The sequence below is a fragment of the Magnolia sinica genome, chromosome 19 (genome assembly GCF_029962835.1).
Source record: "Magnolia sinica isolate HGM2019 chromosome 19, MsV1, whole genome shotgun sequence".
In the NCBI taxonomy this organism is placed as follows: domain Eukaryota; kingdom Viridiplantae; phylum Streptophyta; class Magnoliopsida; order Magnoliales; family Magnoliaceae; genus Magnolia; species Magnolia sinica.
The window spans coordinates 62,218,722-62,290,810 of record NC_080591.1 but is presented as its reverse complement, the minus strand read 5'-3'; the positions used below and the strand labels follow the sequence as shown (position 1 = coordinate 62,290,810).

Below are 72,089 nucleotides of genomic sequence, written 5' to 3'. Positions count from 1 at the left end.
TTACTATATGATGAAAATCGCATACAAAGAATGATTATGAACATCAATAAAGTAAACATCTTACAAGTATATGCTTGGTCACTTACTATATTCATAAAATTTTTGAAAATATGCTTGTCATGCTATGATCAAAAGCAAAAGTATATCATAGACAAAAGTATCGAAATTCATTCATGTCATCCTAAATTTTACTAGTCAAAAGATTACATATGTTGATAAGAACAAAACTTTACAAATCTTCCACCATGCCCAATGCTACAACATATCTTTGTAAATCTTCTTTCAATTAGATTGTGCTATAGCATTTGTTAGTTCAGCCTCGAGAATAATCTTGGCTTGATAAGGAACATTGGCCAGTTCTTTTTCTAAAGAAGTAATAACTTCTTTATCCTTCATCTGTTCAGCCCTTTCAAGATCAGCAATGCGAACATTAACTTCCATTTCTTCTCTGATCTTGCTGATAGTCAATTCTTCTACTTGCTCCCTAACTTCAAGCAAAGCAATCTCTTTATTTAAGAAAGCAATCTAATTATTGATCATTATCCTATTTTTATCAGAAGCTTTCAGCCTGTCCTGAAGAGATTGATATTCAGTGTTATAGCTAGATATAACAGCATCAGTTCGAGAGATTTTCTCTTTGAAAGATATCAATTCTCTTTGGCGTTCCAAAATTTTTGGAGCAATAACTATGCTTCGTGCCAACTCCAAGTTATTTATTAAATCATAGAATTGCGACAAAGAGTTGTGCAGAGGAAGAACATTAATATGGGCCAGTCTCGCTGAATGAGCAAGAACAGCCAATGCGCTATCTAAGAAAGGCCATTACGTAGGATCTTTGAAGGCATTTATGATACCAAAAATAGTGTTCTTGAAAAACATGAGCATGAGGGGTGATACTTTGTCCAAAATAATGTTATCAGATATTGTAGCCATTAAATTAGAACCTGCTGACCCACTTGAAGAAGGAACAATTGTAGTTGAAAGTGAAAAGAAATGATATAATTAGGAATATCAATATTAAAATATATGAAGATAAAAGAGTGAAAAGAAAGGTATACCATCTTTGGGGCAGGATGAGAAGTAGTTGGTACAGAAGATGCTTCTATCCCTGAAGAATATCTGCAGCGGCAATTGCAATATTGAAAGAAAGTTCTTAGGCTCCAGTGCATGAGTCTAAAGTTGTTGGACTTGCTATGTCAACTGGATCGGAAGGAAATTCCAGACTTCAAGCAACTGGTTGAATGGGGGGAGGACATGTAGTGGTGGCCTACTCAACATGGACCGGAACATCGACAATTATATCAGCGACTGATTGAACTTGTGAAGCATCCTGATTTACTTCTACACTTTGAGGCGAGAACAATGTTTTTGGTTCTACTTGAACTTCTAGCAAAGAAATTCTAACCTCTCTTGATGCAGACACCTCCGCGATAATAGGAAGCACTACAGGGCCTTGTTCGGTCACATTAACAACTTCCGCAAGATAAGGAGAGTACAAAGCATCAAAAGATATGAAAATGCTTGCTCCTAGGGAACAACTAGAACCGTCATAATCAAGTTGTTCCTCTTCAAGAGGAGCCATTCTGACAGGAGGAGATATTTTGATGATCTCATTGAATTTCAGTAATCAAAACATCAACTCCAATTTTGCCATCTTCACCAATATCTACCTCTACATCTTCTTCTCAATTGTCATCCAGCAAAATATTTCCTTCAACAGTCAAACTTGTGGAAGAAGAAGTATCACTGATTTCAATCTCTGCAGAATAGTCCGATGAACTATCTTCGGAAGTTACTTGTTTTCTTTTAAAAGAAGGGCCATCTTTAATAGGAAAAAGGCAAATATCTTCGAGAGGATAAACTTGTTAAACTTGGATTTGAGGAGATAGATTTAGTCTATGAATGAGTCATTGGAGAAGTGCGAGTCAAATCTACAGTAGGAGAGACGATAACCATAGCTTAATCTTCCATTCCTTAAGTAGGAGAATACAAAGGAGCAGCAGGAGCCTCAGGCTCGTTAGCAGGAGTAGTTCGCCTTCCTGATTGCTTTATAAGGTCTAAAGGAGATCCAAAAGTTATCCATCTTTCTAATATGTTAACTAACTTTATCTCTCTGATGGGCTCTTCTAGAGAATTTCTTCGGCAAACTCGGCCAAAAGTCGCTGCATGATCCCTTTCGACAAAATAGCCAATTTCTTATTCCATCTTATTATTCCTCAATCTGGTAGGAGAAACCTAGATAGGATGATCAACCAAAAAATAATTACGTACCAAGTAGTATTAATGCGTCCACCAACGCATCCAATCATATGAGGCTTGCACTCGGGATTGAACCATAGGAGAATAAAGTGAGAATCAAAGTTTCTAGCTAGGAGTTGCTTCTATATCAAAGCCCAATTATATGAACCTACTCCATAACTCCACATTATGCAAGTGAATTCCTCTCCTGCTTGTGGCACCGTCTGATCATAACCAAATTGTCTTGCAAACCTACTGGGGTAGTAAGGTTCTCTCCAAAATTCAATCCCCTCTCGAAGAGGTAGACTATAAGACCATATACAAATCAAAAAAGGTTCTTTCAACTAGCTCTAAATCATTATTATCTATGACTTCTATCTTCAGCCTGATGAGATGGATTGAATGGAAAGAAGTCAATAGATTTCATGCTTTCAATTTTGTTGACGACCTATTCTTACGTCCTCTTCTCCATTTTTCTCTTCTGATAATGGTATAAATGAGGGGGTTTGGGATTGACGTAAGCCTTCTCAGGGTCATTATACATCCATGAAAAATATATACCTAACTAGCCAAAAAAGTAATGTCATGGAGTATACGAAGAAGAAGCTCTTATCACCGAGCTTGCACAATGCGCTGCGACATTTCCAAAAGCCCTATAAAGAGAACATAGAATAGGCAAAGCCAAAGAATATTTCTTGCCTTCCACCATAGCTCCAGCAATGACAAACAAAGTAGGGTAAATGGTGTCCATCCAAAATTACCAAACTAAGCCAATACACGAGGAAGGTGGATATTTCAGTCTCAGGCCTAAAGGCAACTAGACCTCTTATCTTCTGACGGGCAGATTCCAAGTCTGGAGAATGACTGCCAGAAAATCTGAAAGAAAGAGAGAATGTAAGTGAAAAAGTACAAAGATAAATACATATATAAAAAGAAGGAAAAGGATGTCAGAAAGACATATCGCAAGTATCTCGTAAAGTATGCAAGCCACTAAAACAGAGAGATTTTGTGAATATCAGGAAATATGGACATTTCCCGGAAGAGCTTGATGGTAAAAAAAAAAATGGAAGGATCCCTGTCAGGATCAAAATAGGCAAACTATACGTTCGTGGGGACAAATTCGTCAAGAAAAGATCCTGTGATGGGAAGACCGGCCAGGCGATGAAGGTCCCATAAGGTAATGCTCACTTTACCAATTGGCAGATGAAAAGAATTTGTTATAGAAGACCAGTACTTCAGAAATCTTTTATGAATCATGGTGTCTTTGTGAAAGAAATTCGAAGTGGCTTCTATAGGAACGTACAAATTGATATCACCATGGGCTCTCTTATATTTCTTAAGAACTGCCTTAACCTATAAAATATAATATTGACGATGGGAGAGAAAGCCGCGGGTTCTAAATTCGTTGTTACTCCACAACGAATCTCTGTCACAAAAATGCTGCTAGATAGTCTCGAAATAGTGAGTGGGATATAAAGTGTGAGGATTATAGCATGGTATAAGGAATCACATAAGTGATATCTGCCCTGTCTTCTGCTCAAGTCCTCTCTCCGTAATAAAGCCTTCTAAAATCTTTGACTCTTTTATGACCCAATTCGCAACATAAAGCAACTAGTTTTGTGTCATATGATCTGAGGGTTCACTTTGAATCATAGAGAGGTGGTGATGAAGATTTATCAGAATGATGACTGTCTCATCCTTATAAGGATTCTTGAATTTGATCACATCTTCCTGAAATTTGACGATATCCCAAACGTTTTGATAACATTTCTTATTGTGATCTCTTATCTTCTCCTGAAGAATTTCATCTTTGCTCTTTTGTTTCTTATTCTTTGAGAATGACGAAGGAGGGAAATATTCGACAACTGCAAGATGAGTACTATCAATACAAAAATTAGTGGTAGACTTCAGCCAATTCTCCCAGTCAAATTCATGACCCTCTGTTGGTGGTCTTTCAAGTTCTCCCATTAGTACAATAGTATGAATAGAGTCGGTGAGAAGCAAGATACGGTCAGTGAAGTTGATAATTAGAGGGTCCGGTATCTAAAAAAGGGAGGAATGATCTTCGGATGATCGAGTTCTCTTTTGGGGGTGGTCTTTTGCAGATGATGGAGGGTTTGAAGATTCAGCAATTTGTTTGCTTTGAGAAGAATGAGGTCTCTTAGATCAGGCCCTTGAAAGATTGGAAGAGAATTTGGTAGAGTCTACGCACTTAGAAAAAACCGCCAAGGGGGGAAAGCCGTTGCATGAAAGATCTATTGCGTGGAAAGACTATTGTGCGAAAAATGCTGTTGTGCTTAAAAATTCTGTTGTGCAGAAGGAATTGTTGCAGGTAACTAGTTTGTTGCCCGCTGGTTTTGTTGCACTTAAATGAATTTGGGTGCAAAGGGTTGGCTCTAAAGATTTTGAATGATTGAATTGGAGTCAAGTCCCGCTTATATAGCATCTCGGACCCGGGTCTATTGCATGGACCCGATAGCGCAACAAGCATGCTGTTGTGCGCAAAGAGAGAATGGAATGAATTTTTTTTGAGTTGATCTTCCATTTTATATTGAAGGAAAGACTCAAATGAAGGATCAAGGGGGCATATGTTGGAGCATAAAAAATGGAGAAAAGAGAAGAAAAGATAAAAAGATGAGAATTCATGTCTGCTTGTTGCGCGGCGCGCAAAAAGAATTAGGAAAACCCATTATGTGGCGCGAAATAGATATCTGCGCGCAATGTAAGTGCCCATGCAATGATATGTTTTGTTTGTCTATTGCATGGATCAGAGGGTTCACATGTGCGGGAGGATATAAATATCCCACCACTCTCTTCATTTGATTCATTTGAAGATATCTGGAGAAAGTGGAAGAGAGAAGATTCTTCAGAATTCACCAAGGTACATGGAGTGCCTGTTACGAGGCATGCAACAAGTGGCCCACGCAACAGGTGGCCCACGCAATAAGTGGCCCGTACAACCAGATGTAACTATTAATATGCTGCCCATGCAACAAATCCATTGCGTGGACAGTAAATTTCTGATGACTAAATTGTCATCTTGAAGATATCAAGGAAAGCTCAATTCATGCCATGGGACCAATGTTCTTGAAGTCTACATGATCAATTGGGATAATATCATTTCCGCATAATGATTTATGCGATCAAAAGATCACATTGCGATCCCAAATGCTACCGAAATTGATATCTGAATTTACTTAATTCTTGTATTTTCGTTATATATACTTTATCTTAGAATCAATGGACAAAGAGGATGTAAACGAATTCAGAATAAATGAAATACATCGCAATGATTATTCTCTTTATCTTTCTTTGTTATTATTGAATAAGATATTACCGAAATCAAATACCTTTCGTTTCTTGTCAAAACAATTAAATATTTGTAATATTTAGTAATTATAAATATTTAGTTACACTTTAAGAGTTACTCTTTTATTTAATATAAATATGGTGTCGTGTCAATTTAATACCTGTTTGTGTCTTAAAGTTGACCTGGCTAGGTGAACATTTGAGTCAGTTTTTGGATATTTGAAGATAAGCCTGTTGCACAGACTATCAGAGATCTGTAGGGATAGACCCACTTTTATAAATAGAGAAACTCAAAACATAATACACCCTGCTACAAGCACTTCAAAGCCCTCCACCAAATTAATGATTGCTGGCTCTCTTTCTCTGGTTTGTTTACTATCACATGTATATGCACCGGTGTGTCAAAATTGATAAAGGAGGTTAATTTAAATCGAATCAATGTTCGACCCTAAGTGCTAAATGATTGAATCTAAGGGTTGACAACCCCAAGTATAGGGCTACGATGCAATAATAACTCAATAAGATTGAGGTCTATTCATAAGGAATTTGGTGAGAATATAGTAAGAACTTAATATAAGGAAACAGTTGGTTTGGATTTTGTTAAGGCATAAAATTGATTAGAGGGAGGAAGAAGATTCCTGAGAAGAAATAAGAAATTACATCGAGTTGTGCAGTGCACAACAGAAGATGGTTGAAGATTATAGTTGTGCGGCGCACAACAAAAACTGCTATGAGAGTATTATCGTGTGGCTCACAATAGATGTTATTGAGGGAGTACCGTTGTGAGGCGCACAACAGGTTTGACCGCACAAAGGGTCGGCGCACAATGGATCCAATGAAGGGTTAACATGTGCAGAAGTCTATAAATCCTCCATTTCTCCTTGTAGTTCATTCATTCAAGCAATACCAAGATAACAAAGAGAGATCTAGGCTTCATAAAGATTCAGGTACTGGAGGTATTCATTGTGCGGCGCACAACCATGTGGGCGCACAACCCATGTGGGCGTACAACCCTGTGGGTGTACAACAGCTTTGCTTGTATAAGGGGTCCATTTCACTGACAATCAACTCAGCTCAAGTAATGATTATTTAGGGATTAAAACATACTTTAATCTGAGCTAAAAGATCAAAGTATCATCTAAGAAGCATGGAATCAATCAGAGTGAATATCTCCAGCACAAAAATATCTTTATACTGAAGATCACGACGCAATCTAAAATGTTACAGAAATTAATATTGAACATTTGATATTTGTATTGAATTATGTAAATACTTTACTTTGGAATCAAATGAGATAAAGGATGTAAATGAATTTAGAATAAATAAAATATTGTGATTATTCTCTTCATTCTTCTTTTGTTAATTATTGAGTAAAATAATTATCCCAAATCAAATGCATTTGTTTCTGGTTGAAACAGATTTTTAATTCAGCGAAATAAAGGAGTTCTAAAATAATTAATATAAATATGGTGTCATGTCAATTTAAGACCTATTTGTGCCTTAAAGTTGACCTAGCCAAGCGAACATTTAAGTCACTTTTCGAATATTTGAACATGAGCCTGTTGCACAAAATATTAGAGATCTGTAGAGATAGACCCACTTTTACAAATAGAGAAACTCAAAACATAATACACCATGCTACAAGCACTTCATAGTCCTCCACCAAATTAATGATCATCACTTGCTAATGATTGTTGGCTCACTTTCTCTGGTTTGTTTACTATCACATGTATATGCACCAATGTGTTATAATTGATAAAGTAGGTTGATTTAAATTGAATCAGCGTTTGACCCTAATTGCCAAATGATCGAATCTAAGGGTTGACAACCCCAAGTATAGGGCTATGATGCAATAATAACTCAGTAAGATTGAGGTATATTCATAAGGAATTTGGTAAGAATATAGTAAGAACTTAATCTAAGGAAACGGTTGGTTTGAATTTTTAATCCAACAAAATAAAGGAGTTCTAAAATAATTATAAAAAAGGACTAAGGAACTAGGAATCCCTAATCAAAAGACTTTGAATTTAATTCTTCTTCTCAAGTTGATAACTCAACTAAAACTAGATTCCAATCCATTATAATCAGAAGATAACACAACAATATTAATAAAAAAACATCCAACATATATTAGAATCATGATAGGCTTGATCTATCATGAAGATCTAAGTAATCACATCGATGGGAATTGAAAGCATCTAATGTACCCAGATGCGACAATAAATTAAATAACGTTACAGATTGATTCCTTTTGCAATCTAAGAATTCAATCACATCCAATCACAATTTAACATAAAAACTTTAACTTTCATTGAAAAATAAATTAACTATTAAATATCCATTAAAAGGTTCATTTCTTAGTCTTAGCTAAGAGATTATTCAAAATGACTAACATCTTAAACAAAAAAGAAAAAAAAAGAAAAAAAAGAAAAGAAAAAGAAACTAGAACCGAAGCATTGAGAAGGAAGGATGATTCCGAAGAACCGCCGTCACTCCTACGTCTCTCTCCTAAGCCCTAATCTGTACTTAGAAATCCTAAAACATCACTTTAAATAGACTTGATTCGCATTAACTTCAAACCGAGTTCAGAAATTTGATCTTTATTACGCTTCGGTCGCACTAAACATCATTTTGGTCACACCAACTTATTTTCTCGGTTGCAGGCGAATTTCTTCTGAAGTCTCTATCTCTTTTAGGTCAGACCGAATCTTGAGCTGAATTAACTCTGAAAATCACTATTTCTTAATGGACTGTTCTGTACACGTTTGGTCAAATCGAACCAATCTTAAGTGGGATCGAACAGTCTGTTATTTTTGTTGTTAGACTCTGTGATATTTCAGTCTTTTCTTCATCCTTTATACTATTATTATTATTATTATTAAATCTTTGGCATGTGAATTATTCAATAATAACCTCCAAATCTCCAAGTCTTCACTTGATTAATCTTTGAGCTTTTATCCTCCTTTTTAAGCATGATTTTGTCTTTATTTTCTTTATTACATCGCATGTTTAAAATATATGTTAACTAAACAATTACGCACTTTAAATGCATGTAAAGTAATGCAATTGAGAGGATATATAAATATGTAATATTTAGACGTTATTGCACACCCAACCAACATTTTGCTAGACCCGAGTAAAACACGAGAAAAACTCTAAATTTAAAAATTATTTAAAAAACAGATAATCTGGTAATCGCAAATAATTTCAACTAAACTAATCCAAAGATAACCTAAATCAAATATAGCCTTCACCCAAGTTCCAATACTTTAATAAAATTTTTGATTAAACTCAAAGTAATAATCATATAATTAAATAATTCGTAACACTAAGTTCCATGAATGTATTATATACTCCAAACTTAACACCACCATAGATTTAGTTTTTACCACTTTCATGTCTATAATGATAATTAAAGGAATGATCAAATCAACCAAAGCCTAAATAAGAACCTGTCTTATAGCTCAACACTTCACTCTTCCAACTCTGAATTTTTTTATCAACAACTTTCTCTATTTCTCATATTCGATTTTTTTCTATTCATTCTCTCTCTCTCTCTCTCTCTCTCTCTCTCTCTCTCTCTCTCTCTCTCTCTCTCTCTCTCATAACAAAGAGTCTTTTTATAAACAATTCAATAGGTAGCCCTTTTTGAAAACTTTTTTTTTTAGTTGGGTAATACTCTTCCTTTTTTATTTTTCTCAATGAACATGATGGATAATTTCACAGGCTTGGTTCTTAACATTCTCAATAGTCATCACTTCAACAATTCAATATCCAACAAAGGTCTAATGGGTAAGTTAGGTATGACATGTTATATTCATGACTCAATTAATGTTTAAAACTTTTTAACTAAATATTATTTAACTGAGCTTACTCTAAAAATCCATTAAGTAACTAGAATATAGGCTTAAAAAATAGTTAACACTAACTCTCGAATTCATCTCTTGAAACTACCTAAATTTATAGAAATCGTCTTTTAAATTTTATTTCATTTTTTAAATTTAGAGTTTTTAACTTAAATTTTAAAACCTTTTCGAAAGGAAACCTACCCCCAACATAAATTCTACATTGTCTTGAAAGTATAAAATATATATATAATATATGTAACATGAGAGTAACGAAAAAAAGAAGAGTAAGTGGAGACAAGTACCTAAAGGATGACATGGACTGGAGCGAACTTCAAAGATTGGTACTTTAGCAACTAAAATTTACAAACAAAATATCCTATTCTACTAAAGGAATCTAAATCCTAAGAAAGTAACAGAAATGATCTCCATCAGACTAGGAGATTAAACCTAGTACACTGGATCTTATAGAGATATGGATATTTCCTTTGGAACTAATTTTTCCACAAATAGTTCAATTATGTAAAAACATCAGATTTTAATTTGAACACAATTGATTTTAATTTCATAAGTTCAAGCATGTCCATGTAATCAAAATACCGCTCTAATTCAGCTAACCAATCGAGGAAGTCTTTTATACGCAATAAAGCTATTAAAACTGAAAAGTTTGGCATTATCTCGATAATCTCTTTTTACATGATCTAGTCGATCATTTCCATAAACCAATTGTCGAGCAATGATGCCACCAACATCTTCAGCCTTAGAGCTTGACTTATCTAAAGTAGCTCTACGATTCACTTCCATAAGCGCTCTATGGAAATCGGGGTTGTGATGTACATCGATCATAGGCAGAGTATCGCCTTGAGCTCGGGGTGAAATCAGCATATCCATAATACAGTCAAGGGTTTCATGCAACCCTTACATGGTTAACTGACTCGCCCGATGGAAAGTTTCTATTATTCCTAATAGATAATGAATCCATAGATCACTATCCATGGGATTTTAATATATTCCTTTGTTAGTTGCCATTGGCCTGAGGGGAGTCCTCGCTTTGATACCAACTGACGCAGAGAGGGACATGATGAGTTCAATCACCATCTTCATTAGGGAATAACTACTCCAAATCCACAGAGCTCTCTGGACTCCTTATAGAGCTTCCTTGAATCCCTGAGTGATAAAAATAAATATAATTTCTAATAAATTCAAAATAAATTGATTGATAAAAAAATAAAATTACAATCATTTAAATAATGAGCTTAAACCTAGGATGAGGTTTTAGACTCTAACTCCACTTAAACACCCTAAAAATATGACTTACTATAAATAGTGAACTTGCTATTTATAGGCCGTCACCATTCTTACTAGATTTTATGGTTTTCAGCCAAAAATAGTAAGTGCCCAATTTGGCTTAACGAAAATATTCTCCTATTTTTCTAAAGCCCTCTTCATGTTGGGCACGACATCTACAGCTCAAAGCATCAAAAGTTATACTCAAACAAAAACTTACTATTTATAGTAAAAATGAAAATAAATTGGACTTTCGATCGTCAATCTGATGGAATCTCGTGAATCTTGTGTAAGTAACCTAGCGTAGCGGGGTTGGTTGGCTAAGATAGCTTCTCCTACACCAAAATCACATATGATATGTGGAAAAACTCATCCCAGTTTGCCAGATACGACTGTTTTAAGTTTCTGACGGTCTGTATCATTTTCACTTTTGATCGGGCCTTCTTTGGTCCATCTTTACCATGAAAGTGTCTACGACGTGCTCTGCATCAATAAGGCACTTAGATATTAATTTAAAAAGCACAAATGAGTACAAGTAATTCAATTCAAGCCATCCATTTAATGGGATACCAATTTAGATGTAAAAAGACTGAAATCTTGTGTTTAGTTATCCATCTATCATATTGTGGGCTTTTATTGGAAGGTTAAAAATAGAAAAATAAAAGTTATCTCATGATCACTTTTCAACAAAATCTGATTTCTAGATTGTGACCTAGAGACTGTGTTCCACAGTTGAGTCGGTTTATCTTGAGTTAGTCAACGCCTTGCATATTATTTTATGTGGCTATGTATAGGGCATCATATCTTGCCGGAGTATCAAATACTCTCTCATGGAAAGCTTTAAAAAAAGACTTAAACGACTCTTTAATATATTCACCCATTATCTCTCTCCCCATTTATCTTTCCGTTCGTATAATTTCTATTATTTAATTAGCGTCAACCTATCGATCAAGTTGCATAGGCAAAGCTAATCCAATCCTAAGTTTGCGGATCTTGGATCTACCGAAAGATTTTAAATATGGTTTCAAAATACAAATAAAAACAGGGAATGATATCATATGTTCAGAGGTTGGTACGGGGCTTACCATATGATGTCTGCATGGAATCCGTTCTTGTGTGAATTCTCGTATCCACCGACAGAGTCTGAGTACCCAGTCTGTCAACTTCGGCTAGGAACGTGGATTGCGGGCGCAGTATCAGTGGATCCTCGGATCCACTGAGGTGTGTGGATCCCTGACTCAAGGGCCCATCTATGCTGTCCATCCATTGTTTTAGCTCATCTTAGGGCATGAACCTAAAATGATGCAGATCCAACTCTTAGCTGGACCACACCACAAGGAAAGAGTGGTGGTTGAATACCCACAATTAAAAACTTACAGGGGGCCACAGGAATGTTTATTTTCCATCCAAACTGTTTATAAGGTCACAAGTCCTGTATGTAAGGACTACACAAATATCAGCTTGATTCAAAACTTTTGTGGCTCATTAGAAGTATTTAATTGTCAATCACCTTTGTTTTCTATCATGCGGTCCACCTGAGATTTGGATCTCCTTATTTTTTTTAAGATGAATTCTGAAAAAAAAGCTGTCAAAATAGACAGATGACATGGATTTAAGGTAGCTACATCACAGTCAGGTATCTACCCACTTCGGCGGATATGGGTTCCACTGAAGCCGAGTACGTGGATTGCATACTGACCGTGTTAGTAGCCTGGTCGCCACTGGACGGTGCTCTCCGGCCCGGGTGATATATGTATTTTATCTGCACCGTCCATCTCTTTAGATTATTATTTTAATACATGACTTAAAAAATGAGGCAGATCCAAACCTCAAGTGTACCATACCACAGAAGCATAGCAATGATTGAATGCCCACCGAAAAAAAAAAAATCATTAATAGAGGGAAATCAAGAATATCAGCATGATCTAAAAAGTTTTTTGGCGGGCCAGGTCGAGTCAGGTTTCGGACCGAGTCGGGCCGAACTGAGACCTGTTCGAACTCGGCCCAAACTCAGTTTTGAGCTGAAGAAAATGGCCCGTTTCAGACCGAACTCAGTTCTAGGTCGGGCCGAGTCGAGCTTTTTCAGGCCGAGTCGAGTGAGTTAACCGAGCTAGCCTGGTTCGTGTACAGCCCTAATCGCCATCCTCACGGACATGTCGCTTGTGTGGGATATATACACATGAAAAGTGTATACATCAATGTTGGTGTTGTGCTCGAGAAATTCAATTTGAGACCTAATTCATTGGCCACATGATGTGGTAGGTGATTTCAACTGTAGATCATGATGACCAAGTGCTCCTTGTGGACACAATGATATGTGCTAGTTAATGTGGCGCATTACCTTAAACATACATAGATACAAATTGAGGACCACTCGTAGAGAAGTCAGAGGGCTTGGGGAACTCAAGATTGGATAGAATGATCTTTGACCGCAGAGAGTTGGGGTCTATGAATCTTTATACTTTATTATACCATAGCTATCACAAGTTTTGTCAAATTTCACAAAACTTTTACATGCAATCTTCTCGATCCAGGGCCCTTTCTCTAGTTAAAGAGAAGAATCACATGAAATTCTTGTAAAAAACCCTGAAAGGGAAGTACATCTAGCAGGGGGTTGTGAAAGAGAAGTCTTTGTCGATAAGTTTTTATCCAATTCCTTTGTTCCTTTTCTAAATTTTCTATCTAAAAGTCCATATCTAAACAATGAACAAAATAGATTTATTCTATGACCATTGTTTGGTTCTATGGGGAAGTTTTGATGAAAGAAATTGGGTTTTGAGCGAGATCTCGTATCATGGGAGATCGATGTTGAGAAACCTAACCATATCAGTCTAGGAAGATTCTAATCAAGAGACCTTAAAGATGAATCATATCAAGACTTCGAATCCTAGAGTGATCCGACTGGGAGATTTCCTACAACGATCTACGAATAATATAGATGATGATAGATTATGTTGAAAAATAGTTTTAACCAATAATTGTAGATTCTGAATATTTCGGATTCGAGCGATCTTTTCATTATTTTCAAAATCGACAATTAGAAAATCATTGGATGGGTCGGACCCAATCTAGGAATCGATTGAATTCAAAAAAGCTAAGAAAGTGTAGGAGAAACCCTAAAATTTTCAAAAAATCGGATTATCGACTATCCCACCTAGCCGGGCCATTCCCTTTTATGACACCGGGCTTGGACAAACCAATAAAGAAACAAATCTATTCAACGAGTAAAAGGAGAGAGGGGGATTCGAACCCTCGATAGTTCTTTGTTCAGAACTATATCGGTTTTCAAGACCGGAGCTATCAACCACTCGGCCCCTGCACTAGGCTTGGTACGTATCTCCCTTTAGAAAGATCCATATCCGTATCTTATTGAGTAGGATCCTAATCCAGCCCCTAGTGATCCAGATCTATATCCAGGAATCAAAATACATTTATAAAAATTTGAACGGTATAACTACCTTAGTTTCATAGATCCTGCTACAACATATCCCAATTCGGCTTTCCCACTGCCACCCCGCCCAACGTCCCTACCTGTTCTAACAAGTGATCAAGATTTTGACGTCTTCCTAAAAGTGATGTTTCGTGATTTTGCACATATCTACCTGTGATCCATCCAGGTGAACTAAGCTAACTTCGGTCGATTGATCGAAGTGACTGTTCGATCAATCAAATGTATCGATTTGTGTCCAGCAACAAAAGTATAAAAATCATATAGTAGTCTGATTAAAAGAAGTATAAGTTCGAACGATCGAGGTCTCCTCGAGCGATCTCGATTGATGGTACCAATCGAGAATGATTAAAATTGTCCAGCAACTAAATCGAATTAAATCTGACCTATTTCGATCGATCATGGGTATGTTCGATTGATTGAAGGTGACCAAATTTATCCAGAAACTTGATATGTGAAATCTTGAATTTCATCGATCTATAGTCGATTGATCGAAAGATCAATGGAGAGCCATTGAAATAGTTCGATTGATAGAATGCATTAATCTAGAATCCTCTTTTGGTTTTTAAATTTAATTAAAAGGAGTAATTGTCAGTCATCTTAGTTTTATCAAAGGTGGATCCCATTTGATGGAATAACTTAATTGAATTCGTGAATTGTTAAATCATCTTAATACAGATTCAGATCCTAGATTCCAAAGCATTTGACTATTCGACTTTAATACGAATATGTGAATGAATCCTAACGTGTCTCATAACTGTATGATTAAGATAAGTGATATGATTACTATGATTATCATGATTGCTATGATTTTCATGGCTGATATAATTGATTATGGTGTGTATTTGACCATGATTCATACTATATGATTTACGTTCTAAATAATGATTAATATAAATTATTTATGTGACATGCAAAGCATTGGTGACATTAATTAATTCATGATTTCCTCTCGGTGAGATGTATATGTTGGTCATACATGAAAAATTATAGACGTTGAGCACACACTAGATACACCTATAATGTTCCTACATTGATTTCTATAGGCACACTGTAGATTATCATATGCGTGCCTTATGCAATTTAGGTTACACGCCACAAAGGCATTCATCATACAGAGGATGTTGAATGAATGAAAGTTTTATTAGTTTGTATATGGACTTGGTTTATTTACTTTTGATTTTTGACAATTTTAATTTACTTTGTTTGTTTTATGGACATGATTTATTTACTTTTGATTTCGAAACAAGATCGGGTAGGGTTAGCCCTAACTCAGTCCAACTCGACTCAATGCCTATCTCTAGTGGATCTACTATATTTTAATGATCAAAGATTCAAAATCATGTGTATGAAACAAACCTATATTTTTTCGACCACTTCTCCTTTCCTCTCCCATTTAGTGTTATAGATTAGTCATCAAAAATTAAAATGAGCACAATCACATTTTTTGCATGTTGCAACTTGCAATGCAAATAAGACCCCATTGCGGCGTTGCCATAGTATCCAGCTCGACAACCCGATCCGACTCAGTATTTCTGACTGGGTTAGACTAGGTTCGGATCAGTCTAGCCCAAACTTGAACTCGGATCGAGTTAGGGATGCTGGACTCGGTACGAAGTCGGATTTAATTCGGATCAGGCCTTTCTCAAAACCAAATCGAATCAGGTCAGCCCTAACTTGGTCAAACTCGACTCGATGCCCAGCTCTAGTGCTTGTTAAATGCGGAACCACACACAGGCTCGTCGGATCCTGCAAGCTATTTGCCTGCAACTTGTTAGCAATCTCGATTATTTTGACATGGGGTGAATAACACTTTGAGGGCAGCAGGATCACATCGCACGTCCTTCAGCTATCCCTTATATTTTTAAGGTTTTCAATTTCCTTCTATCTTACAGAAACTATAAATATGTAATTTGAGATTATCAAATTCTCAACACATGCAAGCACATACGTTATATGCATGATTATAAATTACTCCTAGTTTGGTGTGTCCCACTTGAATTTTTTATTGGGTGCTGCAGGAAATGTACAGTGAATACTAGACCTGGATTTCAAGAGAAAGCCTTTCTTAGGATTAGCCTTAGATGCTAGGTGAGGCCCATCGTGATGTTTGTGAGAAATCCACCTCGTCCATTATTTTGGGAGCTCATTTTAGAATATTTGTCCATGATGTGGATATAAAACTCAAGTGGGCCACACTAGAGAAAAAAATGGGAAAAGAAATGCCGATCACTAAAACCTTAATGGGCTCCACCTTGATGTTTATATGTCATTCAAACTATTCATAAGGTAATTTACACTGGTATGAAGTTAAAACATAACAAAATAAAAATAAAAATTAGCCTGATGCAAAGCTTTTGTGACCATATGAATGTTTCAACAGTTGTTACTGAATCCCCACTATTTCCTCTTGTGTGGCCCACTTGAGTTTTGGATTCTCCTCTTTTTCTTTTTCTTTTTCTTTTCTTTTTTTTTTTGGGTCACATGTTCAAAATGAGCTCCAAAAATGGATGGACGGGGTGGAATTATCACAAACATCAAGGTGGGCCCAACCTAGCATCCGCAAAAGGCTTGGGCAAGAAATCCACCTCGTGAATACAAGAATAATTTTTTTTTTTTATTATTATTATTATTATTATTATTATTATTATTATTATTATTATTATTGTGTGTTTAGTTACCTTGTTAAGTACACCCACTGTCAGTTCACACTTCACTGTTAGCCACCCCCACTAGGGAATACGAGATTAATGGGGGATCTGATTAGGTGAGACCTTGCCTTAAGACAGTACGGTCCTTACCTTGGGCCCCACCTATAAGAACTCTATAAGGTGGGCCTTATTGATCAACAGTCTAGATTATCCTAAAGGTTAGGCTGTGTGAATGGGTAAACTAGTGGGCTCCACTTTAGTGTGACTCGCGCAGTGTATCTGCGCAAGTATGCGTAAGGGGCTGGAATGCTATAACCGTGATACGCACAGCTGTTTGTATACAACTAAGATTGAATTGGTGTGGAGCCATGGGGAGAGAGTTGTGATGGGTTTCAAACTCTCTTTCCTCAGCAACTATATAATACGGCTCGGTCCTCGATCCTACACACAAGTCAGAAAGCTACTCCCATCGAATTATCTGAATACAGGTGTAAGGAGAGGAAGAACTGGTTTTTCTATTCTTAGCTATGGCCTCTCAAACAGGTATGTTCTATCCCTACACCATTGATCACCATCTTTTATGCACAATCAGGTCCTTGGGCTTATTCCGCATATAATATTAGTCCTAAAGTTGGTATCAGAGCCACTATGCATAGGTGTAGTTGACAAATTCAGTCATTAGAGATTCAAATTCAAGATCAGAATTTCGATTTCCCAAATCAGGCAAATTGGGATTTCAAATTTTGAATCAGAATAGGGATTTTCATTTCCACATCCAGGATTAGGGATTTCAAATTCAAATCACCCAAATCCAGAAATTAATTAGGGATTTTTTTGAATTCAAATCTCCTAATCCAGATACTAATTGGGGATTTTCAAATCCCTGAATCCAACTACAATAAATTAGGGATTTCGAATCCCAAATCCAAATTTGGGGATTTCAGATTTGTAACCCCATATTCAGCATAAATTAGGGATTTCGCATCCCTAATCTCATATTGGGGATTTCATATTAAAATCTCAAATCAGGTATTTGGGATTTCAATCCTAAATCGGGAATTAGGTAGATTCGATTACCAAAATTGATCCATTAGGGATGTTAGATTCAAAACCCCATAATCCAGAGATCAATTAGGCACGTCGGAAACCAAATCCCTATCCGTCATCCATTGGGTATTTCGAATCTAGAAACCCCAAATCCATAAATTAATTGGGGATTTCGAATCCACAGAATCCCAAATCAAGAATTAGAGATATCAAATCTCCAAATAAAGCAACTATTGGGATCATACTCGATCTTCACTGCTGGTAGCCATTATCGCCCCTTGAGTATGCAGTTGACGATGATGGCTCATCACTCCCTTATTCTTTCCCCGGATCTTTGGTTAATGTCGGCAAATCTGACATTCATTGCTTTTCTGATGACGTCCCAACATCTTGTTTCGGTGTCATGCCGTCAGCTCTGCCGGAAGTGCAAGCTAGAGAACAGGCCTTCTCAACACCCTCTCGAGTCATCTCATGGACAGCAAGAGAAGATCTCTCTCTCTCTCTCTCTCTCTCTCTCTCTCTCTCTCTCGATTTTTGGTTTTAAATAGAAGCCCTTATCGGGTCCGAGGATCCGACATGGTTTCATTTAGGTCTTTTGATCTGAACAGTGTTTGTTCGGGTCTGGGGACTATTTTCCATTGGTTCGGGTCTACCTTTAAGACCTGCAATCTGGATCATTTAGATCCGGATCTTGGTTTAGTTGATGGGCCCAGACTTCAATCTAGACCCATTGATCCTGGACTTGGACCATTAAATAAGTTTTTAAAGTCGTTTTGATCTAGGCCATCTATTTATTCAATTATGGGCATGTAAGCTAGCCCTATTCACTAGATAAAAGATATAGATAGTGAGCTTTCCACTAATGAATATTAAGATTTGTCCATCTTATGGACACCCATGGATGAATTTACCCATAAAATTATTTAGTTCTATACCATCCATCTTGTGAATGACGATAGTTAATCTTGTTGTACATGTCCAGAGTCTTAATTCAACTCAGTTGTGGGCCCATTACCCATCCTTAAGGTCTTATATAGACCATTGGATTGTAGAGAGTGAAACATATTTGTCTGTTTCTCTTTAAAGTTCCTCTATTTTCCAATTATCAATACCGACCATCTTGTGGGTTGTATTAGACTAATCTGGATATAATCTGCTGAGGACAGGATTATAATCGCGATCCTGAGTCTATATTTGTAGCGTTGGATTCGGTTGTGTTAGCCACCATAGTGACCTTAATCGATGAAAATTTTACAAGTAGATAAGGTGGATTGCATATAGTTGCCTTTACGTTTCATGCATACAATAACGAAAACACAAACGTTTATCGTTTGACAGTAACATGGATGGGTGAAGTAAATGATGGTGGTGATGTAAGGTTGAAAGACTCATCTCACCCACAGGTGTTGAGTGTCTTAGATTTACATAACTGACATCATTTAGCTTTATGTTCAAGAGGATCCTGACATGTTATCATTACCTCCCATAGGAGAAATGATGATGATGTAACAGATTCTCACCAGGCTATGATGGTTGGGCACATCTTCATCCTGGATATATCAGTTGTTCTCCTCCTTAGTAACTGAATTAATTATCTTTGCCTGATATTTGTTTATATTCATGAATTGTTTTATGAAATAATACACTAATGTGAGTACATATCTCTTCCATTTCAGTCGGGATTCCAACTCATACACATCATGTTCCTGCCCTGAATGGATTTAATTATGCTCAGTGGAAGGAATCCATTGAAGTTGTTCTGGGTTACCTGCAATTAAATCTTGCCCTAATAAAACCTGAATCCATTGAAGTTGTTCTGAGTTGCCTACAATTAGATCTTGCGCTAATAAAACTTGAACCCCCTGTACCATCTGAGGATACTACTGAAGCAAAGATTAATCATTACGAGGCATGGTTCGATGACATATGCCTAAAAGTCATAAAGTATTCGATTTCTGAATCCATGAAAAGTGTCATGCCTAAAGTAGATAAGGTAAAAGCTTTCCTAACAGAAATCGGAAAATGATTCAAGAAATCGGATAAAGCCGAAGTGGGTTTTCTTTTGAACAAATTAACCCTCTCATCCTACGACAGAAAAGGAAATATCCGTGAATACATTGTACAGCAGATCGAGGTTGTTTCTAAGATCCGCTCTCTAGGACTTGTACTTACTGATGATCAATTGGTTCATTTGATCATGAACAACCTACCCCTCAATACGGTACGTTTCATGTGAACTATAACATTCTAAGGGACAATTGAACATTGGACGAACTGATTACGCAGTGCTTTTAAGAGGAGGATAGGATCAGACAGTCAGGTACAGTACAAAACGTAAACATGGTAACCTCAAGACAAGGACAAGGACATGGGTATAGGCAGAAGGGGAAAAGGAAAAGAAACTAAGGTTCTAATAATGGATTCTCAGATAACAATGGGAATCATTCTGAAAATGGATCGAAACACAAATGGGCCAAAAGCAATCCGTGCTTCTTTTGCAAAAAGATGGGTTATCTGAAGAAAGACTGCGAAAAGTATAAGAAATTACTCATAAAAAAGGTAATCATTCTGTTCTTGTTTGTTTTGAATCTAATCTAACTAATGTGTCGGCAGATTCCTGGTGGATATATTCAGGAACTACTGTTCATATATGCACTTCTATGCAGGAATTACTACGGGCCAGGCCACTAACTGATGTAGAGTGCTTAGTATACGTAGGTAATTATGTCAAGTAGGTGTGAAGGCAATTGAAGTCTATAGGCTTAAGTTAGAGTCTGGTTATTTTTTGGATTTACTAGATATATTTTATGTGCCTTCTATAAGATGTAATTTAGTCTCAATTTTTTGTTTGGATAAGTTGAAATTTTCATTTCAATTTGAAAATAAAAGTTTTAGTATTTACTTTAATTCGATTAAAGTTGGTACCAACTCTATAGTGAACAACTTATACCAATTGGACTTCATTGCTTCACATGTCTATAATGTTAATGCTTTGCATGGAAATAAAGTAGGATCCAAGCAAAGGCTTGACTATGAGAATTCCTCCATATTGTGGCACAGGCAACTATGTCATATATCTCATGAGAGATTGGACAGGCTTGTGCGAGAAGGAATTCTGCATTCTCTAGATTTCTCCGACTATAAAGAATGCATTGATTGCATAAAAGAAAAATAGACCAGAACTAGGAAGAAAGGTGCAACCAGGAGTGTAGGTCTCTTAGAGGTGAAACATATGGACATTTGTGGACCATTCCCTACAGCTTCATGAAGTAGACACAAATATTTTATTACCTTCATAGATGACTACTCTCGTTTCGGGTACCTCTACCTTATTAGTGAGAAATCAGATGCCCTATATGCTTTTAAAATTTATAAGGCCAAAGTTGAAAATCAACTCGATGAAAGGATTAAAGTTATTAGATTTGACCGTGGTAGAGAATACTATTGCAAATATGACGAATCAGGATGCAATCCAGGGTCATTCGCTACATACTTACAGGATTGTGGCATTGTCGCCTAGTACACTATGCTTGGTACTCCAAAGCAGAATGGTGTGACTGAAAGGCGTAATCACACCCTTATAGATATGGTGCAAAGCATGATTAGAAATTCGACATTGCCAGAATCCCTGTGGGGTGATGCAATTAAAATCGTAGTTAATATACTTAATAGGGTCCCTAGCAATGCAGTAAGCAAGACTCCTTTTGAGTTATGGAATAAGAGAAAACCAAGTCTCCGATATCGACATGTTTGGAGTTGTCCTTCCAAGGTCAAAATTTATAACCCGCATGAAAAGAAGCTTGATCCTAGAACTATAAGTTGTTTCTTCATTAGATATCCAGAAAGATTAAACGACTATTGATTCTACTGTCCTTCCCACTCTATTAGGATTGTTGAGACTGAAAATGGCAGATTCATTGGGAACATTGAAAACAGTGGGAGCACGAACACTAGAAATTTTGTATTTGAGGATCAAAAGAATATGACTCCAGTCATAATCACTTAAGATCACATGGATATTAATGATGCAGTCGATCCTACAATCACTGTTGGATACCATGTAGAACCTCATGTACAAACCACTGATGAGGAAAATAAAAATCAAAATCACACCCAACAAGCTGAACCATTAAGAAGATCTAAAAGAGTGAGAAGACCTGTAAATCGAGATGATTACATCATATACTTACAAGAATACGATTTTAACATAGGGGTGGAAAAAGATCCTGAATCCTTTACACAAGTCAAACAAAGTGATGATCCTTCTTATTGGTTTGAAGCCATGAAAGATGAGTTAAAATTCATGAGGGACAATAAAGTATGAGATCCTATTAAATTACCCACTGGAATAAGGTCGAATGGTTGTGAATGGATATTTAAAACTAAGCGGGACTCTAATGGTAATGTCGAAAGATATAAAGTCAGACTTGTTGCCAAGAGTTTTAACTAGCGTAAGGGCATTGACTTTAAGAAGACTTTTTCACCAGTATCTAATAAAGACTCATTCAGGATTATAATGGCTTTGATAGCTTATATGGACTTAGAGTTATATCAGATGGATGTAAAGACAACATTTCTCAATGGGGATCTGCATGAGAATTTATACATATTACAACCTGAATGTTTTGTAGCCCATGGCTTAGAATATTTAGTTTGTAAATTAAAGAAATCCATCTATGGGTTGAAACAGGCATCGCATCAGTGGTACCTAAAATTTCATGAAGTAATTTTCTCATATGGTTTTGTACAAAATACTGCAGATGAATGTATCTACATTAAAATCAGTGGGAGTAAGTTCGTTATGATGATTTTTTATGTTGATAACATTCTATTGGCTAGTAGTGATATCAGGATATTGAGCGACACCAAGAATTTCTTATCTTAAAGATTTGAAATGAAGGACCTTAGTAAAGCTTCTTACGTCATCGACATTGAGATTCACTAAGACAGATCTCATGGACTGTTCAGCCTGTCACAAAAGGCCTATATTAGTAGGGTACTCGAAAGTTATGGCATGCAAAATTGTGCTTCCGGACAGTCGCCCATTGTGAAGGGCGACAAATTTGGCTTATTTCACTGTCGAAAGAATGATTTGGAAAAGAATCGAATGAAGGAATTTCCTTATGCATCAATAATAGGAAGCATCATGTATGCTCAAGTATGTATGCGACCGGATATTGCTTTTATCGTTGGAATGTTGGGGAGAAATCTATCTAATCCAGGAATGAAACATTAGATAGTGGCAAAGAAAGTGTTGTGATACCTACAAAGAATGAAGGACTTTAGACTTATACAAAAGATCTGATCAATTGGAATTAATTAGATATTCATACGCAAATTTTATAGGTTGCGTTGACACTAAGAATTCCACCTTAGGATACATCTTCATGATGGTTGGAGGAGCTGTCTTGGAAAAGCGTGAAACAATCTACCATAACCTCATCCACCATTGAAGCCCAATTTATTGCCTATCATGAGGCATCTAATCAGGCATTATGGTTACAGAGTTTCTTCTTAGGTTTGCGAGTACTGGAGCATATCCCGAAACCATTGAGAATATTTTACGATAATTCAGCTGTAATTTCCTTCTTTAATAACAACAAGTATTCATCAAGGTCGAAGCATATCAATATCAAGTATCATGTTGTAAAGGAAAGAGTTCAGAATCGTCAAGTGTCTCTAGAGTTCAATGGCACTAAACGGATGATTGCAAACCCGCTCACTAAAGGGCTCCCTATCACGCCATTTCAGGAGCACGTAACATCTATAGGACTCATTGATCCCACAGATGTTTTCAGTTAATGGGAGTTGAACGTATTTTGATTTTCATAGACATTCTAGAGATCTCATTTGATATAGTTTGATAATTTTAATATAAAGATTTATTTCTACTTCTCGCTATATATATATATGCACAAAATTTTGAGTAAGTAGAACTATAATCATATCTCATTGGAGACATTTGAAAGCTTTAGGACCTCTTAAGGATAGGCACACATTATCACATTAAGTGTGTAATCCTTATACAACATTTCCTAGTTCTTGATATATGTCAATAAGATTGATAGTAGTTGTGACCGCGCTTAGCCTCACTTCGCTTAAATTAAATGTTATGATGACTACTACGATTCGATACTTATATTATTGATGGACCAGACTGAATAACATTACCCGTATTATCCAACAACTTCATCGATTAATCATTTGGATGTTTTCTTAAAATCAAAAGTTGTTTTCAAAAGTATTTCTATATGTTAATCATTGACACTGCTCAATGTGGCCCAAGTAGGAGAAATTACGAACTCTATAAGGTGGGCCTTATTGATCAACAGTCTGGATTATCTTAAAGACTGGACTGTGTGAATGGGTAAACTAGTAGGCCCCACTTCAGTGTGACCCATACAGTGTATCTGTGCAAGTGTGCGTAAGGGGCTGGAATGCTATAGCTATAATACACACAGTTGTTTGTATACAACTAGGATTGAACAGGTGTGGAGCTGTGGGGAGAGAGTTGTGATGAGTTTCAAACTCTCTTTCCCCAGCAACTATATAATATGGCTGGGTCCCCGATCCTACACACAAGTCAGAAAGCCAATCCCATCAAATTATCGGAATACGGGTGTAAGGAGAGGAAGATATAGTTTTTCTATTCTTAGCTATAGCCTATCAAACAGGTATGTTCTATTCATCCACCATTGATCACCATCTTCTATGCACAATCAGGTCCTTGGGCTTATTCTGCATATAATATTAGTCCCACACCACCTTGATGCATGTATTTTACATTTGTGCCATCCTTCCGTATTTTCATACCACTAGAGCATTATTTCAAATATGAAGTGGATCCAATAACCAGATGGGCCATAACGTAGGAAACAATGACTATTGAACGTCCTACCGTTAAAAACTTCTTATAACATACCTGAATATTTTGGTAATGTTTATTTGCCATCCAATATGTTAATCAGGTCACATAATCTGGATGAAGGGAAAAATCAAATATCAGCTTGATCCAAAACTTGTGGCCCATTAAGGGTCAATAACCACTGTTTCCTAAGATATGGTCTACCTTATAATTAGATCTACTTCATTTTCATACTAATGCCCGGAAATAAAAAACAGATCGATCAGCGTCATACAGGATACATAGATTAAGAATTCCAACGGGACTTGTAGTTTAGATTCCATGCAGACGTCATGAGTAGGCCTGACCCTTACGTCAGAGCATACGATATCATTAACTCCTTTTTTTTGACTTTTTTTGGTATTTGGAATCCAAGATCCACAAACTTAGGATCGGATTCGATTAGCCTATAAAAATTGACCCAGAGGTTGACGCTAATTAAATAATAGAAATTATATATATATAAGAGAATTTATCGTAGAGTCGTGCGAGTCTTTTTTTAAAAGCCTTTTTAAGAGAGGAGTATTAGGTACTCTAGCAACGTATGATGCTTAATACGTGGCCACAAAAATGAATATGCATGGCATTGACTAACTCAAGCTAAGCGGGCTCATAATACAATCTCTAAGTCACAATATAGAAACCAGATATTTTTGAAAAAGGATAATTAGATAGCTTTTATCTTTCTATTTTTAACCATCCAACAAAGGACCATAATATGATAAATGGATAAATAAACCTAAGGTTTGGGTCTTTGTACACCTAAATTAGTACCCCATTAATTGGGTGGCTTAAATGGAATTACTTATATTGATTTATGCTTTTTTAACATATACTTAAGTGCCTATGTATCATCAATCCCACTTCCTGGAGTATCAAACTTTTCTCTGATAAGAAGATCCAATTGGAAAGAGAAAATAAAATATATTTTTTTTTTTTAAAAAAAATGGAGAAAGAAAAAGAGAAAAAATGAGAACATAAAAATTAAAATTAATTTTTTTTAAAAAAAAAAAAAGAGAAAAAATATATATAAAAAAGGAAGAGAACATCTCAAGTCCTACCATAAGTTACAGTCCTCTTATATTTTCCTATCTATTAAGTTCATGCAACAAGGTTGCCTCACCATGAGGATCTACAAAAATCAGCCACACTATGGAAAAAGAAAAAAGAAAAAAAGAGTGACACTATGGAAAACATGGTCTAGCCATTGATAAATAGCAAAATACAATTGAAGTCTACACTGTGAAGTGGATGAGTCCAACTTTTAAAAAGGCGATTCTCATTGGAACAACCTATTCGATGCGTTGGATGCTGCACACCAATGAATGGTTGCAAGTTATCCACTCGGTGGACCATTCCAACCTTGAAAAAAGCACAACTTTGGCTTTTGGAATAGCTTGAATTATATGCTTAACCCAGTTTCTGGCCTAGATGACAAAATCCAGATTAAAACATGACTCAGTTGGGCCAAAGTAAAGAGATCAATGGGAAACGTTGGGGAGGATGATGCACGCTATAGAAACTTTCGGATTGAATGCGGGTCTAATATTGTAATTTTTTACTGCCAGGGATTTGCCTAGTTACTAAGTTCGATGGGGCCACCATAGTGTATGTGTTTTATCCACTCCGTCCAGCCATTTTAACATATCATTTTAGAGAATGAGCCTAAAAAATAGGATGGTCCGAAGTTCAAATGGACCACACGACAGGAAACAGAAACAGTAATGAATTGACCGCCTACAGTTGAAAACTTCTTGCAGGGCAAAGAAGTTTTGGATAAAGATGATATTTGTGTTTTCCCCTTCACATCGGTACGTGTGACCCTATGAATAGGGCGGATAGCAAAGTAAACATAACATGGGCCCTAAGAAATTTCAACAGCGGGCATCATTATCCTTGCTGTTTCATGTGGTGTGAGTCGCTTGAGCTTTGGATCTGGCTCATTTTTTCTGTTACTGCACTATAATATTGAGCTGGAAAGATGGGTGGACAGCATGAATAAAACGTATACATCATGATGGGCTCCACAAAGATTGTTCGCCCAAGTAACAGGTTCACCAAGCAATCCATGTACTTTCATTTAACATAACATTAATCCATTCATTAGGTGAGATGTCAAGGCTTACTATTTTCATGTAATGTCCACGGTTCTCTATATTTGTGGATGTCAACCATTTTCATGTGCTAATGTCCCACATGAGTGACATCAATAGCTCCCCAACTTGTTGTGGCTAGGTGTGTACACGAACCGTGTAAGCCCCGTATCCTAGATCGTACCGTTCCATAGACTTCCGCGGTCTTCCCGGTCGAATTTCGGCAACCTTCGACTCTTCACCGGTATTTGCGCGCGACCCTGATTCACACGCTGTCAATCCGAGTCGACTCAACCCGAAACTGATACCTTAGCGACCGCGTCGTCGCCGCGACTCGCGCGCCTAGGCGATACCGTGGTTAGGAGATGTGGGCCAGCGTTCGGTGCGAGGAAAATGCCGCGCTTGCAAATTCTGAGAGAATCTCTACGAGATGTCACATCAATCAATCAATCCATCAATCCCATCATGTCAAGTATATGTCAAGTACACATCACCTTTCACCCATTCCCAAGCAACCACAAAAGTCAAAAAGTTCTTACAAGCTCATACCTTTCTTACACCATTTGCCACAAAAGTCAAAGAAATCTCTTAAACCCATCACTCACCCCCTCCATCACTCCATCACTCATCACTCTCTTTCTCCCTTTACAACTCTCTCTCATTCATTCTCAAACCACTCTCCCAAGCAAGAGAAAATCCACACGTCCCAAGCCTCTCTAACTCTTCCAAGCAACAAGTGTGGCCCACCTTTCCCACCCTCTCATCTCCCATCTCAACCATCCAAACTCCATCTCCTCTGTTGAAATCGAAGCTAAAGAGCAAAGAAAGCCAAGGGAGCGAGAAGATCAAGCGGTGGGTGTGTCATAGGCTAGATTTTCATGTGTTTATGATGAGCCAAGTGAGGCCAACCGATCAATGGGTTGGATCTCACTTTGGACCCTAAGATGTGGCCGATGGCCCACTTGGATCATCATGATCATTCCATGATGGGGCCATTCTCCATGGACCCCATCATGATGTTTATTTTCCCTGCACAGTTAGGGTCATCTAGACCGTTTATTTTAGTGAAGAAGGGATCTCCACCATTGGATTTCGATTTAATGGGCCCACATGTAATGGGACCCACTTGATTTATGTTGTAGATCATTGAAGAGAGGGCCCATAGTGTCGGGGTCCCTCCATCATGCGTGTCCCACTCTCTATCTCTCTCTCTCCCTCTCTATTTCATATTTTTTTATGTGATCATAACATGGTTGTATGGCCCACTTGGATGGACCCCACCCTGAAACATATATTTTATCCAAACCATCTTCAAGTGGAGCCCACCTTATATGTGTAGTACACATACCATCCATCATTTGGTGGCCCACCTAAGCAGGGCCCACCTCAATGCATGTGTAACGCAAAGCAGTCCAGCGTCCCTGGAAGCTGGACAAAAAGGGAAAAAGATAAATATCAGCTTGTTTCCAAGCTTATGGGCCTTGATGCATGTATTCAATCCATGCCGTCCATTCCTTTCCCAACCTCATTTTAGGCATTGAACCGAAAAACGGAGTCAATCCGAGGTTTTGGCGGGCCATACCATAACAAACAGTGATCTCCACCGTTTAAAGTCCCCTAGATTTTTCTATACACTGAAAAATGCCCAATATTGGACTTGATGGATGTGTTATGGGCTGTAGAAATCAGTGGGCATGGTGGATTCTTCCGATGTAAGCCCCATGTACAAAAAAGAAAACTTGAAAAAACAAGATTTCAAAAAATATATATATAGGCAGCAGCAACACTGCTACCGTTGTCAGAAGCGCAGGCAGCGCCTGATACTGCGTGCGACGGGCGGGCAGACAAACTGCAACCCACGGCTCTAGCCATGGGCCCCACCTTGATGTTTATTTGTCATCCAACCCGTTCATGAGGTGGGCCACTCCCAGCAGTGGGCCCCCTCCAAATTTCAGCTCCATCCACAGCTCAGGTGGCCCACACTGCAGGAAACAGTGATATTGAATTTCTGCCATTGAAACTATTTTGTGGGCCACAAAAATTTTGGATCAAGATGAAATTTATGTTTTTCCTTTCACTCAGGTCCGTGTGACCTTGTCAATAGGTTAGATGGTGGGAAAACATTATGGTGGGCCACACGCGTGGAACCCACCATTATTGTATGTGTTACCACACCGTCCACGGCTGTGGATGGTGGAACCCACCATGATGTATACATTTTATTCACACCGTCCAGCGGACGGTGGAGTCCACGGTGATGCAGGTGTTTTATTCACACTGTCCAATGATAGTGGGACTCACCATGATGCATGTGCTGCATCCCATCCACCCAATCATTTTAAATGCTCATTTTATATCAAGGGTTAGAGAATGAGCCAGATCCATGGTCCAAGTGGACCCCACCTTAGCATGTTGTAAGGCCCATTAGATGTATTTGTGGCCCATGGGTTAAGGCCCATTTGATGTATTAGGGGCCCATGGGTTAAGGCCCATTAAGATGTATTGGGGCCTATGGGTTGAGGCCCATTTGATATATATATGGGGCCCAATTGGTGTGGCCCATTTGATACACATAAGACCCATGAGATTAGGCCCATTTGATGTATTCTAAGGCCAACAGGTTATGGCCCATTGCAACGCACATAAGGCCCATTGGTGCGGCCCATTGATGTGGCCCACTTGATGAATATAAGGCTCATATGATATGACCCATTTGATGTATTTAAGGCCCAATAGGATGTAACTAAAAGTCCATTGTAATGTGTGATCCCAACATAGCTTATGGAATGATGTTTACGACGGGCTATGCCTTGGGAGAAATGTTGGTTTGACGTCCACATTGCAAGTATAGTGTTGGTTAAATGTCCACATTATGACTCTCCCTAGGGCTCATACATATAATGTGTAGGCCGTCTAAGCTCATCTTCGTTATGAATTGCATCCATTACCATATAACATGTTTAGTTCCATGATTCATGATCATACGCATCATATGTATGCTTGATATGAGAAGTGACTGATCATAGCATATGCCTTTGGGCAGATTGTTTATGGGCTCCCGGATAGGCGATGCTGCCCTATATGAGCGCACGATCCGCGCAGGACTACTGCATGACTGGATAGTGTGATTCATGCATTCGCATTGTGTGATATGGTACTGCACGCCCTAGCGACATTGGGGCCGTAGCTTCCACAGGCGTATCGTGGTTGGCAGGATTGGATACCAAAAATATTGTTCTACATGAGGTGCTATAGATATCCCTGGGTGAAAGTCCCTAAACCCTTATGGTACCAAGAGGTTGCTCCAACGTCTAGACCGAGTGGGTACATGAGCGCCGAGTGCCGACTACCAGACGGTTGCGCTTTCCATTGTATTGTGGTCGGTTGGAAGGGGATGCAACCTTACCCGCCCGAGAGGAGGGGGCAAAGCTAGGTTGAGTTTGACCAGCTCGAGGAATAAGTCCGCTATCGACGAGCCGATCTCAATATTGGCAGGCGGATAGTGAGGTCTCTTCACTCACCTTATTGCTCGCGATGGGGCGGAAATTTGGTTGAAGTGTACTAGACCCCGGTGATATTTCAGATTTGAGTTGTATTGATATGTGGACTTAGATGAGGATTTGTATGCTTGAGTTGCATTTCGCATTGCATGGCCTTGGTAATGGTATTCTTGATTTTCATCAGCATGTTCCGCATTACTCTGATACTGCATAACTGCATTACCACCTTGAGCACACACTTTCACCACCCTCTAAGCTTTCTATAAGCTTATGCACGACCGTTACGTGCAGGTGACGTTGGATCGCAATAGCGCTGAGGCTTGAGCACGTGGCTGATTATTTTGGAGTTTTGTTCATCTTTATTGTATTTCCCTTTATGCTCATTGTACTTATAAAATTTTTTATCATAGTGGAAATGTGATGGAGTTTTTGGTTGTTGTTTGTGGGTTATACCTTTAGTTATGCTTATTATGAATCAAACTGATGTTGAAAATCCTCCTCGTATCATATCAGGATCGGAACCTAGTGAATGGGTGCTAGGAGCCGAGGATGGGGTTCTACGGAGGCTGTCGGTGCCGGATTTGGCGATCGGAAATTTTGTGAGCCAGGTTTCCGAGTTTGGGGTGTGACAAACCGAGTTAACTCAGTTAGCTTGCTCGACTCGACTCGAAAAGTTCAATTCGACTCGGTTTGAAGTTGAGTTCGAGCTGATTTTTTGAGCTCGAAAAAATTTCGAACCGAGTTTGAGCTTGCTTGAGCTCAACTCGACTTAGATCAAACCCCAACTCGAATCGAACTCGGATCGAACTAATTCTGTGACTTGGTTACTTTAATATTGATGTTGCTCACCAAGTGTTTAATGAAATGACTCAACGAAGTGTCGGCTAGTGGCAAGGAAGGTGTGTATATGAAACAAATACCAATTTTCCTTAATTTTGATGTTGCCAATAAGGTGTTTAATGAAATACTTGTAAACAACTGTTGATGTTTTACATACGGTGAGAAGTTGAATGTGCATTGTATGTGTTTGTGAAAATGTTGTAGAGGCTCGATTTTGGCTTGAATTGGCTGAGCTGCTGACCGAACCAAACCAAGCTGAGCTGGCTAGTCAAGGTCGGGCACCAAGCCGAGTTCAAGCTAGTGGTCGAGCTGAGGCGAGCTCGACTCAGTTTGACTCGGTGTACACCCCTAGTCGTGGCTTTTGCCCACAAGCAGCCGTTGATGTGTAAATAAGGTCCGGTGGTCCAATGTATGATTAAGTTATGGCCATGCTTAGTTGTGTTGGGACACGTGTGAGGCCAGGACTGCGCCTAATCGGCCCGTGTAGAACACAGTACGGAGGTCTGTACGGTATAAACGCGAAAAAGCTCTGTGAGCCTCTCACCATACTGTATGTGTTTTATCCATACCGTCCATTTTTTGCTTGGCATCATTTAAGCATGATTTCCAAAATGAGGCATATGCAAAGATTAAGTGGACCACACACAGAGAGCAGTGGAATGATGACACCCGCAGTTGAAACCTTCCCAGGGCTAACAATGACGTTTATTTGCCATCACAAGTCCCACGGATGTGGATGTCAACTCGATGCAAAACTCCTATGTGAAAGAAGTTTTCAATGGTAGGCAATCAAACCCCATTGTTTCTTGTGGTGTGGTCCACATAGGCATTGGAAATACCTTATTTTTAAACTTATGCACTAAGATGATCTTGAAAACTGGATGAACAGCTTGGATTAAAAAAATACATTCTGTTGGCCAACAGAGCATTTCCACGTATACACGGGCCAAGTACGGAATCCGAAGGCCACTGGCTATAAATAAAGGAACCAACCAGCAAACCAATCCCAAATCAAAAGCCTTCCTTCTTTCACTTAAGGAGATACTGACAATGAGCGGAAGCAAATTTCTCGCATCCCTTGGAAAAAGGTAAACATTCCGAACTAATCTCCATCAAATGTTGCGTAGGGTAGGCTTAACGCAAGCGTCATGCGCCACTCACCACCAGCTTCGGTGGTGTGTTCAGGCCACCAAGTTCGGTGGGCCTACTATATATACCATTTTGTGAGATAATTTTAGGGAGTGAGCCAAAAATGAGGCAGATTCAAAGCTGACTTGGGTGGACCACCACCACCAAAAGCAATGATAACAATGATGCCTACCGTTGAAACCTTCCTAGCGCCTACCATTATGTTTATTTTACATTCAAGTTGTTCATAAGGTCATATAGACCTGGATGAAGGGAAAACACAAACATCAGCTTGATCCATCACTTCTTTGACCCTTGAAAAGTTTTCAATGGTAGTTGATCAATCTCTACTGCTTTTTATAATGTTGTCCACTTAGTATTTGAATTTGCCTGATTTTTGGGCTCACACCCTGAAATGATCTCCCAAAATAAATAGACAGTGTGGATATAGAAAATACATTATGGTGGCCCACATAACTTGGTGACATCAACACACAACTGAGGCGGTGGCACACCACGCAATCGGCCTCCACGTTTAACCTGCAGAGCAATTTATTGGGTCCACCGTATGTGTGCATGACAGCCACCTCATACATTGCATGCGCACCCCAAAGAAATCTGGCTAACACAAAACTCAGATAGGGCCACAATATAACATGATCAAACCTCTCACATGATCACTTGGTGCAGCTCACCTGAATTTTGGAATTGCCTGAAGTTTAAGATGTCCCTGGTGGGGTGCGTCTTGTAGATGGATTGTGTATATATATATATATATATATATATATATATATATATATATATATATATATATATATATATATATAGGTGTGTGTGTGTGTGTGTGTGTGCGGTCGAGCTGAGGTCGAGCTGTGTGGGCCCACCGTGATGCGTGTCAAACATCTACCCCATCAGTCAGATGCACCATTCCATGGTGGGCCTAGGGCTTAAAAATCAAGTCAATCCGTGACTTATGTGGGCCACACCACATACAAAAGTTGAGAGGGGTTACTCTCCAATAAAACATTCATAATCATTTTTTGGGCCCACCGTGATGTGGTTCACAAATCCAGCCCATCCATTATGTGTGTCCCACTTGGATGAGGGGTCAGATCAAGTTTCAGACACATCAAAATTTCAGGTGGGCCCCACCAAGTGATTTTATTTGTTTGTCTTCACATGATTTTAGATGGTATGGTCCACCTGAGTTCCGTATACGGCTGATTTTTGGGATATCCCATAATTTAAAGGGGACCCGTCAAATGCACGGTGTTGATGTTCGACACACATCATGGTGGGGCCCACACAGCTCGACCTCATGGGAAGTTCCCATGAGCTCGGCCGCATAGAACCTTTTCCATATATATATATAAACATGATTTCACACAAACAATCTGGAAAGTTTTCAATGGTGGCCATCTCCATACCAACTATTTCCTATGGTGTGACCCATTTGAGTTTTAAATTGGCCTAATTTTCCGGTAGGGAGGATTTTTTTTTTTTTAATTTTTTTTATATATAAAAAGAAATAGTTTGAATGGTACCATTCATATTCTCAAAAACAACACCATTTTTCCACAATGTAATCTTAATAGTTAGTTAGGATTGTTGATGCCCACATGTTGGTGTTCCCTTGATATGCTATCAGTCACAACAATCCCCACACACATGCAACAAGCCCTGCTGTAGTTACATTCGCTCAATGCATAGTTTAAAATCTCCAAAAAAAAAAAAAAAACCAAACCAGGCCAAGTCAGATGCTCTTCATTCAAATTTTACCACTAGCCAAAAGCTCGACTGGATCAAACTCAACTCAACTCAGTTGCCAGAGAAACTCGCAAACATGTTACTCATAAGGCCTTCTAATCCCTTTCGAGTAATTTTCAAATGAACCCCGCGAGCCTAGCAATGCCTAGGCATAGAGGTATATGTCTACAACCAACCGAGCAGCACGTTGGGGACAACAGGAATGAATTCCATCTGGTCAAAAAGTCTGGTTGGCCATACCCTTTGGAACGCCCACTGTTAGTTGAGTGTGAGGAATATTACCTAGCTAGTACATATATGTCATCCAATCTTCTCATCTTACACAAATCACCAAGATCAAGTTGACTTCGCTGAGTTTCAAGTCAACTCATCGAGTTTTAAAACCACGACCACACCTAGCAAATGAAACGATCGGCGCTTCCATGCACGCCTCTTCAGTCCCTCCTTGCATTAATCCCTGTAGAACTTGTGCATGCAGTAAGTGATTTGTAATTTTTATAATCTAATCCAACAGATTAGAAGGGAAGGTGGCATTAATCACTCGAGGTGCCACTGGCATTGGTGAGACAACAGCCAGATTGTTCACGCAACATGGGGCAAAAGTCGTCATCGCTGACATCCAAGACGACTTAGGCCACTCGGTGTGCAAAGACATTGGGTCCGACGCTGCCTCATACATTCATTGCGACATCACCAATGAAGCGAACGTCAAAGACGCTGTAGACAGTACCGTCTCTAGGTTTGGGAAGCTTGATATCATGTTCAACAATGCTGCCCTCATAGATCCGTGGAAGACGAGGCTAATAGACAATGAGCTGGCTGACTTCGATAAGGTCCTTGGCAACAACATCAAGGGGGCCTTCTTGGGCACCAAGCATGCAGCCCGTGTCATGATCCAGGCCAAACAAGGCAGCATTATCAACAACGGGAGCGTGGCGTCGGTCATCGACGGTGTTGCATCACATGCATACGTGGCATCAAAGCATGCTCTTGTGGGGCTCACAAGAAGTACGGCCGCGAAGCTCGGGCAGTTTGGGGTTAGAGTGAACTGCATATCGCCTTTCCTACTCGACTCATCTTTGGTGAAGTCCTACCGTTTCATAGACAAGGACTTGGAAGGCTGGATGAGTGGTTTCGGTAACCTTCATGGTGTGGAGCTAACCGCAGAGGACATCGCCTTAGCTGCTCTCTACTTTGGGAGTGATGAATCTGGATACGTGAGTGGGCAAAACTTCGTGATCGACGGTGGTTTTGGCTCTGTTAACACTGTTTTTGGACTGTTCAATCAGCACCCTTGAAAGTTTCGTGATACATGGGCCAGGCCAGTTTCTGTGATCTTCATGGCCAAAGATTTAAACATTTCAAAGAGATGATAGTCGGCTCTTTGTATCGGCCAGGATGTTTTCTCCAAATAAAACACTAGCTTAAATGACGTTTGCAAATGAAATTGTTCTCGTTAGAGTGCTAGTAGGAAGCTTGTGATCTGTCAAGGCACATGCTGGAAATAATTCTCATGGTACTGTATTGGACCGGATTAAAATAAATGAAAATTTCTTGATATTTCGTGCAACCAAATCGCAGTGGCAAGGATCAAAATTAATATTGATAATCAACAATACAATATGTAATACTAAAACGAAATGAATTCATTCGTAGGCGTCATGCCAAACAGCCTTAAAAAAATGAGAAGAAAAGAAGTTCCGTGAGAGAGAGAGAGAGAGAGAGAGTACTTAGGGCCCGTTTGGCCAGTTGGATTGGAAGGGATTGGATGGTATTGGAAGGGATTGAAAGTTAAATCCTGGGATTGGCCTGGCGTGACAAACAGAGTCGGTGATCTGATCCCAATCCCATGCATCTTAAGACAATCCACTGACAACACCATCATTACCTTTAAATCCAATCCAATCCACCCTACTCTCAAATTTGCCTAGGACGTGTTTGGTTCGAGGGATTGGAAGGGATGGGAAGGGATGGGAAGGGTTAATCCCAGGATTGGCCGGGCCTGCCAAACAGACTGGATATAGCAATCCCATGGATCTCAAGACAATCCATTGACAACACCATCATTACCTAGAAATCCATGCCATCCACCCTAATACCATTCAATCCCTTCCAATCCACCCGGCCAAACGGGCCCTTAGTGCATTTCTACAGGCCAGTCCAATGACACAGCCCCAGTGACCACTCAGGTTCCATTTAAACAGGCCTGCCTAATGCAGGGTTTGAAAACCAGAATTTTTTTTTTAAAGGTGGGAGCACACCCTGAAATCTTATTGATAAAAAAGATGCTTTACATCTATTCGGGTGGGCCAACAAAAAGCCCTAGCTCCACCTATCATATAACCTTAGCCAAAAACTAATAAATTGAACAAACAGCCATCTAGCAATACTCACAAACCAAAAACTTGTTAGTAGATGTCTTAAATCTGTATATGAAATAGAGGTTCGATTGATAAGTAGACTAAAATTCCTATTTAGGAACGGGCGTCGCAAAAAATTAGGAACAGTTGAAAATTGTCGCAAATTTCCAATTTAGTGATGGTTGAAAATCGTCACAAATGTTCAATTTCAGAACGGTTCTAAACCCTAAATTTTCATAACTATTTTACGAAAAATATTTTTCCTTATTTAGGAACGGTTTTGAACCCTTCCTCATTTAGGAAGGGTCAGTACAAAATGTGCTATTAGTGGCAAAAGCCAATAAATGTGCCATGCATGCATAAAATAGATGCTCATAAACTAACTAACTAACTAACTAACTAACTAACTAACTAACTAACTATATATATATATATATATATATATATATATATATATATATATATATATATATATATATAAAATATTTGAAATTTAAAGAATGTTACAATACAATTAAAAATGAATATTAAACAAATATTATACTACTTTACTAAGGATATATAATATTTACAACAATAAGTTGAAAATTGTCCGAATACATTTTAAAAAAAATTCCTCCATGTGGTCCGCTCTTAGCTTGGCCAATACAGCGCTATCTCCAACCTCTTTGTCCACACATCGTTTCTACCAAGTAATGTTGGTACCCATCTACAACGGTTATTGCCAAAGTCTTTGTCTACATGTTTAAGAGAACATACATGTCAAGAAGTCAAACAAAATATGGTATTGATTTTAACATACATATTTTTAGTTCCCACAAACAAACAAGACAAATGAATGATTGCCTTAGTATGATCTTTCCATCATGTTGGAAATAATGCTTAAATCTTCTGCTTAGAAAGTGTAGCTCAACAGATGGAAAGTTCAGATCTCACACACATCTCACATTGTGACAAATGCATCCACATGGAGATAATGTTCAACTCCCACATGTATGTGGAAATAGAAAACTTATTAATTTCTAATTATTTGTATGGATGTACCAATAAATCGGGCATCTTGTAAAAACTATTTCCATTTTCCAACAACTGATACTCATGCAAGTACATTTCTAAAAGAAAAAATCCATGCAAGACAATGATTCGCATTTCCACATCCATATTCCATAGAAACTGAAGTGGTTAAACCAAGATATGCTAGCAATGCTATTTCAATTAAATATAGCAAAATATCCATCACCAAATTAAGAATTTTGATAGTAAGCAAGGAATTAGAATAAAATTGTGAGGATATCATAAACCAAAGCATCTCATGCAAGTTGCATCTAAAAATGTTTGTTATCAGTACCTGAATGCTACAATCACGCTCTCCCCGAAGTGAACGACATTTCCATACTTATCTGCAAGAACTTGCGAGACCGAATTCCATCCTATAGGTGAGTAGCACACTTAAATGACAATATTTGTTAGAAGATCCTTCAATAATGGCATCAACATTCTCATCCTACTTGCTTCAAAGTTATAGACATTGCCAGATGAACTTGTAAGTTAAATAAATCTTAGGGCCTCTTTGGATTGATGGAAACTAAAAAGTAAATGAGAAAAGGAAAATATCACATTTGAGGAAAACCATAGAAACGGTAATATTTAGAAAAGTATCCTTTTAAAAAAAAATTGTTTTAGGCTTTCAGCATATATGATTTCAATGGAAATGGGGAATTGCCAATGGTCAAAAACAAAGTTGTCTCTCCAAAAGACTGGAAATCCCCATTTCTTCGGTTTTAGAAAGGAAAAGGAAATTGACATTTTTTTTAGGAAATCTGATGAAAAGGAAGTCAATTTCCTCAGTCCTCGTATCTTTCGCAAATAAGGGAAACCATCACATCTGAGGAAATTGTTTTTATTTTCTCAGTTATTTATTTTCACCAATCCACATAGCTCCCACTACACCAAAATCATCTATCTGGTACGATTGGGAGTTTGGTTCAGAAACCGCTTTGAGCCATTTCTGATTTGAAACGGTAATGAACCGTACTCGACAAGTTGCTATTATACGCTGTTATTTCCGTTGTTTTGTTGGTGTATCCTAATTGAGTGTTTTATGTTCTTATTTATTATTATTATGCTTTATTGTTTTATTTTGAAACAGATGGACGGAATGGATTCTATTAGTAACCTCTGAGTGGACCCCTCATGGCCCGAGAGCCACATTACTGTAAATTACTGCAAACTACCGAATGTTTTTCTTCATTTCCTTATGCCAAAACGCCCAAAATCCTTCATTTCCTTACGCCATCGTTGTCTGCGTCTCCCTCTCTATCTCCCTTTCCCTCTCCCTCTCCCTCTCTCAATCTCCCTCGATCTCCCTCTCCCAATCTCCCTCGATCTCCCTCCCTTGATCTCCCTCTCTCGATCTCAACCCTCTCTCTCGATCTCCCTCTCCCTCTTCCAATCTCGACCCTCTCTCTCTCGATCGCCCTCTCCCTCGATCTCCCTCCCACTCTCCCTCCCTCTCTAGATCTCCCTCTCCCTGCATTTCCTCTCGTATGAAAGATGTAGTCGTGCATTTGAATCTATGGAAGAAGGTATTGTGATGTCTGCTTACTCCATGAAATTGAAATGACGTCTTCTAGAATCTCTCATCATGAATGTGTATGTTATAATCTTCCGATAGATATTTGTTTTGGTGCCCAATGATACAGATGAATTGTACCAATAAACTTCCAATTCACTTGTTAAAAGCCCATGTTGAAGGAGCTAAGTATTTATAAATGTTTATTAACATGTAGTTTTGCATTTTGTGGGGTTTTCATACTGTTTTTATCCAATTTGGAAATCTACTCGAGTTAGAAAAAAGTAACTAAAAGGATAACGAATAATACATATCTGCCATTAGCTTGGCAATTATTTTTGAATTAGAGGTTGTTGGTTCGAACTCTACCTGATAGGGTTGTTTTTCTTTTTAAAAGAAAGCAAATGAACACCTTAGCTGACCGAGATTTCCCAACTGGTCTCCACTGGGACTCTCTAGTCCAGTTTGGGTTTCAAACACTGCATTAAACTGGAATTTTTTTTATTTTTATTTTTTGGGTTTCATTACCAATACATACTGTAGACTGTAGTGGTTAATCTGCCACAACAAGGAGAATGTGGACTTGGAATTGGTAAAAGAAAAATGAAGTGGTAGACTGGGATGATAGTTTAGACCTCAAGCATGTTAATTTAAACTGCAACCCTGTTGGCTGTTGTGACTAACGAATGAGGCAGGTACTATACTTTTCTTCAATCATGTCTAGGGAGAGGTAGGAAATTTAGTTGTGGTTCTCTTAGACAATCATGGTGCATTTGGTCGTCATCTAAATTGCAAATTGATGGGATTTTTTGGCTTAAAAGATGGCTATTTGTTCCATCTGACACTTGGAGTGGTGCAAGTTTTTTGAAACTGCATTATCGAAGGTCCCATTTTTCAACCTCACTGTTCTCTTAGAATTTTTCTACAAAGGCCTTTGGATATATCAATTCCTGGTTGAACATCAAATTGAGTCCAGTTTTCGGGTTTTTGGACTATGATTGATTGTACTATGTTAGATTGTATCTTGTTGTTGTTTGATAGATTTTGACTCTAAATTTTTATTTTTCAGAGAAATCAACTGTAGAGAATGCAGGACAAAGTCAGCATTGACCCATGGTAGTCCAGGTTCAATTCTCTCTACCTTGTTAGGCATCTGTATACTGGGGTTTATTTTCATGGTATTTTGATTATTTACAATGGCACGTTCTTTAATATTATTTTTTTCCCCTCGTCTTTTCTGGTGGCGATAAAGCAAACATGTTCTACATGATAAATAAAATTACTAACTAGACAATGTATTGTACTTGTATTCCATTTATCTGAAAATGGCTTCTAGTTTTCCCATTCCCATCTACATTTGGCTAGCATTTCTCATCTTTGCTTGGGCACTTGAACGGATTATAGGTGGTTGCTTTTGAAAAAGAGAAACTTTAGATACTTTGGCAGTGTGATGGATAATGTGCAGGCACTTAGAAATTACTTAGAAATTGCATACATGGCATACAAGTCAAATTATGCCGTCCAAATTATGGCGTTCCCAATAGATGTGTCATGAATAAAAATTAAGCTCGTTTGATTATTTGACTATTGGATTGGTGGACATTTATTGGATGGTTAACAATGGGGGAAAAATCCAACAGTCCTATTTCAACAAACAAGTGTTCACAACTCAGAGGTTAGGACTGTTCAAACAATCGGATTTGGGATTGTGACTTAGCGATGGTGGGTTCCACAATTTAATTGTTTTATTTTGAGTTGATGTATACAATGTGTACAATTTCTGAGTGCCTCTATATCGTCGTATGCTGCCTTAGTATCGCAGAACTCCCCTTTTAAAAATTGCCAGTCAATTCCATTGAATGCTTCAATGAATTTGCATTACTGTAAAAAAGAAAGAGAAAACTTATGCGGTGTGACTGTTTACAGCTGTTATAAAATACCAACTAAATCGTTTAACTATGAGTGATCTAAAGAAATTTACACAACTGGATTCACTTCCTACTGTGTCTTGGTGGGTTGTGTCAGATTCATTTGTTGCACAGATTTTAAGGTAGATACCCCATGTTTTGTGGGTTGTGTCAGATTCACTTCCTACTGAGTGCCTAATAATTACACTTTTCCATCATCAAGTGCTGCAGTAAATCTGAATTTCACTATTTTTAGTTTTTTTTATTTTGTATTTTAGTGTAGCATCTGAATGATACTGCTTTGGGAAAAGTGCCTGTGCATGCAATCATTCCTTGCTAGTAAACACAACTCTGCATCTAAACCTGGGTAAGCTCTACTTCTCTAGATCCTTTCGTTTATGCTTTCATCTTTTTCATTTCTTCCTCGTCTTCTGTATAATTTCCTATCTCTCTATGTTGGGATCTCATGTTTATTGGCCCAAAAATCATATACGTTGACGTAGGTCTATCTCGATTGAAGGAAATTGGGGCAACCCATTAACTAATTTTTGCTTTGTTAGAACAAAAAGAAAGTAATTTGGGAATGCATTGATTTAAGAACTTAGAGCATCTGAATGAAAGAAATCCTGTTACATGTGTATTTATATCTCTGTGATACTGAATTTATGTTTTCTTTACCATTTGAGAGTACATTAAATACAAACCTTAGGGCTTTTTTTAATTTATAAAGTACATGGAGATTGAATAACATGTGAAATAGTTGATACAGACCAAATTAGTTGCAATCCCCTATAGATCGGCTTAGAGAATAATGGAGAACTTCCCCAAAAGTATTGCTATTTATCAGGCTTGAACACAAAAGATGTTCTAATGTCGCACAAAAAAAATGAAAGTTATTCTTGCCATGCCTCGAGAACATTCCAAAAGTATGCAGAGCAAGCACATGAAATTCCTGGAAACTATTCTTTGGCACTAGCTTTGTAGTTACTCTTTGTTAATGCTTGTGTCAGAATGAAGTACCCTGAAACTTTATTTTTCTTTGGTGAGACAGTTCACCACAATACTTACCAGTTACCACAAAGATCCTTATGCAAAGGAGTTTGGCATCAAAATCAGTGGAAACTTGCTTCGGTTGAAGCACGCATTTTACCTACACTGATTTTAAAATGCGGGATTTGTTTCATTGACTAGCTAGTTTAACTACAGGAACTCCCTCCTTTGAGTGCTTTTTAATTTTTCGTCATTGCTTCTGGTTGGTTTTGTTGCTGCGATTAAAAGAAAAGAAAAAATAAATAAATACAGCCCTGTCCTAGTTTCTGTTCATGTCTGAAATATGTTGCCTTTGCCTCCACAGAAATGGTGTTGGGGCTGGTATATGCTAAGGCACGGAACCTTCTTACTCCAATAACCATGTGTGCATGCATGATTCTTTTACTTTATCTCTAATAATCTCTCTTTTTAAATTGTAAATAACTAGTCGGGCTAGAGTATGAAACTCAAGTGAAGTCCAGTGTTTTCCTTGGGGAATTGATACAAATGGATAAATTCTAGGCTGATTATAGTCATGATCTTCTGCAAATTTAGATCTGAAATTTCTATGAAAGTAATCACAAGAAAGTGAAAAAGAAAATATCTAAGATTGTGGGAGTTATCAAAGAGTGAGCTCGGATACCAGTTAGCTGATAAGAGCCATAATCTCTAGTTGCGGTAAGTACCTTTCATTAACTTAAGTTACTTAACTTACATTTAAGTTATTATCTCATTCTTTTTCTTATATATTTCGATATTTATTCTTTAAATGTTTATATTTATGATTCTTTGTTAACTGATGTTGTTAATTAGTATTTAGGCCACCTAGTGGTTTAGCAATGCATCCCCCCATTTAGGAATTTATATTGAACAATTACAGTCATTTGAATGAAAATGCTTGTTCCTTATGGATTCCTAAATTATCTCATTTTAGACTGTTCGGTACCATACCATGTACTTAGGTTGTCCTCATTTTCAGTTTACATGTAGTTGAAATTTCATTAGTGTCTCCCTATATTTTCTCCGGATATGTGGTTCTTTACTAATTGGTTTCCTCTATCTATGTATAATGGATTACATGTGGCAACTAATTAGTATTGAATTTTACATATATCTGGAGAATATGGGGAGGTGCTGCCGAAATTTCAGCTTGCATGTAAACTGTATAAGGATGGTACATGGTATGTTACCGAATGGGATAGAGACAATTAGCACCTCTAGATAGAGACAAGTATGATCTGTGGCTAATTTATTTGTTTCAGGTATCATTTTTTATATATAAGGTCATTCGACTGAAAATGCTTGTTTGATGTGTGGTATTAGGTGGTATGGAATTATAATGGATTAATGTGGTGCATTAAATGCTTTTATAGAATGTTAAATGCCTCTTTAATCAAATGAACCACATATCTATTTTGTTTTTTTTCAGGAACATAATCATATTTGTTGAAATCCACTTCTCTTGTTGTAGATAAGAACTTGCTGAATCGGGTATAATTGTGAGCTTACCTATAGTCTTAGTTAATTTATATTTTTATTACTTCATGTAAACATATTTATGGCTATACATTACTTTTGCCTTTACTTTCTCTTTTATTCCCATTCATCCCCTTGAAATTGGTATCAAAGCCTTGTTTACGGTTCTCCTTGTTTTTATTTTACTTTACTAGATTTTATGCTTATACCTATGAAGGCACTTAATTTAATGGATTTGATATTGAATTTGGTATGCTTAATTTATATTTTGTCACTTCATTTATATTCTGTTGAAATTGGTATCAAAACCTTGTTTACGGTTCTATTATTTAGTTTAGATTTCTTTAGAACAAAAGCCCGTTTGGTAGAAGAGGAAACACCTCTACTTGTGCTCTCTGAGCAGTAGCTCCTTTGGAGCTCGCTTTCACGTCAATCTAAGGGTCCTAGCGTGGAACTACCAAATCTGCCCGTTGAGTCTAAAAGAGAGACGCAGTGTTTTTTTATTTTAGTTTATTATCATACTTGCGATTGAAAATGGAAATAAAAAACTTGTTTTATTTCACTAAAGCATGCATAGGAATTTTTTTATTCACTTTAAACACATTTAGTCAGTAGGGTCCAACCATCATTTTAACATCAAAATTGACTTGATTATCTCATTTGTTGCAGAATGTCATCATTAAGTAACAAAGCATGGATGGACAAACATAGGTTAAGTCCAGAATATTTGGATGGACTTATACATTTTATTGAGTTTACAAAGAACAACGGTGGTGGATTTGATCATTATTCATGTCCGTGTGCGAAATGTAGAAATGGGAGTGGGATGTTCACTCTTAGAGAGATTCATGAGCATTTGCTCATTAAGGGTATTGATAAGTCATACACACATTGGATTTTTCACGGTGAAAGTCTTGCGAAAAGTAACAAGAAACCATCATCATCAACGTTTAATGATCAATCTGATGATGAGTATCCTAGAATGGAGGAACTTGTTAATGATGCATTTAGAAATATTGGAGAATATGTTGATACTCTTATGGATGATCTTAGAAGAAATGAAAATTGTCATGAAGACCTTGATGCAAAAAGATATAAGGCTTTATTTGATAATGCAAGGCAATTTTTATACCCTTCTTGCCCTAGAGAACTCACAAAATTATCGGTTACTTTTGAGTTGTATAGTTTAAAAGCACATAATGGTTGGTCGGATAACAGCTTTAATAATCTTATTCAATTGGTTAAGAAGTTGTTACCAGTAGAAAATACGTTGCCAATGAGCACATATCAAGTGAAAAAGATGATCAACTCATTGGGAATGACTTATGAGACTATACATACATGTCCTAATGATTGTATTATTTATTAGAAAGAGTATAAAGATATACAAAATTGTCCAACATGTCATACATTGAGATGGAAGTCAGATTACTTGGCAAAGAAAAAAGGCGTTAGAGTTCCATCGAAGGTTTTGAGATATTTTCCTTTGGCATCAAGGCTATAGAGGCTATACTGGTGTGCATTCAATACTAAATATAATTTTAATATTATCCTATATACCTTTCATTAAAAAAATTAATAAGTAATCTTAAGAAAAAAAAAACTTTATTTCTAGTGTGCCATGGATAGCGGAGCAAATACTTGGCATTCTCAATTGAAAGAATATAGTGGTGTTATGTGACATCCGTCTGATTCATCAAGTTGGATGGTAATACTCAAGTTGGATGGTAATAAATAACAAGTGGCCAAGTTTTGCTAAAGAATTTCATAATGTACGTTTAGGGCTTACGACTGATGAATTTAACCCATTTGGACATCTTAGTAGTGTCTACAGTTGTTGGCCTGTCATTATAATGCCATATAATCTACCCCCTTCGATGTGTATGAAAAGAGAATTTTCAATGTTAATGGTATTGATACCAGGTCTAAAAGGACCGAGTAAGGATATTGATGTCTACCTACAACCGTTGATTGACAAGTTGAAGAATTTGTGGCTTAATAGAGTGTCAACATATGATTCTCATTCAAAGACAATTTTTAATTTGAAAGCCATTTTAATGTGGAGAATTCATGATTTTCCTGCATATGGGAGTTTATCAGGATGTGTTACACATGCACAATATGCTTGCCCTATTTGTTCCGAGGGAACCGTCGCTAAACGACTTAAGAGTGGCAAGAAGTACTCCTATCAGGGCCATCGAAGATTTCTTCCTATTAATCATGTTTTTAGGACCCAAAAAGTGGATTCAATAATAAAGTAGAAGAAGAAAGACCTTCTCATCGATTAAGTGGTTCAGAGGTTGAAGCGAAGGTAATCAGTATTCAGATGGGTATCGGTAAATTGAAGGGGAAGAAACGAAAAGGTTACGGTGATGTTCGACTAGGAATATAACTGCTTGGTACAAAAGATCGATCCTATTCGACTTGCTTTATTGGAAGGTGATTTCCTTAACTTGTTACTTTCATTTACAAGTACGTCAGTGAATAAAAACTTAACATTCCATCATAATTGTGTTTTTTTAGGAGTTACCAGTTCGGTATAACTTGGATGTAATGCATGTTATAAAGAATGTTGGTGATCATCTTTTGTCGATGATTCTAGAAGTTAAAGATAAAACTAAGGATGATATAAGTGCATGCGAAGATTTGAAAAAAATGAACATAATGAAAGACTTATGGCTGAAAGAAGCAGATGGCAAAACTATTAAATCAAAGGCATCATTTACTTTAAGTCGCAAGGAGAAAGAATTGTTCTGTCAAACATTGCATGACTTGAAGGTTCCAACAGGGTATAGTTCCAGATTTAAACTTCTTGTGAACTTACAAACTCTCGAGATAAAGGGACTAAAGTCACAAGATTATCATGTCATTATGTGTTAGTTACTACCTGTATTGCTACAACATACTTTCTCAGAGCATAAGACGTTGCGAACTACTATTCAACACATCTGTTACTTCTTTAATGTTCTGTGCTCAAAGACAATTAGTGCAGATAACATCATTGCCATCAAACAACATGCTGTTGTGGCAATGTGTGTTTTGGTGGTCACACCTCAAGTGTAGGGTTGTGATGTAGTAATAAACTCGGTAAGACCGAGGTCGAATCCACAGGGACTGAAACTTGTACGTTTCCTGAAACTAGGTAGAAATATAACTAGTCTAAGATGCGATCTAAATCAAATAGAATTTAGGGAATAATTTGTGAAATAATTATCTAAAACTTAAGTAATTCAGAGGAAGGAAACTAGGGTTTCAGAGGATCCACTTGTAGAGATCAGAGAGATCTTATGCCTGCATCAAGGACTATGGAATTCAAACTGAACTTACTTGATCTGGTTTTCAAGAGATGAAAGGTATATGAATTAGAATGGATTCCATCACCAAACCATGCCCAGGAGACAAAGTAACCAACAGAATTAAACTAATTACCAACCAACCAACAATGTATGAAGGTTAGGAAGGATACTATCATCCAACCATGCCCAGGAGACGATGGTGAACAACAGGGCCTCCTGACGTCATAAACATTAAAAGAGAAAAAGAGATATTCAAAGCCATTGCAGACCCATTGTAATTTCAGCCACAACAGACCATTAAAGACTGAGAAAATATTCTTTTAATAATCAACTTAAAACCAAGTTCAGTTCAGAAATTCAAATTAAACACATGAAATAGTGTCTCCCATCTCGCTACAGGCTTCACCTCTTAGCCCTGGCTAAGAGGATTATCCACCCATGAATGGGCTGAACATAAAAAAAATAAAGGAAATATAAAGGAAAAGAAGAGAAAAACCAGGCTCCTCTCTCTCTCTCTCTCTCACGTTCCAGCTCTTTCTTCCTTTCTTCCGTCCTTCCAATCCAACCAAGCTCCCTTCCTTTTTTTTTTTAAACCGATCCTTGCCCGTCTTTCTTATAGCCCCAGGGCCCGAGAGTTGGTGGGACTTCTTACGCAGCAGCGTGCGCAAGCCAGACTTACGGACCGAGCTTCTCTGTTGGTGGGGCCCATGATCAGTGTTGCATGAGGAATCAACACCGTCCATCGGCTTAATGGCGAGATTTCGGTCTAAGATTGACTGTTTTGGCCTACAGCTGAGGCGGTCCACCAAGTGGATTGTGCAGCGACTGTCTCACCGTCCAGCAAGATGGAGCGCGATCCCTATCGCGATACTGAGTAATCTCACCTACACCTTGGTTTAGATCATTGTCCAGATGTATTGGACGGTCTGGATCACGCGTCCGACCACCGCCATGGACGTATAATGGCCCGAGAAAGCCGAGCAGCGTCCGGTTTTCACGAACGCCCGTAACAGAGCACGTGCTGACGTGTGGTGGGGCCCAGACTCAGATTTAAATGAAAAATCCAAGCCGTCCACCAGATTGCTCTTAGAATTTCGGTCGGGAACGGAAGGTTTTTGGCCGTCCATTGATGTGGCCCGCAGAATTATCACCTGACCGTTCGCACCTCGTCCGAACGGTTAAAATCTGCTCCATACTTCTTCTAGGAAAAATTCCACCTAGGTGTGGGTTAGGCCCTCCCTCTGGACTCGGTGGATGGTTCAGATGGATGATTTGGATGCTGAATGGGCCCCACTGCTGAAAAACGGACGAACATTGTCCATTGCTGTTCGTCCGTGCTCAAGAAGGAGAGGGAGACGAGTCTCCGTCGCTGACCAGGGGACTTCGGTCCAGTGCACAGCGGGCGTACGCCTGCTGTGTGCACGGGCCGTGTAAAATGGGCCCCACCCTGATGTCTTATGCAAAATCCAATCCATCCATCCGTTTTGCCATCTCATTTTAATCGTGGGGACCAAATTTACAGCATATCTTGATAGCAGGTGAGCCCCATATCACTGTTTTGGTGGCTGATCTGTCCGTTGAGCCACTTTTATTGGGATCTGAGGATTAAAATTTGATGTGTATGGTTAATTCATGGTCCTCAGGCCACGTATGAAGTTTCGACTTGATCAGATGGTGGGAACCCTATGATCTTGTATTCAGGACGTCTTTTAGGCCTGTTGAAGATGAGTGGCTGGACTTTCTCTGATCTCTGACGTGTAATTCTGTCGATCTTGGGTCTCTGGAGTCCATCCCATGCTTTAGTGTCATTAGAGCGTTAAGTCCATGCTTTAAGCACCCTTTTCTGTCCAGGCTCGTACATACACTCTGTATTACCAACACGATTAATCAGGCCATTAAGCGGTATCATGCGTGTAATTCTATGCAACAACTGGGTCTGATATGCAATATTTGACCCTCAACATTTGGAGAAGTTTTTTCCTCCTTCATTCTTTGCTATTAGCGCCTTACGGTACATCTAGCTGACGAAGCATTAGCTTGCGGTCCAGTTAGATTTCGGTGGATGTATTCTTTTGAACGGTAAATATTTGACCTTAATGTGATTCATTTGACTTCGTTGTCGTCATATATTAACAATATATTATTAATTGGATGCCTCCATCAGGTTAATGAAAATTTATAAATGATACGTAAAGAATACAACACATCCTGAAGGGTGTATTACAGAGCGTTACATTGTAGAAGAATCTATTTTATATTGTATGGAGTACATGCCAAATAGTGAGAGAGGAAGTCACAAGTATACATGTCAAAGGTTCCTAGACAAGGATAGGGTGTGCGATGAAGAGGCTTTGGATAATGGCAAGAATATATACTCAACTAATATACAACATCAATAAGTACGCAGATGAGTTCTACACTGTTACGGTGGTATTTACGAATGGAAAAGGTAAGTAGATAAATTTTCTAAAATATCGAATCATGTGCAGTAATTGGATAAATACTTACATATATTTCATATAGGAAGTATGAAATATATTTAAAACCGATCGACCACATCAAAAGGGCAAAGAAGAAAGGGCAGTGTGTCGAAGAACAATGAACATGATTTCATCAATTGGTTACAAAAGGAGGTCTTTTTCTAATTATTCATTAATTGATATATTTGTTCATATATAGTTATTACTTTTTTCTTATTTGCAGTTGGAGTTTGTTGAGGGCGAGTTGACATTGAAACGATTAGTAGATGACCCTACATTAAAGGCAAAATTCTATAACAAGTATCGCTTGAATGGTTTTGTATTCTCTCCAAGTGAATACGAGACTACTAAGTCAACAAAAAATAGTGGGGTGTCCATGAAAGCCATCACTAAATACAGGGCAATTGCTAAAGATAAGAATTACAAAGAAGATAAGGCTACCTATTATGGAGTAGGAAAATGGATAATCGAGTTAGATTACACTGTCTTCCGTCAAATGGTATTTTATTGTGATTGGGTTAGAGTAGAAGACAAGACCAATTGATGCATTGTTGATCCCGAGTCAAATTTGGTAATGGTAAATATGGAGAAATTGAAAGGACATGAGAAAGAAGGAGATAAACCATTCATACTTGCATCCCAAGTAAGTCAAGTATTCTATTCCTAGGATCAAACAAGGCCTGGATGGTATGTTATTTTTATGTCACCAAAAAGATTGACGATAGACGTGGACACACTTGAAGATCCGACTCTATTTTCCTCTTCTGGGGGCGAGAATACAAATTTAGAAAATATTATAAAGGAAATTGGCAATGAGTTGTAAGTAATTTTTTTGCTAACATACTTTGTGTTGATTCATTTGACATTTTATCTGATGTAAAAAAATATCTTGATAAATGAATTTCTATTTGTATGATGATTTCTTCTTATATAAATTTGTGTCTATAGGTGAGTTGGGACATGTCAATAGTCAAGGAGAACATGTCAACTTCACAAGCACATTCATCAAAAAATGTAGGTAAATACAATTCCTTCATTACCTTATTATTTAATACATTGTTTTAAATAATATTATTTTGATACAACATAAGTTTTGTATGTGTTAGGAACTTCATCGTCGTCAAAAAATAAGCCTGTAATCAGCTTAAATGCATTTGGACTACCTGTGGGCAAACAAAGTTGGTTTGCACCCATGTCTCTATTGCCATCAAGGATTGGCGTGCAGTGCCAATGAGTAAGAAATAAGAACTTTAGAAGCTCTTACAGGTAAGATACAACAAAATTTCTTATGATATAAATTAATCATTATTCTTTTTCTGCTTCAACTAAATTCAATCTCAAATTTTGTTATAGGACGAGTTTGTTATTCCTCAGTCTTACAAGGAGAAATGCTTTAAGAGCTTGTCTGATATGTTTCGGAAGTACAAGTGTAAATTAAGGATGAAGTACCTCGATCCTCATTCAAATCTTGATTCTAAATTAAAAAACCGTCCACCAAGAGTTAGGCCTGAAGATTGGGAAATGTTCATTGAACATAATTCGGATCCTAGAATTGTAGAACAAAGGAAAAAAATGTCGAGAATAGGAAAATTTTAAAAATTTACCATATGAGTGGCAAGCATGGCCACGCGAGATCGAGGAAGAAATGGTAAGTATTGATAGTTATATGTAATTTAAATTTTTTAGTTGCTTTGTATTCTTAATAACTAACAATGTGAAATTGATTCAAATATAGCAACACTAAAAGAAAGATGGAGGCACCCTGATTAGTAGGACTGAAGTATGGATTAAAACCCATACAAGAAAGGATGGTTCTATTCACAGTAATGCGGTTTCACATGTGGTAATCTCATTGTCTTAAACTTAAGTTTATAAAATTCAAATTTAATATCAATATATTATTTATGTAATTGTACAATATTACAGGAAAAAGTTAAAGAGTTACTTGCTAGCAAAGAAAGTAATTCCCACAACATCCTCAACGATCCATTGACTCAAGTGTTTGCCCCTGATACAAGGGGTCATGTTCGAGGTGTTGGGACTACTATTTTCCATTCACAAATCAGGGGGTCCATTGCAGCTCTTGAAAAAATCTCTTCGTATAAAGGAAAAGTAGAAGAGCAATCGTCCACAATTCAAGAGTAATCATTCAAAATTCAAGAGCTATCTTCTAAAATAGATTTTCTTACGGACCAAATTGGGGGTATCAAAGAGATGTTTCAGGTCAAGTTTCATTGAAATCCTTCTTTTTAAAATTTAAATAGTAATAATTTTTTTTTCAATTATCGTATATAAAACATGGTGTGGAACTTTATTACAGCAGTAACACATGGATTCGGTTCAATCGGAGAATCTATAATCGACTAGTGGACCCTCAGTTGGGAATCATCAATGGGTAGAGAGAATGCGGCCATGCAAGTTGTACTCTTAGTGTAAAGAGCTCGTTGCTCAAGGGTGAGTTATTTTAGCAGATGAGCCTTAAATGATTCATGGCAAACCTCTTCAGGAAGATCTTTATAAGGTTGCCATTGATATCATTATCAAAGGAGAGGTCGAATTGCCCGAGCCAGATTGATATGATTCGACTTTAGGCGAAGTTGGAATTGGCTCATTTGTTGCATGACATCATTGCTTTACTGAGTTCACCGATTAGCGACAATAGTCTAAAACTTTTTTTGGACACTTAACCTTTTTGGACTGTATATATGTTTGGATTGTATAGCTTACTTGATTAGTTGTTTCTATAGACTGGACATGATAGATGTAATGCAGGTTTGTGACAAATGTGTTGATGGGTTCAATCATCACTGCATGGTAAGGAATTATATCATAGATAAAACAGTTTACTGAAAGTAGACTCTACCAATTTGGCTAACACTGCATTGTTGTTGCTTATTTTCAAGTATCTGTATAGGAGAGATTTTCTTCTTGCATCAGAGTTCAATATCATGAATGAATATAAGCTGTCAGGTTTGTCAATTCAAGAGTTCAATATCATGTTGTTCGAAGAAATGAGTGGTCATATGTAACATTTTATAAAAGAAAGTAAAATATGTGATGTTTCTGAATATTAGAACACAAGCATGATTGAGAGAGAAGCTCCATAAGCTTGATTCATAGACTGAAATTGATAAGCATATTACTCGTTTATAGATTTATAGATCTCTGCATTTGCAGGTTGTGGGATTGGCGAGGGCAATGTTCAAATGCTGTAGGGGGCTTGTATTCTAGCTGCTGCCTCTAGTGCAAAAATTGCCAAGGTGATGCTCCTTTCACATAAGGAATAATGTTGAAATTATTCTAGTATGTACTGTAATTAATTAGAATTCTATGTTATGGTAGCAGCATTTTACTTCAAATGAATTTTTACTATTATTATTGCTGTTTGTGCATGACACAGTGACTTTTACTTCAAATACCCTGTTTCAAATTGAGCTTCTACTTCAAGTTGACCATTTCAAATTGAACAAACAACGACTTTTAATACCTGAGCCAGTTGCAGTCCAAAATCTGGTTTTAATTCCTTGTTTGGGAATTACGTTTTGGGCTTCCAGATCTTACTTACACCATTCATTTCTATCATTTCCCTAGCTGCTTGACCAAATGCGAGTATCCATACATCTTCATTTTATTGGTCTTTATAGTAAAAACGAAATTAGTGATTGGTGTTAGTCCACTGGATCAATCCTTTCCTTGTTCTAATGTTGAATCGTAACAAGGTGTGATTTTATATAAACGGATGGATTGATGGAAAAACTATGTATTTTCAGTTCTTTCAGCAATGTTGAGGTCACGATGCGGCACAGTTCTTCTCAAGTTCCTTTGCTTGGTAGTTCTTTCTGCGACTGCCTCGGCCCATAAGAAAGTGCTCAAGGGTGTGAATTATGATGGAAGGTCATTGATCATCAACGGACGAAGGGAGCTTCTCTACTCAGGTTCCATTCATTATCCACATAGCACTCCTGAGGTATTGAATTGGATAATTAAGGTTTTTTCATTCTTTATTTTCTTTATGCCTATGAATTTGATTACTGAGGATGTCGAGTTGGATTTTTGTTAGACATGGCCACAAATCATTGCAAAAGCAAAGCATGGAGGGCTCAATGTCATCCAGACCTACGTCTTCTAGAATGATCATGAGCCTGTTCAAGGCCAGGTATAGCTCGACTAATTGAAAAGGGTTTTGATAGTATTCTAACAAAAGAAACATACAACCATGTGTGTTTAGCTTGAAACTAAAATCACCCAACTGAGAGATATGTAACTGAAATTAGATTCTTGGCACCTCCAAACATAACCAATGTAGTATGAGGAGTGATTGATCTGAATTGTTGAAATTGCAATTCAATTTTGCTGGAAGGAATGATCTGGTGAAACTCATCAAGACAGTGTATCGGTCCCTTCAATGAGGTTGAATGGAACTTTGGGTATCCAATATTTTCCTTCTAATCATATTCTTGTCTTCTCTTCAAATCAGTTGTCTTTCAAGAAAAAGAAAAAAAGAAAAAAAAGAAGCTTACTTTTCTTTAAATGTTCTAATATTGTCGGATGCACACAAGAGGATTCCCTTACTGACTAAAAGAGGTTGAGAACATTATGTTTCGTACCGATAATCCACCATTCAAGGTAGTTTTCTTCCTCATGATTCTTCTTTTCCATTATTGATATGAAATGAATACATAAGCTTACTGTTCACTCCCCAAGTATAGGGTTGTGATGTAGTAATAAACTCGGTGAGACCGAGGTTGAATCCCAAGGGACAGATACCTGTACGTACTCTGAAACTAAATAGAACTAGAACTAGAATGAGATGAAATCTAAATCGAATGAATTTGAGGGAATAATGGTGAAATATTAATCTAAAACTTAAAGAATTCAGAAGAAAGAAACTAGGGATTCAGAGGATCCACTTGTAGAGATCAAGGAGATCTTATGCAATGCATCAAGAATCATGGAAATCAAACTGAACTTACTTGATCTAGTCTTCACGAGATGAAAGGTATATGAATTAGAATGGATTCCATCATCAAACCATGCCCAGGAGACAAAGCAAACAACAGAATTAAACTAATTACTAACCAGTCAACAATGTATGAAAGTTAGGAAGGATACCGTCATCCAACCATGCCTGTGAGACGATGGTGAACAACAGGGCTTCCTGACGTCATAAACATCAAAAGGAGGAAGAAATACTCAAAGCCATCGCAGATCTATTGTAATTTCAGTCACAACAAACCATTAAATAAAACTGAAAGTATTCCTTTTAATTGAACTAAAATCAACATCCGTCAGTCTAGCATAAATCAAAGGCATAGACTCAGTCCCATCATGCCACAAGCTTCACCTCTTAGCCCTAGCTAAGAGGTTTAACCTGACATGATCCGGCTAAATCTTTTAAACAGAAACATAAATAATAAAAACTAAATAAGAAAACCTCCAACTATCTCTCTCTCTTGCGCAGTCGTCTGCCTCCAAGCTTCACGTCCAAAAGCCTTCTCTGATGCCCAAAAAAACTTCCAGTTCTCTTTCTTCTCCTCTCTCTTTTGTAGCTGATGAAGGTAGGCTAGCAGTGCGTAAGGGCTGGAGTCGGTGCATGCAGAAGAGCTCCTTACGCAGCATGAGAATCGACTTCCTTTCACAGCAAGGAATTGGCAGAAGAGGCGAGCCAGCTTACGCAGCCAGTGATCAGAAACTTCGTGCGGCCCGCTGTTCATTTTCTGATCAATTCTGCCAGCGTGGAAGTGGATAAATCTTCCCTCTCTATCATTTAGACGGTTCAGATCATCGAAAAGATTGATGATCGTGGCCCACAACTCCCCCGAATCTCTGAATTTTTCGGACGCGCGTAAGGTTCACGCAGACCTGCTGACGTGATCGGTAGGCCCCATAGTGATGTTTTATGAGAAATCCACACCGTCCATTGAAATCCTCGTGAAAATCCAGTCAGGAATGAGTGGTTTTGGCAGGTTCTTGTGTGGCCCACTGGATATTGTATTCCGCCGTCCATCCTGAGTTTCAACGGTCGAAATCCGCTACACGCTGCTTCCTAGAAAAATTCCACCTAGGTCAAGGCTAGTAGACCTATAGAATTCTGATAAACGGTTCGGATCGGACCTTCGACGCATGGTGGTGGCCCACAAGAGTCCAACCGAGACTCTGTTCCACGCACAGGAAACGTGGTTTCCTATTTTGAGCAGGAGAATCGGTGAAACCGAGTTTTGACCGGCTCCCTAATATGGCGTACTTCTCGTGCTCATGTACCTGTGTACATGCAATACACACGTGGGGTCCATAGTGATGTTCGAGAGAAATCTGCTCCGTCCATCTGTTTTGCTACCTCATTTAAGGAGTTGAAGCCAAAATTGACGCATTTCCAGATACCAGGCAGGCCCCAAATCACTGATTTATGGGCTGATCTGTCCGTTGGGCCACTTCTAGAAGGATCCAATGGCTGAAATTTGACATGTACGGTTAGTTTTTGGTCCTCGAGCCATGTATAAAGTTTCAAGCTGAACAGATGGTGAGAACCCTGTGATCTTGCATTCTGGCTGACTTTCAGGCCGCTTGAGCTTCAGTTTCTCGATTTTCGCGGATCCCTGGCGTGTAATTCTGTCGATCTTGGTCCCCTGGAATCCTTCCCTTGCCTTTAATGTCATCAGAGCATTAAATCCATACTTTAGGCTCTCTTTTCAGTCCAGGCTCTTCAAAACACCCTGCATTACAAACACGATTAATTCAGGCCGTTAAGCAATAACATAATCGTAAATCCATGCAATTAATGGGGTCTAATATGCAATATTTGACCCTCAACACAACCCCCAACCAGCATTTTGCTAGTCCCGAGCAAAGTATGCGAAAATAAGTTGAGAATTCTAGGACAATTCGTATGAACTCGAATGACTTTTGCAAAATAATTCAGATACGAGACTGTTACGTTGCATGAATGTTGGGTCTTACTCTCTCCTAGACTCAAACACACGGTACATTTCATAATCAATTTCAAAGTATTAGTCCCTCAATTAGAACAATCCTAAACACTGAGTTCCACAGGTGTATAGTGTAATCTCGGCTTTCAACATTAATACGCAACTCTCTATTTCAGGATATCATTGGTAACCAGTAAGAGAGTCCATGATAACCAAAACTTGCCTCAAAGATCATCTTTTCATTCCTTCAGCTTTTGATATTTATTTTTTTTCATTAAAAGTAATACCAAAACAAATCCTCACCTATAGGGAGTAAACCTATGGTGAAGACCGCGTACTCAAACCTTTTTACGTATTATCCGTAGGGAATGAAATCCACACGTATAGGGAGCAAACCTAGAGTGAAGAGTCTTTGCCTAACCTCTTTCAACGGTATCTTTTCCTTTCAATTGATCATGACGGGTATTTTTTTCAAGATGGTTCCTTTCATACTTACTGATCACCAAATTAACCCTTCACTATCAAACTGAAATCTTAATGTGTAAGCGAAATGTGACATGTGAACTCATGACTCAATCAATGTTTAAAACCTCTAACCATGGATTAACAATTTAAATTTAACTGTGAAATCTAATAGATAACTGAATCCAATAGTCATAAAGTACCAACATTACGCATCTTGAAATTCTAAGTGCCCTAGATGGCCATCAAAATCACTTCGAATTCATCCTAAACAAATTTTTTAAAAATTTCCACAATTTTTGTTCAAGACCAAGAAAATGCTGATTAGGTCATCTAATCTCCCACCCCTAACTTAAAATCTACATTGTCCTCAATGTAAAAGATATGAGCATGCAATGCACTTGGGACAACGAAAAGTAAATATGAAGTGATGGAAAGATAGTACTTGGATGATGAATCAAGAGACACTTTCCAAGAGATCACAGCATGGGCGTTGGTCAGCATGGGAGAGAAGGCAACACAAAAATAACAAAAATAAAATCCTACCTATACCACTTTCGTAGGTGCTCTCGATTGCATTTAGCGTATGCAACAAGCCTTTAAACCCCTAGGTTGCCCCTAGTGGACTAGTTGTAGTCTCGTGAGGGTTTGCAGTAATGTTACCCACAAACATTGAACTAACTAATGATAAAAATGAAATGAAATGAAGAGCTGGGTTGCCTCCCAGGAGCACTAAGTTTACCATCTTCAGCCAGACAAATAAAGCAACTACCTTAGTCCTATGAAGGCGATAAACCTACCTATACCTCCATCAGACTAGGAGATCAATCCTGGTAAACAGGGGCAGTCAGGGGCATGGACATGTCCTCTGAATCAAAATTCTCGACAAATGGTTTCAATCGATGTCCATTGACTTTAAACTCCTTGCCATTGTCGGGATCTCTTATCTCAACGGCCTCATGAGGAAAAACAGTAACAACAATGTAAGGGCCGGTCCAACGAGATCGAAGCTTACTCGGAAAGAGATGTAATCGAGAATTGTACAAAAGGACCTTCTGACCAGGCGTGAATGATTTTCGCAAAATGTGTTGGTCATGAAATGCTTTCATCTTGTCCTTGTAAATTCTCGAATTATCGTACGCATCATTCCGGATTTCCTCAAGTTCATTCACTTGAAGTTTACGTAGCGAGCTAGCATTGTCCAGATTGAAATTAAGATTTTTGATCGCCCAGTACGCTCTATGTTCCAGCTCCACAGGCAAGTGACAAGCTTTCCTATAGACAAGTCTAAAGGGAGACATTCCAATAGGGGTTTTAAAGGCAGTACGGTATGCCCATAAGGCATCGGTCAATCGGATTGACCAATCCTTACGATCAGGGTTAACCGTTTTCTCCAAAATGTGTTTAATTTTCCTATTAGAAATCTCAGCTTACCCACTTGTCTGTGGGTGGTACGGGGTGCTCACCCTATGAGAGATACCGTATTTCTTCATTACGCTCTCAAATGGTTTATTACAAAAGTGTGAGCCCCCATCACTAATGATGGCTCGAGGCGTTCCGAATCGAGAAAGGATGTTTTCTTTTAGGAATATAATGACTGTGCGATGATCATTAGTTCGACACGAAATTGCTTCGACCCATTTAGTGACATAATCCACGGCGAGCAAAATATACAGATTTTCAACCGATTGGGGGAATGGTCCCATGAAATTGATGCCCCAGCAATCAAATGCTTCAATGATAAGGATGGAATTCAAAGGCATCATATTTCGACGGGACAATGTTCCCAATTTCTAACAACGCTCACAAGCTTTGTAAAACTCATGAGTGTCCCTAAACATAGTGGGCCAGTAAAAACCACACTGCAGAATCTTGGCCGTGGTCTTTTTAGCAGAAAAGTGACCACCACAGGCCTGTGAGTGACAGAAGGAGATGACGCTCTGATGCTTATCGTCTGGTACACATCTCCATAAGATTTGGTTTGGGCAATATTTAAATAAATAAGGATCATTCCAGAAAAAGTTGCACACCTCGGTGAAGAATTTCTTCTTATCTTGCGCAGTCTACTGTGTCAGTATGGCACCTGTAGCAAGATAATTAGCAATATCAGCGAACCAAGGTGAATGGGAGACTCTGAACAGTTGTTCATCAGGGAACATGTCGTTGATATGGGTCGTCTCAAGGGAATCAAAGGTATTAAGGCGAGAAAGGTGATCGGCCACAACGTTTTCTACTCCATTTTTATCTTTAATTTCCAAATCAAATTCTTAGAGTAGAAGGATCCATCGTATCAGGCGGGGCTTAAAATCATTCTTAGAAAGAAGATACTTCAGTGCCGCATGATCTTTATAGATAATGATCTTGGATCCAATCAGGTAGGACCTAAATTTGTCCAAGGCGAATACTACAGCTAAGAGTTCCTTTTCCGTAGTTGAGTAGTTCACTTGGGCCAGATTTAAAGTCCTACTCGCGTAACGGATGACGTAGGGTCTCTTATCTTTTCTCTGACCTAGAACCGCTCCAAGAGCATAATCAGAAGCGTCGCACATAAGCTCAAAAGGAAGGCTCCAGTCGGGTGGCTGCATGATAGGTGCAGTGCTTAACGTGCACTTAAGCTTGGTGAAAGCTTCCTGGCATTGCTCAGTCCATTCGTACGGAGCATCCTTTTGAAGAAGATTGCATAGAGGATGAGAGAGGAGACTAAAGTCCTTTATGAATCGCCTATAAAATCCTGCATGTCCTAAGAGGATGGCACGTCTCTGATGTTCTTGGGTGGAGGTAGGTTAGAGATAAGATCAATTTTTGCCTTATCTACCTCGATTCCCTTGGACGAGATGATATGCCCAAGGACAATTTCCTTCTAAACCATGAAATGGCACTTCTCCCAATTAAGTACCAAGTTCTTTTCTTCACATCTTTTCAGCACACATTTAAGACTTTCCAAGCACTTGCTGAAAGATGGACCGTAAATAGAGAAATCGTCCATGAAGACCTCTAGATATTGCCACACCATATCAGAAAAGATACTAAGCATACATCGCTGAAAGGTGGCAGGGGCAATACATAGTCTGAATGGCATCCTTCGGTAGGCAAAGGTGCCGTAGGGACATGTAAATGTGGTCTTTTCCTGGTCTTCAGGGGCTATCTCTATCTGGTTGTAGCCCGAATACCCGTCAAGGAAACAGTAATAGAAATGACCAGCTAACCTTTCCAGGATCTGATCAATGAATGGTAAAGGAAAGTGGTCTTTCCTCGTGACGGTATTCAACTTCCTGTAGTCAATGCACATTCTTCAACCAGTAGTGACTCTAGTCGGCACGAGTTCATTATTAGCATTGGCTACGATGGTGATTCCGGACTTCTTAGGGACCACTTGAGTTGGACTCACCCATTGACTATCAGATATAGGGTATATGATACCCACGTCCAATAGTTTAAGAACCTCGGCCTTAACCACTTCCTTCATGGTTGGATTTAGTCTACATTGTGGTTGCCAAGCGGTTTTTTCATTATCCTCAAGATATATACGGTGAGTACAAATCGAGGGATCGATTCCCTTGAGGTCCGCTATCGTCCATCCCAAGGCTCCTTTATGCTCAATGAGAGTAGATATGAGCATACTCTCCTGTTCTTTCTCCAGGTGGGCAGAGATCACCACCGGGTATGTCTCATCTTGACCTAAATAGGCATATTTCAAATCAGAGGGCAAAGGTTTTAGGTCAAGCTTCGGCGGCTTGAGGTTAGACGGTAGAGGCACTACATCGGTTTGTGGCAATTCTTCAAATTGTGGCCTCCACCGGTTAACTTCCAGCACCGGTGCAGTATCAAGCAAGGCACACGTCTCCCTAATCATGTCATCATCAAAACCATGGTAGTGGGCTAGGCACGTCTCTAGATGGTCGGAGGATAAGGTCAGAGGTGTCGTATCTTCCACGAAAGAGTCAATCATGTTAATGTCGTGGAAATCGTCATCATCCTCTGAGTTGCTGCCGTTATTGAAAAAGATGTTTGACTCCAATGTCAAATTTTCAAAAGACATAGTCATGACACCATTCCTGCAATTGATAATTGTATTTGACGTGGCAAAGAATGGGCGACCAAGAATGACGGGAATCTGAGTGCTCATGTTATTAATGGGTTCAGTGTCCAGGATGATAAAATCTACAGGGTAGTAAAATCTATCGACCTGGACTAACACATCCTCAATTATCCCTCTTGGTATACGAACAGAGTGATCAGCAAGTTGTAGTGTGGTTAGGGTGGGTTTTAATTCACCCAAACCTAACTGTTTGTATACCAATTAGGGAATCAGATTTACGCTTGCTCCTAAGTCAAGAAGTGCGTGATCAATTCGATGGTTCCCGATTATACATGATATAGTTGGGCTATCGGGATCCTTGAATTTCTGCAGCATGTCTTGCTTCAGGATGGCACTCACTTTCTCAGTCAAGAAGATTTTCTTTTGAATACTTTGTCGTCTTTTGGTCATGCATAAGTCTTTCAAAAATTTGGCATATGAAGGAATCTGTTTCACGACATCAAGTAGAGGAATGTTAACTTTGACTTGTTTCAACACCTCCAAAATATCCTGAGAGTTAGAAAGACGTTTTGGTGCAACCAACCGTTGGGGGAACGGAGCAACTGGCTTCTCTAGAAGTTCCGGTTCTAATTTTTGTGGGGCATCCCTAGATCCATCATTGTTGTCCTCTTCTGGTTCCTGAGGCTTTTCGGGCCTAACTGGAAGAGTTTTATCAATGATCTTTCTACTCCGAAGAGTGGTGATAGATTTAGCGTGCCCCATGTGATTTGAAGAGCTGCGATCACTAATCTCGTACTGCGGTTTAGGATTGGGGAGAGGTTGTGCAGGAAGCATCCCCTTTTCTATAACCGTCATACGAGAATCTATCTTTTGCATAAAATCTGTAATTCCCCGCATTGCCTGAGCCAGCTCTTGTATGGAATTTTGAACCGGTTCCTCTTGAGGTTTCCCTTGATTTGGATTTTGATTGAAGAAAGCTTGAGGGGTAGCCGTTTGTCCATTCCTCCAACTAAAGTTTGGATGATTTTTCCAACCAGGATTGTACGTATTGGAGTTAGGTCCAGTAAAAGGTCTTTGATAGTTGTTTACGGCATTGGCTTGTTCATTCAACACTCCTCGAAAGGCAGGTATTGTAGGACAGTTTTCAGTTGTGTGAATGTTGCAATCACAGATGCCGCAAACAATTTCATTGACCTTATCCTTCTTTCCTTCCATGGCCTCAACTTTCCTTATGAGCGTAGTCACTTTACACTTGAGATCATCCTCTTCTTTCAAGAGATATAATCCACCTTTCTCCTTTAATTGAGTCGGCCTAGATGTGGTGTTCGACTTTGGGTAATAGTCCCATGATTGTGTTTTTTCAGCAAGACTATTGAGGTAATCCCATACCTCGTCAACATTTTTATTAATGAATTCTCCATTACACATTGTCTCGACCATTTGGCGCATAGAAGATGTCAGTCCATCATAGAAAAAATTTGTAATGCGCCACGTTTCAAATCCATGTTGTGGGCATGAACTGACCAAATCTTTGAACCTTTCCCAACATTGGATGAATGTTTCATCTTCCTTTTGGGCAAAGTTCATGATTGCTTTTCTGAGAGTAATCGTTTTATGATGTGGGAAGAATTTTTTTATGAATTCCCTCTGCATGTCATTCCATGTGCCAATGGATTTAGGACGCAGTGAATGTAACCACGTCTTAGCCTTCTCTTTTAAGGAAAAAGGAATGAGTTTCAGCCTGATTGCATCCTCAGATACATTAGGAAAATATAACGTAGCTATAATCTCATCGAACTCTTTCAAATGTAAATATGGACTTTCTGATACAAATCCATGGAATTTGGGAAGGAGTTGGATAACTCCTGGCTTGATGTCCATTTATCCTGTGTTTTCAGGAAAAATCATGCATGAGAGCATACTCACTCCCGCTGGTTGTAGATAATCTCGTAAAGCACGAGGTGGGGGTGCCTGATACACCTCATTCTCATCTTGGGTATCCTCCACCCTGGGTGGAAGTAGAGGAGGTTGGTCTTTAGCCATAACTTCAGTTAACTCAGGGAATTTCGAGCAGTGTCTAGTCCTGCGATGGATAGTCAACCCCTCAACCAATCCTCCTTCAGTCAAGAGACATCGAGTGTTGTCACGGGCCCACTTGGGCATGAAACACTCGTAGCCCTCAATCAAATTCAAAGCCTAATCCTAAGAAAGGAAAAGAAAATCTAAAAAGAAAGAGAGGGAGAGTTGGAAAGAAATTACCAAATTGAAGCCCCTAAGTTAAGGACCTACAAAAGAAAACAAACAAGTCAGTTCTAAAGAGAATGTCTAGAAAAAAAAAATCTTTAAAAAGGAAGATAGAAGTAAACTAGTTTCTAAAAGAAGAAAGTCCTACACTAAAAAGTAAATTAAAAAGAGATATGAAAAATAGAAAGTAGAGAGAAAGAACTTACCGAATTAGAAATTTCTATCTTAAAGGCCTACACAATAGGAAAGTTAGTTTCTAAACAAAAATTCTATGAGTAGAAAATTAGGAAACAAAATTAGATTCTAAAAGAGTTAGAATTAGAAAGTTACTACAAGACAAAAATAGAAAGTTAATTTCTAAAAAGGGAAAGAAATAACCTAGTTTCTAAAAATAAAAGAGGAAAGTTTCTAAAAATAAACTATTTCCTATAGATAGGAGGATACTAGAATTAGAAAATTTCTAAAATTTAAACCCTAATTTTAAGAGTAGAAAAAGTAGAGAAATTAGGAAGGAATTACCAATTTAGAAACTCATGTCAGGGTCCTACAAAATCAGGAAAACAGGTTAGTTTCTAAAAACAAAATAATAGTTCCTAAAAATAAAATAAAATAAAAACTTTTAACATAAAGTTAGTAAAATCCAAATCCTAACCTAATTCTAAAACTAATTAATTTTAAAAAACGTAACCGTCAATCCCCGGCAACGGCGCCAAAAACTTGTTCACTCCCCAAGTATAGGGTTGTGATGTAGTAATAAACTCGGTGAGACCGAGGTCGAATCCCAAGGGACAGATACCTGTACGTACTCTAAAACTAAATAGAACTAGAACTAGAATGAGATGAAATCTAAATCGAATGAATTTGAGGGAATAATGGTGAAATATTAATCTAAAACTTAAAGAATTTAGAAGAAAGAAACTAGGGATTCAGAGGATCCACTTGTAGAGATCAAGGAGATCTTATGCCTGCATCAAGAATCATGAAAATCAAACTGAACTTACTTAATCTAGTCTTCACGAGATGAAAGGTATATGAATTAGAATGGATTCTGTCATCAAACCATGCCCAGGAGGCAAAGCAAACAACAGAATTAAACTAGTTACTAACCAGTCAATAATGTATGAAAGTTAGGAAGGATACCGTCATCCAACTATGCCTGTGAGACGATAGTGAACAACAGGGCTTCCTGACGTCATAAATATTAAAAGGAGGAAGAAATACTCAAAGCCATTGCAGATCTATTGTAATTTCAGTCACAACAAACCATTAAATAAAACTGAAAGTATTCCTTTTAATTGAACTAAAATCAACATCCGTCAGTCTAGCATAAATCAAAGGCATAGACTCAGTCCAATCACGCCACAAGCTTCACCTCTTAGCCCTAGCTAAGAGGTTTAGCCTGACATGATCCGGCTAAATCTTTTAAACAAAAACATAAATAATAAAAACTAAATAAGAAAACCTCCAACTATCTCTCTCTCTTGTGCAGCCATCTGCCTCCAAGCTTCACGTCCAAAAGCCTTCTCTAATGCCCAAAAAAACTTCTAGTTCTCTTTCTTCTCCTCTCTCTTTTGTAGCTGATGAAGGTAGGCTAGCAATGCGTAAGGGCTGGAGTCGGTGCGTGCAGAAGAGCTCCTTACGCAGCATGAGAATCGACTTCCTTTCACAGCAAGGAATCGGCAGAAGAGGCGGGCCACCTTACGTAGCCAGTGATCAGAAACTTCGTGTGGCCCGCTGTTCATTTTCTGATCAATTCTGCCAGCGTGGAAGTGGATAAATCTTCCTTCTCTATCATTTAGACGGTTCAGATCATCGAAAAGATTGATGATCGTGGCCCACAACTACCCCGAATCTCCAGATTTCCCGGACGCGCGTAAGGTTCATGCAGACCTGCTGACGTGATCGGTAGGCCCCATAGTGATGTTTTATGAGAAATCCACACCGTCCATTGAAATCCTCGTGAAAATCCAATCAGGAATGAGTGGTTTTGGCAGGTTCTTGTGTGGCCCACTGGATATTGTATTCCGCCGTCCATCCTGAGTTTCAACGGTCGAAATCCGCTACATGCTGCTTCCTAGAAAAATTCCACCTAGGTCAAGGCTAGTGGACCTGTAGAATTCTGATAGACGGTCTGAATCGGACCTTCGACGCATGGTGGTGGCCCACAAGAGTCCAACCGAGACTCTGTTTCATGCACAGGAAACGTGGTTTCCTATTTTGAGCAGGAGAATCGGTCAAACCGAGTTTTGACCGGCTCCCTAATATGGCGTACTTCTCGTGCTCATGTACCTGTGTACATGCAATATACACGTGGGGTCCATAGTGATGTTCGAGAGAAATCTGCTCCGTCCATCTGTTTTGCTACCTCATTTAAGGAGTTGAAGCCAAAATTGACGCATTTCCAGATACCAGGCGGGCCCCAAATCACTGATTTATGGGCTGATCTGTCCGTTGGGCCACTTCTAGAAGGATCCAATGGCTGAAATTTGAGATGTACGGTTAGTTTTTGGTCCTCTAGCCATGTATAAAGTTTCAAGCTGAACAGATGGTGAGAACCCTGTGATCTTGCATTCTAGCTGACTTTCAGGCCGCTTGAGCTTCAGTTTCTCGATTTTCGCAGATCCCTGGCGTGTAATTCTGTCGATCTTGGTCCCCTGGAGTCCGTCCCTTGCCTTTAGTGTCATCAGAGCATTAAATCTATACTTTATGCTCTCTTTTCAGTCCAGGCTCTTCAACACACCCTGCATTACAAACACGATTAATTCAGGCCGTTAAGCAATAACATAATCGTAAATCCATGCAATCAATGGGGTCTAATATGCAATATTTGACCCTCAACACTTACATGCACATTTAATGACCTCTTACTGAAAATTTTCAATATTCAGTATCATATGGAGAAGTTTACAAAGATGATTGTGCACATGATGAAGAGAGAGAAGTTATATGCATCTTAGGGCGGTCCTATTATCCTATCACAGGTTTAATTCCTTTGTAACTTCCCTCGTCCAAATTAAAAGTATGGTCTTACTTAATCCTCTTAATCTCGATTGGCTTAATATTCTTTGGTCGGTCCAGATTGAAAACAAATATAACATTATCGAGCTTGCATTTAAGGAGAAGGGAGCATCTTATGTTTAAGGGATCGGAAACATGGAAGTTGGGCTAAAGACTGGAGTGCCATGGGTGATGTGTAAGCAAAGAGATGCCCCTGATCTTGGCACCAGAACGTATGATTTTTTACTATGTTCTATTACTGTCTAAATACAAATTGAATTTGTTTACTTAACACTAACTAGACTAAGTTGATGTAATGGCAATTTATTTTTTGCAGGAGTAAACGACAGGATCTGCTCAACGCAATGGGTTCCATGTACACAGCAGTTCTATTCATTAGAATCGAAAATGTTGCATCTGTGCAGCCAGTGGTGGCCATTAAACGAACGATCTTCTACAGAGAGCGGGCTGCTGGAATGTACTCGGCTTTGCCATATACGTTTGCACAGGTAACTAATTTTACTGACCAAAATACTTTTGTAATGTTTTTGAGTTGTATCTCAACTGTTTTTGTTTATTTTTTTCATTTTCAGGTTGCATTCAACGTTCCATATATCTTGGTTCAGACTCTAATATACTCTGTCATTGTCTACGCCATGATTGCATTCGAGTGGACTGTTGCCAAGTTTTTCTGGACTGTTTTCTTCATGTTCTTCACATTGCTCTACTTTACATACTACGAGATGATGGCGGTTGGCATAACTCCTAATCATGACATTGCTGCGATAGTTTCATCTGCTTTTTATGTGATATGGAATCTCTTCGCAGGATTCCTAATTCCCCGACTTGTAAGTTCTAAATCCAATTTCTCTCCATACACTTTTTTCCCCTAATATGAGGAACTAAAATTTCTTCTTTTGATTACAGAGAATCCCAATATGGTGGAGATGGTTATATTGGGCATGTCCCGTTGCATGGACCTTGTATGGAATGGTCGTTTCTCAGTTTGGCGACTTGGAAACTCCTATGGAGGAGAATGGCGTAACGGTGAAGGTCTTCACAGAGGACTATTTTGGATTCAAACACAGCTTCTTGGGAGCAGTTGCTGGTGCTATTATTGGGTTTACAGTGCTCTTTGCCACTATCTTTGCTTTTTCAATTAAGGTGTTGAACTTCCAGAGAAGATGATTGAATGTTGTGGATCATATGAGGCCCATCTTAAGGCATTTGGGCTGCTACTATATAGACTTTTTATAATGTATTTCTCTGTTTGGACGGTTGAAGATTGTTAGTTTTTTTTCCCTAATTGTTTAGTGTTGTTTGGTGGTTGTTGAGCAATGTAGTTTGCCAAAGTTGAAGAGCCCAGAGTTATTAGGGATGTGCATAGGATTAACAGCATGTAGTTCCTGTGTCAAACAGCAGCAGCAGTAGCAGCACTAATACTTCCAACCACTATAGGAAGGGATGTGAACAGGATTAATAGCCAATGACATGTACCAGACTACCCTGGAAGTGGTGCCGAAGGAACCCCAGATCCCTCTAATGGCAGATGGAATACCAGGCCTGAAGAACTGGTGGAATAGATCGCTCAGGTTGTGGGGGATCGACGAGAAGACATTGAAGAGGAGGATTTGAAGCGGATGTCATATCTAAAGGCAGAGTGATCATTTTAGAAAAGAGCAAGGAATTGTTGGATTATAAAAGCCTGGCAATGAAATGTTGTATTGAAATTGGAAATTGGAATTGAAATTGAAATGTGTACTAGAAAAGAAGGAAAAGATTATTATGTGTGAATCATTCTATTGTCTTTTTCTTCTATTTGTGTAATTATCTAGCATATAATACAAGTAGATTACATACCCTACTCTCTCTCATACAATGAACAAAAGGGTTTAAAATTGTTCTTAAAATTCCATCCTAAAATCTGACTGTTAGCAACATTAATAAGCATTCAAAACCATTTCTAAAATTGTGCTTGAAATGTGACTGTTAGCACCAGAACGGTTTAAAACAGTTCCTAAAATTCCGTTTCTAAAAATTGAAACAGTACCCAAAACAGTTCTAAACCATTCTTGATTTTCTGCGGCACCTCATTTAGGAACGGTATTAAACCGTTCTTGAAGCATTTAGGAACAGTTTAAAACCGCTCCTAATGGCGATTTTGGTGTAGTTCCCTAATGGAATGGACATGATAGAAATTTCAATCGGCATATGTACGTGGAACTCAATGTGCCCAGGATTTTTTATGTACTTCTCCAAATAAACTCCATCATTACCAATTGTAGTTGTAGCTTCGCTCATCACTTGCTACATAAAAAGAAAGAAAAAAAGACAATGCAGTATGAATTTTGAAGACAAATGTAAACAGAATGAAATAGAAGTCAGAGGTGATCTTTTAAATGTACAACATTTGACACATACTTGTATAGACTTCACTGATGTTGACATTCTAGAATATCATGCTGACATGACACCATTACATGTCACTTGTTGTATTGGGACCCGATGCCTTGAAGGTGTCCATGTCACACTAGGCCATCAGTTGCTTGTCTGTTAACAAAAGGAAATCTCTAGTGGAGCTATTATTGCTACTGCTACTAGCATGAGCACTAGCACATGTAGAGAAGGGCTTTACTCAGAAATCTCTGGTGGAGTTGTTACTGCTACTGTTAATGTTATTGCTACTGTTATTGTTACTGCTCCATCCACTATGGACCATCTAATATGGACGTCTCACACAAGGCATGAATGCTACATGTACAATGGCAAATACAAATAGTAGGTTGTGGGAGACGACAACTGAGTGTTTTTCTGCATTATGGATCCAACACTCAAACGATTGAACACATGCCATTGATTGAAGAGATGGTTCATTTGGTGCTCCTCATTGAAGGCAAGAAAAGTATTGGAAAGGTGATATGGTGGTCTATATCAAGTCTGTTCTTACTGATTGGACCATTTTTGGCTTATAGATGGACAATTTAAAAGAATACTAATAACAATCAATATAAAGTGGAAATCTGTCGAAGACGGTTTTTTTTTTTTTTTTTTGGGGGGGGGGGGGGGGGTGAAATTATCATCAGAATACAACAACATTCAGTCCCACCGAAGTAGGTTTTAGCCCGACCGAAACTGGCCATTGTTGGACAAATCTGAACAGGTAAATTTGGCCTCAGTTTAGTTGGACTTAGTCTGACTAAATGCCATGTTCGATCTAATCAAAGTCACCCTCGATCTGAATGAAACTAGCCAAAACAATCCAATAAGATACGACTATAATTCAGTCCGACCGAATCTAGATAAAACTGTCCAACAGCTTTTGGTCCTAATTCGGTTCGACTGAAGGCCCTCTCAGTGCAACTAAAATGTGGTTGCTAAAGATCTGTTGGAACACTTTTTCTATATATTTAGCTTTTGGATATTTGCAAAGACGATGGATTTTAGTATTTTAGATACTCTAATGCATCATAAGCCTAACCAAATAGCCTAGAACTCTTACCCATTGAGATTTCTGTCTTCTTTTTAGTGATTCTTCACTCAAACAAGCATTCTATGCTTCTATTCAAGAATAACATGATCTCATGCCTTCTCTACAGTATCAAAATCAAGCTTATTGGTAAATATAGTCTCTACCATACTTTAGAGTGTCCATCAGTGGAATCCCCTAGAAAAAATAACTTCCCATTAGTTTTAGGAGATTCAACCCACTCCCACCACCTTGGTCATTTTGAAGAAGAATCAAATGTAAGGAGATTGATCATGAAGCTAAAACCTTAGTGAAGCAGTTGCAGCATGAATGAGGGAGCATTGGGAAGCTGATTGAATCACGGTAGAGCGGAGATCAAGCAACCTAAGATGGAGCTACAAATGGACTCAATCAGACAAGTAAGTGTCAAGTGTAGAGTCTATTATTGTACTCCTACCTTGTATAGGTTGGAGTGCAAGAGTTTATGTTTAAATTCACCTAGGTTCTTCCATCGGACCTTGGCTCTTCCATAGGGCCTAAATTTACAGGTTCTTATATAGGACATTGATTCTAGTTTGGAGTTTAAATTTCAGGTTATAGTGGTAGGACCTTAGCTCTTGTGTAGGGTTTAAAGATTTAGGTTCTTGGGTAGGACCCTTGCTCTTGTATAGGGTATAAACTTAGAGTCCTTATGTAGGGCTGTAAAGGTTAGAGATGAACCTAATTTAAAACCTTCGATAGCAAAATCCGGTACACTCATAGGTTGAGTGCATCCGCCGGGAGTGGAGTAAGCAAGTAGCTGAACCACCATATGTGATTGTTTTTGGGAATGTTATTTGTGTACTTGTTTAATTATGCTAATATGTTTAAATGTTTAAATTATGTATGCATGATTAAATGAATGCTTAAAGTAATAAGTAGCACATCTCACGCACACATGTTTACTATCTCTATAGATCAAGAGTCTTAATTGTATATCCTTTTTTTCTTAACACACACGCGCACACCCCCACACACTCACGCCGTAGTGGGATTTCACCACCTATGGATGCTCGAACCCTTGACCGGGTGTTGAAACTGCTAAGGGGGTGTTTGACACATGGTATTATGAAGGATTAGGTGGGATGGGATTTAAAAAATGTAATTATTACATGTGACAGGGATTGTCCCCTGTTACCATGGGATAAGATTAATTTCAAGCTATGTTTGTAATACAGTGGGATTCACTCTTTGGTTTGTTGTACATTGGATAGATATACTCACCATCATTTGAAACTATTGAGAATAACACGTGTTATATCCATACCATTTATCTATTTTGTAACCTCATTTTATGGCATGGGCCTAAAAATGAGGCAAATCCAAAACTTATGTGGCTCCAAAGAAGTTTTCAACGGTAGGTGTTCAATCCCCGCTGCTTTTTATGGTGGGGTCCACTTGAGCTTTAGAACTTCTTGATTTTTTGGCCCATGCTTTAAAATAATCTCTAAAAATGGGTGGACGGTGTGGATATAGCCCACGCATCATGGTGAGACCTACATAACTTGCAAACATTGAGTGGAATTGGCATGGGACCAAATGCAATTCCATCTAATCTAATTCCAAGCTTTTCTATTCTTCCCAAACATTGAGAGGAATTGGCACGGGACCAAATGCAATTCCATCCCACCTAATCACATCTAATACCATGCGCAAAGCGCCCCCTAAGAGTATTAATTGTATACCCTTGCCTCCTTCCTGTTTGAAGAAGGCAAGGAAAATAAAGTCAAGATTGACAAAACGTCACATGTCAACACAATCACCGTTGTGATAGACAGTGCGTTTGAAAGAGTAATTATCGACAAACCCACCAATGATATGACGCAACATCTTAAGCTGTTGTATATATCGGCCCACTTGGATGGATGTCCTGTTACCAGGATTTTGGTGAATAATGGGGCCGCAATGAATTTGTTACCAAAGAGGATGATGACCAGGTTAGGAAAGACTACAACCAATCTAATCCCAACTGAATTGACCGTTAGCAATTTTGATGGCCATGTCATGAACACACATGGTGTCTTATTGGTCGACTTGACCATAGGCACTAAGATAGTTATGGCATTTTATTTTTTTTGTAATAGACACCTTGTTAAGCTATAATGCATTATTAGGAAGGGATTAGATCCATTCCTTTACATGTATCCCATCTTCTCTTTATCAATTCATGATTTTCTGGAACCAGCACTACCAAAAAAAGATTAAATTCGATGGTCTTAGGGTGCCTTCCCTTACAGATTTTAGCCGTCGGAAAAACCGAACACCAATGGCTAAAAGCCGTTGGTGAATCACAATAAACCATTAGCATAAACAAGGGATTATCATCCCATATTTTAGGTGTTACCCTTGCCTTAGGGCCCACCTTGATGATTCGATATATATCGAAGCCGTCTATCTTTTTTTCCACCCCATTTTAGAATGCGGTCTAAAAAATAAGCAGATCCAAATCTCAGGTGGAACACACTAAGAAATAGTGGGGATTGAATTATTACCATTAAAAATTTCCTAAGGCCCATTGCAATGTATGTGTTTTATTTAAGCCATTCATCCAATTTGACAACTCATTTTAGGGCATGAGCCTAAAAAGGAAGATCGAAGGATTAAGTTGACTACATTGTAGGAAACATTAGAGATTAAGTGCCTACTATTAATTTATGGTGTGGTCCACTTAGGCCTTCAATTTGCCTTCTCTTCGGGATCATGCCCTAAAATTATGTTTCAAGGTGAATGGACGTTGCG

General features: G+C 38.3%; 2 protein-coding genes, 3 long non-coding RNA genes and 1 other non-coding gene across 7 annotated transcripts; all 6 read left to right on the top strand.

Moving 5' to 3' along the window:
• The first annotated feature begins 32,195 nt into the window (after positions 1-32,195).
• On the top strand, positions 32,196-35,482 carry LOC131234955 (secoisolariciresinol dehydrogenase-like). The gene is made up of 2 exons (XM_058231967.1): positions 32,196-32,250; positions 34,572-35,482. The coding sequence occupies exons 1-2, from the start codon at positions 32,213-32,215 to the stop codon at positions 35,353-35,355; spliced, it is 822 nt and encodes a 273-aa protein (XP_058087950.1). The 5' UTR covers positions 32,196-32,212; the 3' UTR covers positions 35,356-35,482.
• Positions 35,483-41,153: 5,671 nt separating this feature from the next.
• LOC131235606 (uncharacterized) lies at positions 41,154-42,163 on the top strand. 2 transcript variants are annotated; one of them, XR_009166229.1, is made up of 3 exons: positions 41,154-41,263; positions 41,944-42,011; positions 42,103-42,163. It is a non-coding gene; the product is annotated as an uncharacterized LOC131235606 (long non-coding RNA). The 2 variants fall into 2 exon arrangements; XR_009166228.1 differs by having other exon boundaries at positions 41,182-41,263; positions 41,948-42,011.
• Positions 42,164-50,859: 8,696 nt separating this feature from the next.
• On the top strand, positions 50,860-52,151 carry LOC131235264 (uncharacterized). The gene is made up of 3 exons (XR_009166027.1): positions 50,860-51,020; positions 51,104-51,400; positions 51,498-52,151. It is a non-coding gene; the product is annotated as an uncharacterized LOC131235264 (long non-coding RNA).
• A 1,549-nt stretch (positions 52,152-53,700) lies between these two features.
• Positions 53,701-66,059, top strand: LOC131234701 (uncharacterized). The gene is made up of 3 exons (XR_009165749.1): positions 53,701-53,803; positions 65,737-65,829; positions 65,927-66,059. It is a non-coding gene; the product is annotated as an uncharacterized LOC131234701 (long non-coding RNA).
• LOC131235937 (small nucleolar RNA R71) lies at positions 62,103-62,209 on the top strand. The gene has a single exon (XR_009166448.1). It is a non-coding gene; the product is annotated as a small nucleolar RNA R71 (small nucleolar RNA).
• A 7-nt stretch (positions 66,060-66,066) lies between the features above and the next one.
• On the top strand, positions 66,067-67,105 carry LOC131234700 (ABC transporter G family member 36-like). Its single transcript, XM_058231634.1, has 4 exons — positions 66,067-66,078; positions 66,183-66,354; positions 66,439-66,693; positions 66,773-67,105. Exons 2-4 carry the CDS (start codon positions 66,211-66,213, stop codon positions 67,031-67,033), a joined length of 660 nt encoding a protein of 219 aa, XP_058087617.1. The 5' UTR covers positions 66,067-66,078; positions 66,183-66,210; the 3' UTR covers positions 67,034-67,105.
• The last annotated feature ends 4,984 nt before the right edge of the window (positions 67,106-72,089 follow it).

Coding starts and splice junctions, on each gene's coding strand:
- LOC131234955 (XM_058231967.1), top strand. CDS start 32,213: ATGAGCGGAAGCAAATTTCTCGCATCCCTTGGAAAAAG. Junction 32,251..34,571: donor CTCGCATCCCTTGGAAAAAG/GTAAACATTCCG, acceptor CTAATCCAACAG/ATTAGAAGGGAAGGTGGCAT.
- LOC131234700 (XM_058231634.1), top strand. CDS start 66,211: ATGGGTTCCATGTACACAGCAGTTCTATTCATTAGAATCGAAAATGTT. Junction 66,355..66,438: donor TGCCATATACGTTTGCACAG/GTAACTAATTTT, acceptor TTTCATTTTCAG/GTTGCATTCAACGTTCCATA. Junction 66,694..66,772: donor GATTCCTAATTCCCCGACTT/GTAAGTTCTAAA, acceptor TTTTGATTACAG/AGAATCCCAATATGGTGGAG.